Source organism: Filicampus tigris, chromosome 3 (assembly GCF_054856515.1).
Source record: "Filicampus tigris isolate MCC_2025a chromosome 3, RoL_Ftig_1.0, whole genome shotgun sequence".
Taxonomy (NCBI): Eukaryota; Metazoa; Chordata; class Actinopteri; order Syngnathiformes; family Syngnathidae; genus Filicampus; species Filicampus tigris.
In genome coordinates this window covers 15,433,152-15,505,240 of record NC_141219.1, presented here as the reverse complement: position 1 = coordinate 15,505,240, position 72,089 = coordinate 15,433,152, and the positions used below count along the sequence as shown (strand labels likewise).

Here is a 72,089-nt window from a genome sequence, read left to right as displayed (position 1 = left end):
TCATGAGCTGTTTGTGATCTTGTTCCAAAAGTCTTCAAACATGATCTTGAATGGTTGTCTCGCTACGAATCAAGCCCGTGTTTATACCTCTCTTGCCAGTATTTATGGCGAGCTTCTCCCCTGATAGAGACCCCCAGGATCATGTTTTTAAAGCAGCAACAAAACAACAATAAAATCCAATTGCCTTAAGGCACACTGGGAGCTACATTGGGGGAATTAAGGAAATGTGAGAAATCTTACATCTACTCTCCTGGGCGGTAGAAGAGGGATGAGCGTCGGATAAGAGGGATCACAAGACGACTGGTGGGATAATGAGGATCTGCTCAGGCGTCATCCTTTCACCCTCCAACGTGGCGCGGGGCAGCTAATTTTGCTACAGCTTCTTTTTCGCCATCACAGATGAAATATATCACCTTTTCAGCGATTTCCCTCGAGAATTCTTTGCCTTTTCACTGGATGCCTTGTTCCAACAACAGAGAAAGACAGAACACATAATGGGTAGAAACTGGAATGGTTCATTGAGAGAGTGTTGTTCACACGCGGGATTTAAAAGGTTTGGCACACCACACACCGAGCAACACAGGCCAAAGTGGACGCCGGACGATATTTGAACAGAAATAGTAATTTGGAAGCCTGCCTGATTGCTTTTGACAGCCTGGTCCTTCACTCAAATCTGTCCTCCAAGCAACAGCAACTCACTATTTTCCTCCTCGCGCTCGTCGTGGCCTTCGAAGCCTCGTCGCGAAAAATAGACTAATGACGGAGGGCGGACTAAATAAAGGGGTTTCCGTCTATGCTTGATCCATCTATTGTACATTTTTTTCCGTCGTTCATCAACCGTCAGCAAAACGGGCGTCCGTCAGTGACGTATAAATGGACCGGTCCGTCAGATAGACGGAATGCCCAACTCTGCTGTATATACTGTACGAGAATGGCTTGGCAATACAGTACAGGCTGCTTTTCGCTTCGACTTGAATTCCGGAAACAGATATTTTTTGTGAAAGTTCTGGTAAATTTTTGGTTGGCTGTTACACCTCTGATATTTTGAAGCACCAGTGATTCAAATTTGGAGTTGCAGCAAAACCAGTGGTCAACCCTGGGCCTAGCAACATTTCAGTCAGTTTGGGCAGTTTCACTTGGTGTGCGGTAGGCCTTAATTACTGAGTCCAGTTGAACTTTTTTACTACCAAAAACAGTAACACCTACAGAACTACTTAAACAATCTATCTGATGAATTCAAGTTTGGAGACTTCCCATGTTGTTCTCTGCTCAATATCAAAGATGTTTTAATCCCTTTCTGGAGTGTTCCAGTGGACTCTGGCTTGATCACTCCGCAAGTTTGCGTCATCTCTTGTCCTCTCTTAGCCTTTCTCGATACAGCCATTTTGTCGATACAAATTCACGTTCAATTGACATCAGTTGAAATACCAGTAACATTGCTCTCTCTCAGTACTATTTTCCACTATTTCTGGAAATAGGTTGTTTTACCATTCGGATAAACCGATTGTAGAAAATTCTACAATATTAATTTCAGAGCTTAGTATTGTCTATAAGCGTCAGTTTTGCTTTTGTTGGATCGAAACCACATCAACAGAGACATGGCAAACACAAAATTAGGTACACTTGCACAATATAGATCTAGTAACATCCAATAAAAGATGCTATGGGTGCTCAGTGAGAGAAATATGCAGGCCCACCCTGATTTTTCCAGGCCCACATCAGCCACGTTTTGGCTCCGCCCCTGGTAAGAGTGTTATCGTAAAATATGATTTTGACTTAATCACGACTTCTGTAGCAATTCATGTAAAAAAAGAAGCCTGTTATGCAACGTGAGCAACAACAAAGATGTTTTATCACTGTATCTTGACACGTTATATACTTTGAAGCTAGAACACGCCAGTCAATGTTTCACCTTAACACCCTCAGCTCACTCACGTCCTCATTCATTCGTTCATTTACTTTTAACGCTTTGATTTTTTTTTCCTCCCCTCCTGGCAAAAAAATTTCACTTTGACAGTCTTTGTTTCAATTTTTTTCATCCTTGTCAAGTCTTTGAGATCACTGCTCACAATACTTCTTATTACTTTAATGAGAGAAACAAGTTTACGCTTCCCTGACTTTCATGATTCTTCCCACCAGGCAGCGTTGACACATCGAAACCCGACTAGCCTGTTACCCGAACGTCATAAATCACACATCTTCCAAAATAATATCACATACATGGAAGCAGGCATGCAGCTCTCAGCCGCCAGTCAGTGACACAACCTCTGGCAGACCAAATGGTTCTTGCCTTGCACTCCAGTACAACTGTTTTCACAGTCTTGGTGTCAAGTTACTCTCTCTTTCTCTGTAAACTGCTTTCACAAATCTCAAACAGAATTATTCAGTCGTAGCCTGTGGCCAACAAGACAAATCTAGAAGCAGGCAGATAGGTAACTGGCTAGATAGATAAATAGATGGATGAGTAGACAGTTAGTCGAACTTATTTGGTCAGTCACTGTTTTAGTCTCTAAAGCTTTGTCTTTGTCACTTTCACTTCACTGATGGATCTTGAAACCTTACTTTCTCATACAAATTCCTTTGAGGATTTGGGGAAGGTGGCAAAGTTTGCTCCATTCCAATTGGCTCTTTGAACTAAATGAGACCTCAAGTATGTTTCAACTGGTAGAATCAGGGGCGCGTGTGAGACCCTTGAAGAAGTGCCAATAAAGACATCATTTGCTTCATTGTGTCCTTTTAACACTTCAACATCTAAAAAGACAGCTCCTTAAAGTCAAGCCATCCTCAATTTCCCAGAGTAAAGGATGTCAGTCGGGATTATGATTCCCCTTTTTGGATGTTTAGAGCTTGTTATCCTAATTTGTGTTTTAGGTGTGTGTGTATGTGTGTGTGTTCGTTTGCCCTTAATGTCCACGGCAATTTACCACAACTGACAGGACTAGAGTAAAATCAGAATCCATCCATCCATTATCGATACCGCTTATCCTCACAAGGGTCACGGGGGCGTGCTGGAGCCTATCCCAGCTGTCTATGGGCAGTAGGCGTGGGACACCATGAATTGTTTGCCAGCCAATCGCAGGGCACACAGAGACAAACATCCGCACTCACAATCACACCTAGGGGCAATTTAGAGAGTCCAATCAACTTACCATTTTTGGAATGTGGGAGGAAACCGGAGTACCCGGAGAAAACCCACGCAGGCACGGGGAGAACATGCTAACTTCACACAGGGAGGCCGGGGCCGGGATCGAACCCACAACCTCTGAACTGTGAGGCCAACGTGCTAACCAGTCGACCACCGTGCTGCCCTAAAATCATAATGCCCAACACATTTCATTTCCAAAATGTTGTCATTAGAATTCCTCTACTGTTGTTGTAGTTGACATCTTGGACACACATAACACCTCAGATAGCATCTGAAGAAAGCAAATTAACCGGGTAAACTAAGCTTGTGACATCATCAGCTGTCACATTAACATACAGCCAACTACCAAAAGGCCTTGGTTTGTTGTATATAAACAATTATTTTGCCTTTGTGACCTTTCCCTGAGAGTGAGTTCAGCGGGCTGTTGATGCTGTGAAGGGATTAAGCGTGTTTGCTGCAGGGACCGAGATGGGCTCCATTGATTGCTCCATTGATTGCTCCATTGATTGCGAAGGATGTGTGCATATGCACATTTGTATAGAAAGTGTGTCAGAAAGGTTCCAAGATTGGTGTCACAGCTGATATATTTCAAATGCAAACTGCAAACTAGAGGTTTTCCTCTTTGAAGTTATTCCGCTGCAGTCTAACACACTTTCCCCTCCTTCTTCTTGCGCAGGAAACATAGCAAACATTAATGATTAGTACTTTAGTTTGAAAAAAAAATCAATATTTTTTTAGTTAAGTCACACGTGTGTTGGGTCACATTTTTGCTTGGCAGCACTTAAATGGCTCAATAACTCCAATAACTGCCCCGACGGCCAATGAAAATGAAAAGAAAAAAGTTAAGTTACCATCAACCTGTTTGGATAGCAAATCAGGGCGGACTGCATCTTGCCCCTCAACAATCAGCAAGAACATGATAATGCATTTCAATCATGAGTCCAGATGATTCTGCTGGTGGCTTACTTCCCCAGCTGTCCACAATGTCGGGGAAGATGAATTTTGGCAACAAAAAGAAAATCCTGTCGATCTCTTATTTATACCTGCACTAAGATGGAAAACATTTTTTCTTGATCCATGTCACAGCCCTCCATTAATTTGGGGCAAAATAAGTTAAGCCGTTTTTGAGCAATGCTAATAACAAGGCGAAACCCCAACCTCTTGTCAAGGAGGAGGTAAACAATGAGACAGGGGATCATTTATGAGGGCTTGTAGAGACTCCAGGAACTCCCTCACAAAGAATCAGCTAATTGGCCTCACATCCTTAATAAGGGCGCATGCCTCAAGGCGCATCACAGTGTGCTTAATGAGATGGCTGGCCTAATGAAGAATGCCACATCGCGTTGGATTTGGCTCACCTTGTCCCTACGAGGCGCCTACTCACATCCATCTCTCATTATCCTGCTTCCTTATTCAGCCGTTATCTCTTGTCGCGTCGAAAGACTTAATGGTGGCTTTAGAATTTGGTAACTAATAGTGCACGCTTGTGACAGATGTACTTTCAATTTATTTGCCTTCTCATGCTGTCATTAAGGGACCTGACTTTAGTCGAGCCTTTATCTTAAAAAATAAAACTCCACATGGAATCAAAGCTACAAAATGTCAGAATTTGAATGTTTTCATCTAATTGGATGTTTCATGTTTGCCAGGGTAATACGAAAACCTGCTGTCAGAAGTTCATAGTTGCTGCAATTACGGAGTGTCACAACCCACAGAGCCATCAGCGACACCTGACTTCTGCCTGGTGACCTGTCATTCGCTCTAATGCTTTGCGCTTAATATACTGAGCAGCCTCCGTAAAATGGACCAGTGAATTGGTCCGGAGCTGGTGAACATTTTTCATCTCAAACAGGAAAAAAAAAAAAAGCTTCCCCTTGGTGTGAAAATTTAAACGTGGTGATTTTTATTCAGTGCTGGGAATGGATCTTACTTTTTTGATACCTGAAAGACACAATTTTGGTGTATAGTGTATCAAAAGAGAATTGATGAGACACTGTCAGACAGGCACACCATTCTGTGGTGGTGAATTGCATTGTGTCACTGAACTGTGTCTAATGTTTTGACTTTGTCATGTAGCACAATGAACTTCCCCAAAGCACAGAGTTGAAAACTAGGTTGTGCTCCCACCTGGATTGCTATGACTTGATTGATTGAAATTAATATGCGTCCCCCCCATGGACTACATTCATCTTGAAAACGGCCTCAAGCGTAGACTTCTTTACATGACAACAATGTCTTAAAATTTTACGGGATGGGGTTTAGGATTTAACAAATGGAAGTGATTAGTAAATGTCCGCTTTGCTGCACATATGTTAAAAGCATAAACACAAGTTTGTCTTCTAGCTGGCGTTTGCCTTTTTGGTTTCGACATGATTGCAGGGCTGTTGCATGACGATGTCGGGATGCAGATGTTTCTTTATGATAGTGCCTCTGCATGTTTTTCGACAGTGTACTTGAAAGTGGTTCTGGAGCTTCGCCCGGCACAGCTGGTCATGTCATGGGCCGAGAAACTTGGGTGTGTGCTAATGTTATTGCATAAGTTAGCGCCACTGCTGTGTAAAAGTACATTGGAAGTGCAAAATGGCACGCTACACTCTAAAAACAGTTGGGTTAAAAATAACACAATTTTGGGTCAAAAATGGACTGATACACAAATTGGGTCAATTTGACCCACCCTCTCGCATTATTTTGTAGGAAACAGCCCAAATTTTGGGGTTGTTTAGTGCAAAACAGCCCAAATTTTGGGGTTGTTTTGTACAAAACTGCCCATTTTTGGGGTTGTTTTCTGCAAAACAAACCCAGAAAGTTGGGTCAAATTGACCCAAGTAGTGGATCGGTCCTTTTTTGACCCCAAATTGTGTTATATACATCCAACTATTTTTAGAGTGTGCCAGGCAAATGATCAAAGATAGGCATATAGCAAAATACTACTTGTTTAAACGGAGTGCCAAGGTTCCATCAATTTATGTTCCCCCCATCTGGACAATACACTCAAGAGACTATTTGTGTACAAAGGTTTCAAAAGTAACATTTCCAGAATTATGTCCCCTTGAAAAAAGTCCATCAGGAAACCTCTTTGAAAGGGACAGTCAAACCTCGCACAGCTCCTAAAGTAGCAGACATGTTCACACACAAAGCCCCAGACACTGTGTCATCCAAGGGTCACACTCACTTTCATCACCTGTCCTCAGGTGGCGCTTCTATTTGCGAAGGTCCTAATTGCCTGAGTGTCTGGGAAACGGCCGTTGAGAGTGTGACTGGCTAATGAGCTCCCCGGGAGAGGATCAGTAGTTAGCTGAAGCAACACTGGACTCTTCTTCTTGATAAAGGTTACATCCCTCAGGGGGAAAATGTCACAGTGTGAGGCTTGAGAGAGGACGGACAGAGTTTTTTTCCCCCTGTCCTTTGGCAGAATATGAGGGTCTATCAAGATGAGTTGGCAAGTTCCTTTTGCAAGTGTCTAAGCTGACAGCCAACTTTTTTGATTGAGTCATGACTCAAAAAGCAAGAATTGAAAAAAAAAGTATGACCTGAAGCATGACGAAGCATGAAGCATCTGTTGATGATGGCCTTGCTATTGCAGTCTTTGTACATATCTATATTATATAAAGAGTAAATAACTAGTATTTTAAAAGTGGGGGCTGCAAAAGGATAAAAGGGAGAAAGCTCCTGAAAAATGTATGGGTGTACCCAGCTAACTTTATCTACACGATGTATTTCATTTGAACTTGAACGGTTAGTCTGTACTGCAACCACTGACTGATATTTTGCAATATTCAGTCTCTTAAAAAAATTCTACTGGAGGTATTCATTTTCACAGAACTGCATTCTTCACTGTGCAAAGATGGCACAGCATGTTCTATGAAGTACACTTACTTTGCTCCTTAAAGTGGAAGTCAACCCAAACATATTTTTTTCAAGAATTATGTTCTATGCAAGCCCACTAGCTGAAACAAGGCATTCTGATAAATATTGCATTTGTTGAATAATCAATCAATCAATCAATCAATCAATCAATCAATCAATCAATCAATCAATCAATCAATCAATCAATCAATCAATCAATCAATCAATCAATCAAATTTATTTATATAGCACTTTTCATACAAAAAAATGCAACTCAAAGTGCTGTCCAATAAAAATGTCCAAAACATAACATAAAAGGAAGACCCGCTCCCGCCCTCCCTCCCAACAAACCCAAAGACATATATATCCACGAGTACATCAGCACTTGCAATACACACACACCCACACACACACACACAAAGCACACAACCTGATGAACTGTGTTAAAAAAGACATGACAAGGCACAGAGAAACCATATGAGGAAAGGGTACTCGAGGGGGGCTCATTCACGCTGAGGGGAATGACTCCCCGCGGGCCACGCGGAGTGCCGCCATCACAGAGACTCCCGGGCCCAGATTAGCCGGGGAGACCCCACACCTAGTGTAGAGGCCCCCGGTCACCTGGACCTAAGTAGCCCCTGCGATGACGCCCACCGCGAGAAGGGCAGCCACCTCCCCAACGCGGAGGCCCCCCATGTTGAAACACTGGAGCTAAAAGCTAAGCACAACAGAAAACAACAAAACTAAAAGACAAGACAGTAATATAATCCAAGAACTAAAATCAGTATGTTAAAATATGATAAAGTAAAAATAGTCCCCGATAAAAAGAAAAAGATAAAATACTTCAATTATTTAAAAGCCAAACTAAAAAGGTAGGTCTTGAGCTTCCTCTTAAAAATATCAACAGTCTCTGCGGAAGTGACGTCCTCTGGCAGGCTATTCCAACGTTGAGGACCAAAATGGCTGAATGCAGCCTCGCCGTGGATTTTGGTTCTAACCCTAGGAATAATTAAAAGGCCGGCGCCAGAGGACCTCAGGATCCACGAGGGTTGGTATGGTAAAAGCAAATCAGACAAATAAGATGGCCCAAGACCATTAAGACATTTATAAACTAATAAAAGTACCTTAAAATCGATCCTGAAACACACTGGGAGCCAATGCAGCGATTTTAAAACTGGTGTAATGTGCTCCCGCCCTCTGGTTCTCGTCAGCACCCAAGCGGTTGAATTCTGCAGTAGTCGTAATGGTGAAATACTCTTTTTGGGGAGGCCTGAGAGCAGGGCATTAGAGGAATCTATACGACAGGAAATAAAAGCATGCATCAGCACTTCCGTGTTAGCCTGAGAAAGAAATGGGCGGACTGTGGCGATATTCTTAAGGTGATAGAAACCTATCTTAGTTACATTTTTAATATGAGGAATAAAACTGAGCTCAGAGTCAAAGATGACACCCAGGTTCTTCACACATTCTGAGGGTTAAGAGTTAATCCACCCGTTTTTAGCCCTCTCTGGGGTCGGCCATTTTGTTAATTCTATCGACTGAAAATGACATCACAACTACTCAGGTCTCACGCCTGACCTGTTTTCTGAAGCTGAGCCGTGATTGGTCCTTACCTGAAGACAAAATAAATCTATTTGATATGTAGCAAGTAGATTTATTTTTAGCAAATTTTTTAGTTTTATTTTGTCTTCACGTTTGTTTCACTCTTGAAAGTTTGTGCTTTATACAGCAAAAGTTTTAGGACATGTTGTTTACCCAAGGCTTGTGCGTGCTCATCTTATTTTATCACTATAGCCCAACGTGTGTGTGTGTAAGTGTGTGTGCGGGGGTGTGTGTGTGAGTGTATAAGCAAGGTGAAGGAGGAATATCATCAGTAACCATCTGTAAAACCCATTAAGCCCATTAGAATAGAACATAGAGTCTCGCTTGGCCGTCCTCATAGAGTCTCGCTTGGCCGTCCTTTTATTCAAGTCTTTTTGTTATTTGAACACCTTGCTTTATCTCTTTCTCCTTATTAAGCTCTCACACGTGGCGAACTGAAGAGACAAAAACAGTCCTGCCGCTTGGATTTGTGCGAGCTGAGAACAATAATGGGGAAAGCAAAAGCCCCATCTGCCTATACTAATGGAACGAGTAGAAAACACTAATGAATCTCTTACCCTCTCTTCGCCTCTCTTCAACCTGACATTCTCTCTCTCCCTCTCCCTTTCTCTTTCTCTCTGTAAATTACTTAACCATACACTCTGTCATAGGTTGGATTTTGTATTCCCTGGGTGCCATTAAAGGACCGTTACCAGAACCCTGCAGCCAAGACTAAACAAACCTACATAGAAGTTTCAGAGCAACACTGTTCTTTTCATTTTCAAAATCAAGCCTCTCCCTTTTCATTAGGAGCCAATAACAAAACTAAGATGAGCAGACCAAGACTATGAATCTACAGTCTTAAACTCATATCATTCTAATCTTTTAACCTACCATACCAAATTATTGATTTACTAGTTAAGAAGGCTTCCCTGGAGTGTGTGCAGGGGTGTTGGTCTGGCCCTCAAACACCCAACTCCAATTAAGAAAACAGACAGTAGTCGAGAGGGTTACGGAGAGTTTGGCCTCCTCACAGACTCAAAAGCACTCCTGTGGAATACTGATAGCATTGCTTGCCCCTTCTAGTCACTGCTTTTGTTATGATAACATTATTAGCTGTGGTCCTGTGGTGTTATAGACAGGCCATCAACAACTGGACCTAGCACGTGTGGGTTAAAATCCCTTATGGATTGTTAAACTCTGTGGTATCTGATAACTATGATAATTAGCTTTATTTGTTGAAATGTGTGTTTTAGTATTCTGTATATACTAGTCTGAGCGTGTTAAAACACATTCCTTTTGTCCTGTCGTAAAACAAACGTGTTTATCTCACTTGCTAAGAATGGGGCAATAGGCTTGAGTCATTCAGTTTTTTTTAAGGCTTCCTTTAAGTTGATATTATGAATATTTATGGTTTGGAAATTTGTTCCTTCCAGTCATAGATGAGCTGGATTTCAAAGGTAAAACAATAGTCAGGTTAGTGTGTAACAAAACCTGATTTGACTCTGAAAATTGATTTGGATTTAATAGATGTCAGTGCATCGAATCAGAACCCAATCATTCCACTTTAAAATATACTTGGTTATTTATTAAATCATATTTTATTTACTGTTGGGACAAATGATCACAGTGATTGGCTGATAGCTAGCAAATCATGGCACTGGACAAGAATGGGAAGTGACAAATGAGGACGAACGGTGAAAATCGAAGCTTTTCCTCAAAAACTAAATCAACTTCGCTTAATTTTCACATCTCCTCTATGGACTTAATGGATGGCTGGACAGAAGGGCGCAAAAAAATAAAAAGAAAAAGACGGCCCTTATTCGACATCGCCGTGAAAGGCTGCACCGATCGAGTGATGCAAGGCAAGCTATGGGAAGCTGTTGTGACACAGCTGGATTTATTTTTATACTTAAGTTTATTTTCATACAGAAACCGTTCGTAATTGCTTTGGCAAATATACTAACGTCGATGGCATGGAGGGGGGAAGGGGTGTACTTCTTCTCAATCATGTGTAGAAGGTTCAAAGTAGTTGGCGTCTCTGTCGGCTTTTGCAGTGTGTTCTTCTAGGCCAACGCAACAGTTGGCCACAACGCCAGATTGGTGTGTAGAGGCCTTTAGGGTCATGGGTGAGCTAGAGTCTGTCTCGGATGAGGATGAGGGGCGAGGTATACCGCCAGTGAAATAAGGGGCACTGCATAGTAGTTCATGACACGCCGATCATAACATTGAAAAGTCATAATAACAGCAAACATTAGAATGTAAAACGATTCCCAGCCACAACTCTAAACAAAACAATCAAATAAAAAGCAGTAAAGCCGTAAGTATGGGCTTCTGGTTGGCCACGAGGACTGAAGACACGTCGTTGTATCCTACAGCAAAGTTGGTGGAATTACAAGTCATCGAAGTCAGATACTGTTTCAACAAAACTTCCAGTGACTGACGATCACTTTGTATTTGCGGAGAAAACGTAATGGAAAAACACAAAGGGACCCAAGTTATGGACAATTTTGATTATACAGACTGACAGACGTGGTTAAAGGCGACCATGGTTAGCATGAACATAGGAGTTGCTGGCACAGCCTCACCATGTTTATGTTTCATTTATTTAGAAAGTTGTTCACTACTCTTGATGAGGGTGTATTTCGGGGAAAAACATCTTGCTTTGATGTGAAATGTTTATGATAGGCTGTGGAGCTACATTAGAATGGAGAAAGTTAGAGATGAAGAGCTTATTCATTTTTAAGTATTTTGTTGGCAACCTTTCAGCCTGTACTTTTTTACTTTTTGTGCTTACTGATAAGGCTAGGATGTCCTGCACTTGTTCAGCATGCTTTTGCTGTAATGGGGTTTTACGTGGGGAGGTGGGGGCACAAAAAAAACAAGTAAGACTATAACATGCCATCTTGTGCTACGTGATGACATTCTTATGCATTCTTGCACGAGTACGTATTCTTACCCCCTGTTCGTAATTACAAATGCACATTTATATTGGCCATCTTGTTTTAATTTGTAGTTTGCCTCAAATTCTGTTTGTCTCCCAGTCCCACACTCTTTTCCCACCTCTAGGCTCTGTCAGCCAGTGACCATGCAACAGAGGATCCATTTATCTCCTCTGCAGCATGCTGACGTTAATCTTGGGACGTGCGTGCTCATGGTAGCAAAAAAGACCCTCGTAAACAAACCGGCGTGGACGCCAGTGGCCCCTAAGCTCGCAATATCCAAGCGAGTGGGGAAACCGACTAAGTGACGGTGCGAATCTGGCGTGATTTAGTGGCGTCATCAAAAGCCGGGTAAGGACAATGCTTCACTGGAGCTCGGTAGAGAAATGAGAATTGAGGAAATGGGCAGGGGCGATGAGGAATATGAGGATAGGGATGAACTAAAAAGAAGGGATGAAAGATTACTACGGGATATGGAGGCCCGAGGATATGGATTGGGTTGCGGTCGGCCAAGGCATCCTGAGATATGGCAGATGGAGTTTATTTTTTTAACCTCCACAGGGATGAGCTTGTGGCAGGTCTGTCTGTGGGAGGATGACACAGATAAACTCACAATTTAATGTAAGACAGAGCGCTTAACTCTAATAACGCCATGTTGCTTTACGGGGCAAAATGCAGAACCGATGTTTAAACTGATTATTATGCCTCAGGAACAACCCTGACGCCGTGTCGCCGCATTCAACAGATGGTGCTGTATGAAAAGAGCTTGCTTGTTAAGTCGTTTTTATGTGATTAACTTGCTTAACAAGTGTGTTAAACTTCTCATCCGTACAGTGATGCCATCATGTAATTTCATTGTGTATGCGTCTATTTCTGGGTATGTTTCTTCCAAAGTCTCCCAGTCCCTTTGAAAGAACTGCGAGTGTGATTGGCTTTTACCAACAGTCTTTACTCAGCTTTCTACCCGTTCTGCCTAGCAACAAGTGGAGGATTATTTTACATCCATCCATTTTCCAAACCGCTTATCACCACAAGGGTCGCGGGCGTGCTGGTGCCTATCTCAGCCATCTTCGGGCAGTAGGCGTGGTACACCCTGAACTGGTCGCCAGCTGATCGCACACACAAACAGCCATTCACACCTAGGGACAATAGACCAGGGGTGTCAAAGTCAAATGGACGGAGAGCCAAATAAAAAATTTTACGACAAGCCGAGGGCCGGACTGAGTTCATTGAAATTTAAAATGTCCAGATTGGCTTGGGTCCTTCGCGCCTTCTGATGATGTCACGCTTAATATTTCTGTAATATATTTCTTTGCCTCTATATTTGTCCCCCCCCCCGGCTGTTGTTTTTATGTCCGGAGTTACTAAATAAAAAATAGAATAAAGTACATTACTGCTACTTTTGCGAGGCAGCTCGTACGTCACTTCCGCTTATGACCCGAGAAGAAATATATTACAGAAATAGTGTAACGAATTGGGTTATGGGTTGTGGTCGAATTTGTGTCTTGCCAAGTTGTGTTGTTTCCGAGGTTAATGAATTCATCGCGTTGCACTTTTTTGACTGAAGGGTTGTCGTACTGTATTGGCCTCGGTTGCGGCCCACAGTAGCTGGTTGGACTAATAAAAATGTGATAATTAAACTATGTCTGTGTTCTTGGAAGACGCTACAATATATTTTAAAACTTGATGTCATCGGCAGGCGCGAAAGACCCGATCACATATGCTACCCACACCGGCTTGCTGCGCGCCGGATCTAATAATAAAGCAATATCACCCCAGGGGTCGTAGAAAACCTTCTCGTGGGCCGGACGTGGCCCGCTGGCCTTGACTTTGGAATATGTGATTTAGAGTCTCCAATGAACCTACGATGCATGTTTTTGGAATGTGGGAGGAAACAGGAGTACCCGGAGAAAACCCACGCAGGCACGGGGAGAACATGCAAACTCCACACAATAAGGCCAGTGCCGGATTCGAACCCACAACCTCTGCACTGTGAGGCGGACATGCTAACCGGTCGTCCACCGTGCCGCCTCATTTTACACGTTATAATAATAATAATAGTAATAATAATAAATGTATGTATTCGTCTGTATTTATGCTGTATGTGTATATTATAATTGATTATTCAGGTAAAGTGAGAGCAGAGTTTTAAATGAAATACTTTTTTCTTCACTTAAATTTATCGATGCATTTACCACAATGCATGAGGGCAAATGTAATTTAATCTCAATGAAGGGGACGTTGTATAAATATAGTAGGTTCCTATAACGAGTGAGACTGCCTGTTTGTTTAAAGATAACGTGCGGTGATTTTTGCACTTCCTCCATCCGAATTACTGGGGCTGATTATTGCTCATTTATTAGACGTATTTAAACTCGAGCCAAGTGTTAGCCTTACACGCTCACACAGTGATTGATACACACACATAAGCTCACAGCGGCACACGTCCACATCCTGCTCGTGCAAATGTCAGGTCATTAATTGAGCTTCAGTCTCCTCATGTCTAATTGGATAATTGCAAGTAAAGCAGCCCTGTAAAGATTCCTGCACATCCTCCACCACCTTCTTCCTCTCTGCTCCACACTTGGAACAGATAGTCGGCTTTAGGTAAGATCCACTTGTCTAGTTACAGCTGCTGTCAATAGAGGGCAGTGGTGTTAAGTTTGTATTACAGTGTGTGAGTGTGTTTTTGTGTGTGGGTGTGTGTGCGAATGTGCGCCAGAGAGTTCATGCCACAGCCAATGACACTGTGTGCAAGGTGGCGGCTTTGCTTCAGGCCACACCAGGAAGCTCTGTAGTTGCTATAGAACTTCACACCTGCTGTGTACGAAGCTTCATTTGTGTCACGTGAGGAGCAGAATTTTGGACCCAGAAGCAGACAGGACAAGTAAAAGACTTTAATGCCAAGTAACAACGGAGAGCAGGGCTGGATACAGAAGGCATGGGAGAAAACTTGACGTTCTGGCGTCTCACTGAACAACTCGAGCTTAAATAATGAGAGAATCAGGCCATGCCCAATCCTATATTACAGATGCAGATGAAAAAGTATTGTTATGCATTTCAAATACGTTGAAGCCGTCTAATACTATTGCTTCGCACCACATTAGCATTGCCTAGCCTATCATTTCTAGCATCGGCATACTTGCAGTGACTGTTTGGCGCACTGCGTTTCCATGGTCATAGGAATGGAACTCTTTCCACTGTACTGCAAAGAAGAGTGTTTGCAGTTCTTCAAAAGACTACAGTTCAATAAATACAATACATGACAGGAAGATTAGTTTTGTCATGTTTTCCCTATATTCCTTTTTTCATGTCTGTCTTATTAGGTTTTAACAAAAGAGATGGATATTGACTACTGATGTTGTCATCCAGTAATCACTGCTGTCATGATGTAATATAAATGTAAATAAAAAATGATAAATGTATGCTATAGTATGTTTGGTGTTTTCGATTATGCAAAAATAAACGAATACTCAGGGCTGGGCATCCTGCCTATGTGACGGACCGGTCCGCCTATCGGCCTATGACGGGCGGACATTTTTAGGCGATAAAAGATAGACGGGAAACTTAAAAAAATAGTCTAAGCATAGTCGGAAGCCCATTTTCCGCATCTCCTAAATGCTGCGAGGCCTCCGAGGCCCTCGAAGGTACATGAAACAAAATAGGTCCTAAAAGGTGAGGTCCTGTAATGTACAGGAAGCAAAAAAAAGTCCTAGAAGGTGTTAAAAGGAGACACATTTAGTCTGGCTGTGAGTCTTTCATTTCAAATATCGCCCAGCGATTAAAGTTTTAATTTTTATCCTAAAATTACCTTACCTTAACTAGAATCCTGCAGTGCATTTTAGGTTTGTTTTATTTTTGTGTTGTGTTGTTTTAGCATTGTACTCTTTATGTTTAATGCATTGAAAGTTACCAGAAAATAAGAACCCTTAAGCAAAAAGTCCTAAATAAAAAGCTAAAACAAAAAAACAACGTAGCATCATGCATTTATGGTATGTTGGCTGTACAAGTAAAGCAGCCAATGTGTGGGTTGAAACACATACATTGGGTCCAAGTATGTTTGGGTTGGTGAAGAGCTCTTGGCAATCCTGATATGTTGACTTCAAATATTTATCTGTGCTTCTCGGTCCGAGAAAATGAGGATTTTTACTTCAGCATCATACAGTACCAAATTCAGCAAAGGTTTTATTGGAAAGTGACATTTCTGGGAACAAATGCCTGTGGATTACAGACACGATTTATTGTGTGTGTCTGTTTCAATTATTTCCTCACTATCCTGGCTGACGACTGTTGCATTGTAGACACAACCGGCACCACATCAAAGTGAATCGGGCCCGCAAGGACATATTTAAAAATCAATGAAGTCTTGGATGTAGCTAAAAAATTTATATCACTCGCTGGTGTGCGTGTTCCTCTCTCCAGCACACACACTCACACACACACACGCATCAGTTACTGGTCGCCCACAGAAAACATGTTCACAAAATGCTGCTTGTCTCTACTGAATGTTAAATTGTTCCTGAAAAAAAAGATTAAAACCTAAAGGATATTTCACCCAAAATGGGCAAGGTAGGTCAAATGTCAAATCAGTTGTCTTGAACATTTTAACTAAACACCTTTTACCCAAACCCTGTAAATCAAAGCAAAAACCCAACATGTTAACTCTGCTCAAAGGAAATTGTTAAGGTTTTCTGTCTTAAACTTATAAATTTACTGATTTTTCATGACATCTAACCCATTACGGTCAAGCTAGCTGTAGTCTGAGGTGGACATAATAGTGAACCAGGCAGCTAGCCTGGTCACGTCGTGGTTAGCATGTCTCCTCGATGGTTTCGAGTTTCAGAGTTTGAATAATTGCTCAGGCTTGCGTGTTTTATCACTAGTTGTACTCCAGCTTCCACCCACTTTCCAAAAATGTTTGACTCATTGAATATTATTAAATATAGGTGTGAATGAGAGCACAAAAGGTTGTCTTTCCCTTTGAAGGGTGAGATAAGGCTGATTAATTTAATTTAGTTAGTGCATAGGTCAAGAGATTGTAGTTCACTCAAAACTTTTGACATTTCAATGTAATCCCATAGTTATGTGGAAATTGTGAATGTAACTGTATGAGGAGAAGTGGCTCGGAGAATGGATGAATGGATGTTTTTAAACTCATTTTGTTGGACTTGTCTGGTTTTGCTCTAAATTGACAGCAAAGACTTCTTTGAGAGAGCTTTTCAATAAAAGTTCTCCCCCCTCAAAATGTGCCTTTATGTTCATTTTGAATAGCCTAAATACAAATGATTAGCTTTAATCTGGAACTCATAATGAAAACTAAAGTTTTACTCAATGAAGTCTTCATTTGCTCTTTGTTAGAGCCAGACACACCAACTAAACACAATGATCTGATCCAAATACTTTAAACGTTTGCTACTTTATACTTTTTCTCACCAGTTCCTGATCTGTGCTTTTACTCTTGTGTGTGTGTGTTTTTGCTATTATTTCAATAGTGATTGACAATATTATTGCAAAACTAGTAGCCATGGCTCTCTAGCCCCTTCTGCCCCACTAAATGTATACATTTGTGCACAAGTGTGGTGATTATTGTCTGCACTTCCAACAGATCATCCCGCAACGTCCATTCCATTCATGTACATTTCACCCATGAGGGAGTGTTCATTTATGGTAATAGGTTATCATCCACTGCACTTTTAAAGCCAGCAAGAGAGCCGCTGTTGTTCTAACTGCATTAGACACATTTCATGAGTGATTCCCAACTTGGCAATACAAGAACTACGAAACGAAATGCGGTTATCGCTCGAAAATCTAATTCTTTCCGGCAGCGGGACCATTGTTTCGACAGAGCCTTAAGCCTGTTGGATGGGTTGCTACTGCGACTAAAATCAATACTGCACATTATGTAGACAATTGCACAAGATAAAGAAAAAATGTAAGAGCAATTCAATGATCTATTAAGTTGGGTAAGATTTGGATCAAAGCCTTTTTAATGTTGAGATATATTCGCTATGGTCTGCGCAGAGGGGAACAGAGAGACTCAGACTAGTCATGTGTTTTACACATATTCAAGTCATATTCTTAGAATGGGTTCGCAGGCAGATCAGACTATCTTCGCCATTGATTTGATATTCATAAGTGATCATGAAGTAGAATAAATGGAGGAAAGGTTGCGTAGAGTTAAAATGTATCTATCTACCTATCTACCTATCTATCTATCTATCCATCCATCCATCCATCCATCCATCCATCCATCCATCCATCCATCCATCCATCCATCCATCCATCCATCCATCCATCCATCCATCCATCCATCCATCCATCCATCCAATCTGTCGCTCCTCTCTCAAGAAAAAAAAACACCTGACATTGCTGTACAGTTAAAAAAAAAAGTTTTGAGAATGTTCATAAACTCTGAAACAATAAGAAAAAAAACCCAAACAACAAAATAAAGGGACAAACGTGTTGAATAATTGTCGCTTGGACAAACAAGTCATTCTAATATGAAAAAAACAAAAACAAAAGACAGCCAGACAGCATTTATCAGGGTATCAACAGGATATCACTCGCTTCACGTTGAAATGTTATTACTGGGAGGGAAAAGAAGGCACAATGTCACCAAATGCAAATTCTGACATAGGAATACTATTAGATCGTGTTATTATTGTGACTTTGTGAATAACAGCGGAACTCATGAAAATTTCAAAATGTCACACACTGCATGAGGTCTGCGGCTTTCATCATTTCTCACATCCTCGCTTGAGTTTTTAATGGCAAGGAGTTGGCTTTTTCTTTGCAGGTGTTCACTCGGGTGCTGATGTAAATTAGGATTGTTTCACTGCTCAGTGCTACTCTAGGATGAAACGTATGTGCTCTTCAACACATCTATGTGGTGCAGACAACCGAGAGCAAATGTGGACGTGGAAGAATGAACAAGTGTCGCAGTGTTTGACAGTAAAATCATTGTTTTTGCACAATAATCAAGCGTGGTCAGAGGTCGTCTGCGGCGTTTTCCTCCCACCTAATTGTGTTGACGTCCTAATAGACTCCATTACTGCATGAGAATGTTTGTGTACATCGCTCCACATTGGTGAGGGAATTTATTTTAAGTTAACGTATCTGCAACATCAGGTGGGTTTATACTGTAACATTTTGGGTCATGTTGTCGGATAAAAGACAAGCGCAAGAAAATGATACTGTAAACCCAGATGGCATCTTTCAAGACTTTCATTCAAGTGCATTAAGCCAAAATGTTTCCATTTAGATGAGCAGTGATTTTTACTGTACTTGAGGTTGGCATGACTAAATTAACAAAACTGTTTTTTTCAAATGAGGAAAGCTATTTTTTTTTGTCAAAATAATTGACATTGGATAATTTCCAGCGGCACAGCGGGTGATCTCTCACGGCACACTAATGTGCCAAGGCACACTGGTTGAGAAGACGCACGATCGGGAGGTGCAGGGCGGTCTCCAATTGCCCACGTCAGGCACACACTACATCACGCAAATGGGGGGATATTAAAATGCACGCGCCAATGTCATGTCAGCATGTCAAGCACGGTGTACTCGGGCGTGTGCTCTGTACCGCCCTGATTTTGATGCAAATGAGGGGTAGACTTACGCCCGGAAAAAAAAGGGCCCACTGTGTTTGACCTTAGAGGTTCCGCTATGGTTTGTAGTTTATACTTCCATCAGCAGTTCCTTTTTCTTTTTTGTCGTTTTTTAATGACCATCCAGGATCTCCTCAAATAACATTTTGGATACAACTTTGCTTGTGGGCAGTCTGGCTTTACTGTACCTGCAAAAGTGAAACGAACCTTATTGCTATTCGTGCTTTCTGCTGCCAAATGGCCTTTAATTATTCAGCTGAATAAATTACCTATAAAGCAGAGAGTGGAGTCATGGCATGCCAGAAGGGAGCAGGCCTGTCAGCTTCAAAGGGCCAAAACCTGCCCAGATCCTGTGGGCTTCATTCCACTTAACACCAGTCACTAGGCATATATGTCTTGGCTTTCATAATCCCGTCTTAAATGTCAGGAGGTTGCGAGCTCCCCAAGCGTGGGCCCCAATATTGAATAGATCTCACTTTTAATTCAGCCTTTGTGGCTTTAGTGGCTTTCGCTTGGAATTAAGGGAATAGAGGTTGAGGGAGAGGTCAACATCTCAGGCAATCAAAGATGAATTTCGTTTATCCTAATGCGCCGGCAATGAGCAAACACCCTTGACGCGTTTGAATTAATGGCTACCGATGGATCATTTTCATAGTGGAAACCCTTCGTGCTTCACTTAGGGCTGTGCTTTTACACCGCACTATGAACTGCACTTCTTTACATTCATTTTACATGACCAGAAGTTTCTACAGAGTCCCAGCTTGTAAACTCAGTGACCCTGTGTGTTCCTGTCAAGGGGCTTTGGGGGCAAAACGCTTAACCCCCAGCTTCTCTGGTGGCTTAAGTCGAGTCAGAGAGAAAGAGCCATATATTGAGTGGCTGTAGTGTTTATCTCCCAGGTGAGCAAGCACTTAACTGGTTCAATGAATGTGACGCGGCCAGTTGCACAAAAAAAAAAAAAAAAAAAGCTAATCAGATCGTACACGTTTTAGCCCAGCAATGAGATGGGAAGTATTCTGTGGGGATAAAAAGAAAAGATGAAGTTGTCATTAGCGAGTGACTTTCCTTTCAGGAGTCTCGCTGTTACGTTGCTATGCCAACAGGATAAAATGAGACTTCTGTTTGTATTTTCATCGTTGGACTTCTGGTTTGTGAAATTTTTCTTAATGATTTCTTTAACTTTCTAGTCTTGTCTTCATGTCTTTTTCCATTTCATTCAATAATTAAAAAAAAAAAAGATTGCCAATTAACACAGTGAATTTCCAGGTATGCTTGTAAATGGCTTGTTAGCGTTGAGGCCAAAATGGTGTCTGTCTCTCTCTCGGGCTTGGATTTCCACTTTGTGTGTGTGCTTGTGCGTGCGTGTATTTGAAAGAAAGCTGAATGTGCTAATGTGGTATAAATGTCAACATAGACTCCTGCTGTTGCTGTCACAGTCCCTCTGAGTCACTGTGCGCTGTGTCAGACTACCACTGACAAGTACATTACGCAGCTTAGAGTTATTAGCTGTGAGGGTATTTATAATCAAACCGATTTCAAAGAACTTGAAATACCAAAATGGACATATAAAGAATATGACATTGATGCAAATTCTTCTCCCCTTTCTTACTGTTGCAAAAACTACGAAGTGACTGAGGATGGCTGTGGATATTCAGTTCCGGTGAGAACCGAAGGGCAAATCCAAGATTTTGCTCAATTAAAGTCCACTCACTGATTGTAAAAACATCTCAATAATGCCACAGACACAATAGACAACATTTTAGATTTTCATTTTTATGTTTTCTTAAAATGAAATAATTTGGTTAATTTGTGAATCTGCAAAAAACATTCACACATTTCCACTTATGATCACGCTGGAAAAAAAAAAAAGGTTCCTATTCTTCCCTTAAAATTATTTTCCAAGACATTTCCAGGAGTTCCCGGGATTTCATCTGCTACAATACGAGCCAAGTCATCACAACATACATTAATAAATTCCACCCTCAAGTTTTGGAGAACTGTTATGTGTCATTGTCACCACCACTTAGCCTGGCCAGGGTCGCGGGGAGGTCACAGAGCAACTGGAAGTTCGCTTCTTTGGAAAAAAATGAATCCTTAGATAGATCTGAAAAGACAGTAAATCTAGCAACAAAGTCAAATTGGAACACTGGGCAAGAACTGTTCTGAGAGAACATGCAATTTAATTGGTTGCAAGCGTCATGTGAGGCACTAAGCCGTCTAGAAGCAGTTATGAAGCAGAAAAGCACGAAAACTCAATGTTGCCCCCTGGAGGCAGCAGAAAACAGACATACGTGTGTTTATCACTTGCACTCACCCACAAGGTAGAGAGAAGCTGAGGGAGGAAAAAAACATCCAGGATAACTCAAGCTTTTACAGGACACTTTATTATTTTTTTCTTATTTTCTGTGACTGGAAAATTGCTCAATTGTTTTCGATGTTTTCCAGGATGCGTGGTAACCTGGGAAATGTTATATTTGATCAGACTTTTTTTCATGGTTACCCAGTAATTTAAGAGTCAACAGTGCTCAACAAACCAGCACCTAAAGTGAGTTTTATGCCACAGCAGTCCTATACTAACAGCACTGTTAAAAAACTAACTTCCTTTTCTATTTGTTACAATTTGTCTTTTTTGTTTTTTTGTGGGGTTAAGCGGTTTGGATAATGGATGGATGGATGTCCTCACGGGGTACACTGGACTGGTCACAAGCCAATTACAGAGCACAAATGGACAAACAACCATTCATACACCGACATTCAAACAACATTACTTTCTTTGAAGACAAATGTTTCAACAATCTTTTTTGAAGCGTGATAAATAGAATATCATTATTAGAGATGCAACGATATCAAAATCTCATGATACACTCTAAAAACAGTTGGGTTAAAAATAACACCATTTTGGGTCAAAAATGGAGCGATACACAAATTGGGTCAATTTGACCCACTTTCTTGCATTGTTTTGTACAAAACAGTCAATTTTGGGGGGTTGTTTTTCACAAAACTACCCTTAACAACCAAGAAGGATGGGTCAAATTGACCCAAGTTGTGGATCGCTCCATTTTTGACCCAAAATTGCGTTATTTTTAACCCAACTGTTTTTAGGTGTATGATATCTTCACAATAATTAGGCCACGGTACACTATTATTGCCTTATTGGAAAAAAACAACAACAACAACAACAAAAGAATTGTCGGAAAATACCATAGATTGGAAAAAAAAGTGCCAAGAATGTTGAGCTTTGAAAAGAGGTAAACACTGATCAATGTAGAAAGGAAATTAAGTCTTATTTAAACAAAATGTACACATTGCATGGAGGTCCATACTTGATCATAAACTTTTCAAGTCAGTGCTGTTGACTTTTGCGGGGGTAAATTGGTTGAGTGCAAACTTAAATTCAACTGACTTTTGACTCAAAATAAAAACAGATTGGGCTGATCATATCTTAATTCTGTGCATAGTGCATTGTAGCTCCCCAACTGTCTCTGAAAGCTGAGTTGTTTTCATGTTTCCATCTCTCCCTTTACTGTCAGCTTTCTTGTGAAGCCATTCAGCACGGTGGGCTTGATTACAATGTTTATTACCAGCCAACAGCTGCAGACACGCCAGCCATGCGCGCCTTCAGGCCACAGTTTGGTAATAGGATTTAGATGAATTTCACATGCTGACGTGTCACAGCCGTCTACCCTCACTGCTCAAGTGACAGTCCCTCATTACACAGCGTGCCAGCGTCAGCCCGCATCGCCAAAAGGCGCTCGCTTTTTTGACATCGGGACACCCCGTTTATTCTCAGGTGAAATGATGGGGAGAAATGAGGGAGGATATGAAAGGGAAAAGCTTGAAAATAATAATACAGAAAATATCCCTATTCCCAGTTTACTGCATACAGCATATTGAGGCTGTTTGGATTTGTACAAGTAAGTAAAGTTTGAGTGGATAACTGCAGTGAAACTCTACAAAATTGCCATTTGGATAAAGGCCTCAGCTGCACTTGTGTGGTCAGACTGATGATAAGCGCGACCATTATGTCCTTCAAATATACTCTGATAATAAAGCCCGGGTGATTCATGAGTCAATGACTTGAGTCATCACTTTGGATGAGATTTTCTCAGCAGCTCGGTGAAAGAAGCTTGGCCCGGTTTTGGGTTCTAAAAGAGATTCTTGTTTTCCTAGAACCATTGCTATTCGTGTTGGTGATGTGTGAGATTTACTCACTCAATTTATTTGAATATGACAAGAATGAAGTCCAGGAAAGCTATTTTGGTAAGGTTCTAAGTGGGCGAATCAGTAGCCTATTTTGGGCGGCTGAAGCCTTCCTAGAATGTTCTTAAGCCCCCATTAATGAGTTGGTTATGTAAAAAAAAAAAAGAAATTTACAAAAAAGCTTAAAAAATACTAATTCGATGAATAAATATATCTATGAATTAATTGCAAATCTCCATACTTTAGCTTGAGGATCGATACTTAAAACTGATCACTCTGGATCGGAATATCGATCCGCCCATCCTTACTTCATTGTCTAGAGTAGGCAGCGCTTGTCATGTGTTATTGTCCAATCCAATCCACTTAATCACATGGTAAATGTCCTCATTAGTAGAAACCCAGTACATGTTTTCACTGCGACCATGCTTGCAAAGGTATGTGTCTCTGTTAGTGTCTGGGAAGCAAAGAGTGCTGAATCTGCCGATTAAAAGCATCAATCAATCAATCAAAACACTTTATTTGTCCCCGAGGGGCAATTTAGAAGGCTGCTGGAATGAAATCAGGAGATGAATGAGGATGTTAACATGCTCTCAATGAAGGCGTAAGAGAAGGTGAGGAGCAATGTCTTTGTTTACTCCAAATGGTGTAAGCTTCCTGAGCAGATATCGCCTCAGATGACATTTCCTGATGATCTCCTCAGTGTTAGAGGAAAACCTCCAGAGGCTATCAAAGATCGTACCCAGGTATCTGTACTCATCTCCCACCTCCACAGGCTCCCCCCGAATGGCTGCATGGTGTTGAAAGCAGAAGATACGTACGCAAACAGGAGCCTGGCAAATGGTTTTGTGGGACTCCAAATGTGTGTGGATAATCTCCATGATAAATATCTTGGCGTCGTCCACTCACCTGCCGGCCCTGTACGCGAACTGCAGCGGATCCATCAAGGGTTCAACAGACTGGGTGAGTTTTTGACAATCCTCTCCATCGCCTTCATTATCAGAGAGGTCAAAGCCGCGGACCTCAGGTCGCTTAATGCTATGGTGGGACCCTTCTTGGGAATGGGAATAATTGTGGAATATTTCCACTTCTGAGGCACTGTGCAGCAGTTCATGGAGGTCTGGAACAGCTGCTGGAAGAACCTCCCGCAGCTGCTCAGCACATTGCTTTAGGGTCCGCCCACAGATGTTATCAGGTCCAGCGGCAGCGTTGGGTTTAGTCCTCTTGAGGGCTCCCACCACTTCTTCCCTGCTGAAAGTGATAGATGAGGAACATAATGTGAAGGACCAATTGTAATTAATTACTTATATAATGATCATACATCAATTGATTTCCTTCACTTCATACCGTTTGGTAGAAAGAGCATTTTGTCATGGTTTGTTAACCAATTCCAATCTGTTCCACTTGAACGTCCTCATTACTCAAGTACCTACAACCAAAATGTTCTGAACTCCTTTTCTCGTGCGAGTGACCTATTGAGCAGACGGATGCTGCCATAGCGCAGATCAACATTCATGTCTGTCTTGGCTGACACTATGTTGCTGTTCTACAGCTTCAAGACACGATTGATCAATGATGAATTGCACACAATTATTAGGATTCTCATTCATTTGACTAATCGGCTCTAAGGCCCATCGTGAGTTTGCTGTTCCTGTCAAAATGAAAATGTCATGACTTGAGCTTGTGCTTGAAAAACGACGCACCGCCAAAGCAAAGTATTCCAGAGAAAAACGTTTTCTGTGGGAAGGATAATTAACTGTTATACAATTGTAAAAAATAACTGTAATAGTAAACTGTAAAAATAATTAAAAACAACTATTCATAAATCACAATGGAGAAGATAAGTCCGTTTTTTTTTTTTCCCCATTAAGAATGCCCTTAGGTGTAAAATGGTGTTAACTGTCTGTTATTGAACAGTAAACATTACACAAGAAGGTCATAACAAGTCTCCTTACTTGTGCAGTATAGTATACAGGAAGTCCTTGACTTACGATGCCCGTGCCTCTTCCACTTCTCTTTTGTCCCCAGCACCATAGTGACTACGTTTACATGCAGTCAATATTTGGACTAAGGTAAAAAAAATCCAGATTTATGAAACCTTCTGAATATCGCGTGAATGAGCGGACAGAGTTGCTCCGGAATTTGAATAAGCCACAGTAACGGCGACGCACGGCGTCATGACTCAAATGGACGTCATTTTCGCCCGTTACTTTCAACTGTCGATAAAACACTTGCTATTCATGTCACTCACCACATGAATGAAGCAGCTGGTTTCCTCCTCGCTAAAAAAGTGTACTTTGGTGCTGCGTCTCTGAGCTTATTTACCTCTGCTCGTGTATTTTCGGTGGTTGAGTGCCAAACAACACAGTTCCACATACAAGCACTTCCTATACTACAAAGACAAGCGTTCCTTGCGGTTGAGCATGTGCAATATCCTTACCTTTTTCACCCTCCTCTCCTTCTTCTCCATCCACTTCTCAGCGGTAATGCTAAGTACATCATCTTATGTTTTTATTTTAATGTATTTTCGTTTTTTTGTACTAAGAATTTTGATGTCAATTTTGACTTTAAAAGGTGAAATCAGACATACGCAGAAATTCAGGTTACATCGCCAGTGTAAGAACGGAACTCGTTTCGTAAATTGAAGACTACCTGTATTTATCTTAACACTTCTTTGTAAACACATGCCAGAGTTAATCCTTCGATGCTAGCTAAACTGAGGTTTTGCGCAATTCTGTATGCCGAGGTTTTGCAAAATATGCTGACCTGCAGGTTTTACCAACACACATAGTGACTGCATGTGTACAGTACTGATGAGTGTTTGTTAATCTCTCCTTCCATCAGGCTTTGGCACAGAGACTCTGGCTGCTACAAAATGTAAAAAAGACAACATCAACAACCCAAAAAAAAAAAAAAGAACAGAGTCTTTGTTCCCTTTTAGGCTGCCTGAGCAATAGCCTCAACATCAGAACAGATTGATATTGTTGAATTTTGTGTCAGCGTGTTGGTTATACTGCAGTGCTTTATGAACAATCTTCCAGATGAGGACAATAAAGCAGCAAGTGACTTGCAGTCAAGCTTCATTAACCCCACAGCAACAATGACAAAAACGCTCCATGCATTAGAGCAAATGAAATCAAACAAAACCAAATGGCCAATAGTATTAGCTATTGCAGCCTCTTTATTCCGCTCCACAAGCAATCTGAAAATATGGTTAGCAAAGAGCACTTTGAGAGCAAAGCCAGGACAGGCGGGGGTAAAAAAAAAAAAAAAAAAAATCCTTTTTGCAATCACAGAAACCAGTTATCTTCACCAAGCAATTATTTGATTAGACCAAGGAAGGGTTTAAATCATTTAGGCCACTTCATAAGGCAAGGACATGTGGATCCCAGAGACCTGGCAAACATAACGGGGCTAAGCCTCAGTATTAAGGAATATAATCCCCTCTTCTCTCATACAGCCAACACAGAGAACTACTACAGTACTACTCGTAGTTGTGCGCTACTTTATTTCTAAGAAACCAAGCAACGCATGTGCTTGGGCCTTACTAACTTGTAATTATATACCGGTACTGTAGCACTTTTCAAGTGACATGATGTGTTATCTACTTGAAGATACTGCTTGTCTACTTGAAACATGCTGTTTTTCCAATCTCAGCAAGTAGCACGTGAAGTCTGAGTATTTGGTTTCAAATATTAGTGTAGAAAAATCAAACCATGAGAAGACCCTTATTAAAGTGGTAGTCAAATCCCCAAATGTCTTTACGAAAATATGTTCTATGCAGGCTCACTAGTCGAAACATGGCATTCTGATTATATTGTGTTTGTGCAATACATGTTAAGCAGTAAAATTCACCTGTTTTTGTCCATCTCAGGGGGCTGCCATTTTGCCACTTGCTGTTGACTGAAAATGACATCACAGATAATGACCAATCATGGCTCAGCTTCAGAAAACGAGTGAGCCGTGATTAGTCGTTACCTGATCCCTGAGCGACTCTGATGTCATTTTCAATCGACAGAAGCCAAAATGGCCGACCCCAGAGATGGCGAAAAACGAGTGCATTTTGCTGCTTAACTCATATTCCTCAAATGCAATATTAATCAGAATGCCATGTTTAGTCTAGTAAAGCTGCAGAGAGCATATTATTGTTTTTTTTTTTTTTTGTTGATTTCGTCTTAAAACCTACCACAAGCAAAATATACATTGGCATGATCTTAAAGCCATGCAGTAATTGCAAACTTTGATGGGCTTTTCCCAAATCCTTGTCTGCTTTGGCTGCGCTTTTCAAGCAGCTGCAGAAAAACCCAATGCACCCATCCGCCATCTGAAAAACGATGCTGACCACACTTGAAATTTGGATTAAATTCAAAAGAATCAATGACAAAAAAATAGGCAAAAAGGGCAGAAACGCAATATTTATCAGAATGCCCTGTTTCAACTAGTGGGCTTGCTTAATGTTTGCGTTGACTTCCCTTTAAAAAAACATGCTCAAACGGTCCTCGTATTCTGATTGTCACGTGGCCAATCTCAGAAACCAGGTGAGCTGTAATTTATGCAACGTGAGCACTTTCCGAGGGTATCTTTGATGTCAATATCCGTCGCCAGCAGTGGGTGGGGCTGCATAAAATGTCAGCTTCCTGAGATGGCTGAAAATGGGTGGATTAATTGTCTTAATATTATTCAGCAGAGCTGGGTGATCCGCCTAGTGAAAGTTTAGTCGGAATTGCCTACGGACGCCTGTTGAAAATTAGAGGCGGACCGGCCTATAGTATATACTATTTTTTTACTCCAGGAAAAAAGGTGAATGACGGACGACGGACGCTCAATTTGCAGTATAATGCCCAGCTCTGTTATTCATAATACAAAATTTAGACTAATGTGGGCGCATTACATAGTATTGCAAAGAAACTGTTGACTTGAGTTTCCCTTTCCCTTTGAAAATCTGAAAGAGAGGGCGAGAGACACTGTGCAGTGTTTATGTGAATAATGGATGTACCGGAAAGGTATTGGGCTGTATGGTTGAAGCTTTTGACCTTACTGACATTGTGCCATTTCTTTTATTGATCATCAAAAACGGATGCAAAGAGGCTTGAAAGGATGAAAGTTGTATTCCTTTTCCTCATGCAAGAATAAATACACGCAATCACTTTCCAACCCGTCGTCTTCATATCTCACCCCATATTTTTCAATCTGTTCATGAAATTATCCTTCAAGCCCAATTCAAACTAATAAATAATTATTTTCTTTGTCTTTTCTCACTGTAATAAAAGCAATTTGAAGGTTTAATAACATTTGATCAATTACACATCCGTCTCATTGAACCTGTGTAAATGTATCAGGATCATCAGAGACTGCGAGGCTTGGGCACAGCGCAAAAAATGGCTTGGACCAAAGGGTTAGTTGAAGCTTTAGCCCCAATTATAGAGCTCAGCGTGTTAATAAGGTTATTGTTATACAGTGAAAGCATGGGAAATTTGATCAAAGGTATACATTTGCAGCTAATAGATAGACGTCAACTCATTATTACCCACAGCAGAAGTGATGGTGAGATTTGTTACAAGTGCCGTGGCTGAGTGACACAATCTAAATCACGGTGGATGTTCAAACCACTGAACAAAGACACCAAAAGTGTGGGACAGAACCAAAAACTTCTTGATTTAGTGGCAGTGTTGGCATGTCAACATCACAAAAGCCTTTTAAAGAGCTTCGCCATTAATGCTCTGTGACAACTCTGCCACCCACGAAGGCTTCCTGTGATGCAGCCAAATATTGTGTTGCAGCCACTGATGGACTATAATGAAATGGGTAATTATGCAACCACACATTTCACACTGATGCTAAGCTTGTCAACAGACAGAATCAGTAATCAGTCACCAGCTCTGAGCCCCCCGGAGGGAACGTGCTACTCTAATGAAATCAGAGGGAAAAACAGCAAAGCCTCAAAGAATAGAAACCGTCTGTCTGCAGATATTTACTAAGGGTTCGCCTTTTTTTTTTTTTTTTTTTTTGTGGTGAAGCACACTGACAAGGAACACATGCAGCATGTCCTGTGAGAGAGCCGTGCATCATACTAGCAAAACGGAGAAAGCTATTTTGAGAAAATGTTGTTTGCGCCGCTTAAGCTTTCATGACATGCAAAGAGGGGAGATGATAAAAAGGCAATGGCTGAACGCACGGACGATCTTCAACAGGCTCTGACATCAGCGTTACCTGGGGGACAGACAGCCAGGAGCTAATTAATCATCCGCCGATAACAATATGCAGCACACGGCGCGAGATAATTAAAGGTAACGTTCTGCATCAGCGCGTGATATGTCGCTCGAGGGCTGCCGCAACCCATTAAACGGTGAGGTCAATGTAGGAATCACATAACCAAGTCGCGTTGAATTAGGGTCGTGCTGAATATTTCACTTACCTTGAACCTCATTGATCCACTTTTGCTACCTTTCACCTAGTCAATTGCCACAGGGATCCCCTGTTCCACCAAAGACAAAACTGATGATTAGCACCATTGACAAAAAAAAAACCCAAAAAACTTTTGACAACTTTATCAACAACCTTGCAAGAGATTTATTTCAAGATCAATCGTTTTCTGTGTGGGCAAGGGTTTAAAACGGATGTTAAAATGTGTATGTGAAATACAGAACATATTTAATTTTAAAAACAAAGCTAAATACTATTAGCAGAGCTGAGCATCGCCTATTTCCCATCTGCATATTTAATCGACCCACGTGGTCCCAGTTGGTCCGAGTCAGCCAAACGGCGTTGAGAATGGACTTAATGTACTTAACCTGTACAACGTCACACGCAGGTGCCGCACTCCCGACACACGGCCGAGTAAGAAAATAAATAAATAAATAAAACAGTGTGAAATAAAACACTTGCGGTCCCACATACCCAATGACATGTGCCCCATATTTTAGTTTTTATTTCACCGATCATCATGCTGAGTGTGTGTGTGTCTGTTGTTTCTGTTTGATATTTTTTCTTTGTTTGGCGGCGTGTCTGCTCGCGAGGGGCCTGCTTGTGACGTGAAGATTACATTCTCCACGCCGGTTGGCTGTCACCGACGAGGGATGGACCGGTAGCACGTGGTCGATTAAATATGCAGGACGGAAAGCGGTGGCGCTTAGGCAATGCCCATCTCTGCTTTTTGAGGGGGTGACAGAAGGACATACCCTTTTGCCAGGAGCTACCTCAGCCATCTTGTGTTGGATATCATTCAAAATCGATGAAGGTCGAGAGTGCTATGAGATACTGTTGAGACATAAAAACTGTTATCAGTCCATAATTCTGCAAAGCAGGTTTGAAGTCGTTTTAGCAATGAGAAGCTACAAAGTGATCATTATCTGCTTCATTTCTCCTAGCGTTTTGCCAAATCTTTTTAGATTTTTAGGCCATTTCGCATCCCAGCCTTCCCACCCCACCCATGTGCTAAATTAATCACAAATGAAAGCTTTTAGAAAGAACTTTCTTAATTAATAGCGGGAATCAGAAAGATTAGAAAAAGATAATCCAAACCATGCTCCATGGCTCTCTTGTCATTTAATAACATCATGTATGTGTATGTGATCTGAACGGAGAAAATTCATCGTCTCAAACATTTCACAGTGTCTGTAAAAGGGAACAAAACAAGAGACAATTGATTGGGCTCCGGCAGCCCGCTAGACGTTCGCATACGTCCTGACAAATTAATGGTGGCGCCTCCTGTTGCCAGAATCTTCTGTGGTTGTCTCCATGCTGTGCTGCTATTAGGCTCAGGGAGAGCAGGGAACAGCAACAGCTGCCGCATACGCTGCTCTCACTTCAGACCGAGCTGTCCTTATTTTATCGTCCATCTAGATTTTGTTAGACTAAGAATAAAAGTATGCTTATAAAAAGAATGGACTTTTTAGTTATTTGGGGCACTGTTAGTGAAGAGACGAAGGAATCTTGAATCTGCAGTATTCATGCTAAACCAGTAGTTACATTCTTCATATACTGTACATATAGAAATATAATGTAAGGAATGAGACATTACTGGACACAGCTATGATATACATACAAAGTGGCTTTATTAGCAACAAGTCGTATGAGCTTGCTATTTAAGCGATGTAAAACCTTGTAGTATCTACCGCCACACTTAAAAAATGTGAGCTACGCTACATACATGAAACACGGCTATATTTCACTTTGCTTTATGTGACGTGTTATGTGGAGATCTATCCATCTATCCATTTTCAATACCACCTATCCTCGTTGTTGTGGGGGAGCTGGGGACTGTCGCCAAAATGCACGGGCGCAGTTAGTGAACAGGGCGCTCGATCATTGTAGCAGCCTCTCAAAATATCCCCAATCTTGCCTTTATTGCCGCCAGTGTCCTCTCTTTGTGGCCATCTGCTACTTCCTTGTTCAATAAAAAAAATCATGTGTGTGGTGATCCTTAAACTCAAGCACAATTCAATGTGCGGGGTTACATGTATATTTATCAAGAAAGTGTGGAAAAAAATAGACTTGAATTCATGATACGTAGTTCACATTTTTCAAGTCTTTCTAAAAAATAATTCAATGTCGATGGGGCTACATACAGTATTTGAAAGCTTTTTCACCTGCATTGTGTCCTTACCCTTGCGATTTATATTTTGGGATTTGTTGGCTGAATGGCTCTCAATCACCTATTCGATATTGCTGCCATCAGGCCGAAACCTCTTAAGTCACAATTTCATAAATTTCATATTTTTCTTTCAAAAATCTATACTGTTGCTCAGTCTACTCTACATGTGAGTGTTATTTTTTTACAAATTAAATGATCATAATCTAAAGCAGGGGTCACCAAGTCCGGTCCTCAAGGGCACCTATCCTGCGTGTTTTCCATCTCTCCCCGCTGCAACACACCTGATTGAAATGATCAGCTCATCAGCAACCTTTTCAGAAGCCTGATAATGATACAGATCATTTCAAACAGGTGTGTTGCAGCGGGGAGAGATGGAAAACACGCAGGATAGGTGCCCTTGAGGACCGGACTTGGTGACCCCTGATGTAAAGTGTTGAAAATAGCTTACTCTCTTTGATGATTCAATGTTAATGGTGCAGTCCACTGATAGTGTAGTGGTACACACGCCTGAGTTGTGTGCGGGCAGCGTGGGATCGATTCCCGCTCAGTGACAGTGTCTATGTGTGCCCTGGGACTGGCTGGCGACCAGTTCAGGGTGTAGTCTGCCTTCGCCCATTGACGGCTGGGATAGGCTCCAGCAACTCCCCGCGACCCTATATAGGATAAGCGGTTTGGAAGATGACATGACATGACATGTTAATGGTTGAACAATCATGCCGTTTTTGGCGTCTCCTGAAAAATGACAACTTTGGAGGTACAACGATTCGAATATGCAGTATAGAGAAATGTGTATGCTTATTTTTTTGGTTGAGCAAAGGTTTGCTAGTGCTATGATTGAGAGTTCAAACACACCCTCACACCCACACATACAGTACATATACACACACACACACATGTATATATATATATATATATATATATATATATATATATATATATATATATATATTTTAAATTTATTTTATTTTGTTTTTTTTCAATGCAAAGTTGCTCTTTTTTCCCCTCAAGCAGTGGCTCTCTCCCTACTGGCCAATGGAAACAATGCGTACTTGACCTAATTTTTGAAAGAGTTGATCCCGACCTCGTTAAGTTCGTGTTGACTAAAGAAACAACAAAGACATTACGTACGACTGCCTGAGTGTTAAGTTCTGAAAAGTTTTTCGTCGCACGGGAATTGAACTTCCTCTGTCCTCCATCTACTGTATCTGTGCCACTAGTTTGGACATGTGACTTGGCCCCAGTTGTCTCGACTGATGTGTAATTCTGGGCGGTGAGCTCTGCCGTTTTCTCTTCTGAGACACAGCAGGGACCCAGCACTTTAGTTGCCAGTGTTGGGCGCAGCGGGACGGTATTGTCCAGATGCCCCTCTCTCTCTCTCGCAAACCAGGAGCCCTTCCTGCCAGAAGGAACTCACTGCTCTAATTTTCCAACCCTACTTACGTGTGTGTGCGTGCGTGCGCTACGACAGCCTGCTAAAATGTTTTCCTTATAACTACTGATGATATGAAATACTATTAAATAGGTACAGTGCATACTATTTTATGCCATGCAATCGACTGGCAATCAGTCCAGAATGTACCCCTCTACCCAATATTCCAGCAAGCTATATATATTAAAAAAAGGATGGATTGACACTATACTTAGTTTTCAATGAGTGATGTTATGAGTCTTTATCATATCACGGGATTTCATATGTCTATGACTGTACATTCACTATTTAATTGGCGGATTTGCTCTAAAAATACTTTAGATCACTGGAAATAATATCTTAAAATAAAAACTATAAAAGGGGAATCCACCCATTTTTTTTTTTTTTACAATCTGTTCTATGCAGCCCCACTTGTCTAAACACGGTATTCTGACAAATATTGCGTTTGTGGAATAAAGCAGTAAAATCCACCTGCAACATCATGGAGTGCTGTTGGGTGTCCAAAAAAAACCTTTTCATTATACTTAAGATGAAATTGAATGAGCTGCAATTGTGAGTGACTTGTTATCTCCATATGGGTGGTACATAGTAGTAGCGCTCAGCCTTCCGCCAAGTATATTATGCCTAATTGGGCTTGTCATATTACATTACAAAGTATTTATTAACTGCATTTCCGTGACAGAGATGTTCCTTTTCATTTCTTCAAAGTGCATCATGGGTAATTCTTATTCAGTGCACTGCCACTTCATCTTGATTTACAATGGCTATTTATTGTCTCAAGCAGCATTTTCCTCTTTCTTCCTCTTATTGCTTTACCTTGCTTTCTCCTATTTTCGTTGCCCAAATTCCCCAAGGTGGTTTTAGTATGGAAGTGGTGGTCCAAGGCTTTAATCCGGGACTCGGTGCCGTCATTATCCATCAGAGGAGCGACTATGTCCCTTCCAATTTCCTCCCCGAGTCCATCTAGCAGACTTTGAACTCTCCCTATGCTGCCGTCGCCTTCATGAATATTCAACACGCCCGACCGGGGTTTTACACACAATCTGTCACCCGCCATCATTTCTACACCTGGACACATTGACGGTGACATTCCTCTCTGTCCTAATCTGCTCTCCTTTGTCCTCTTCCTACTTGTTGAATGGCCTGTCACCTCCTAAATCCTCCCGAGTCCCATTTCTTTAAGTCACCTAAACTGCTTTTGTTAACTTTACTGATAAAAGTTTGAGACTTGCGGATGTCAATGAATAGTTACTTTACAGTAACTTGTTCCTATATGTTGACTACTTACCACACATGTAAATAGGGCTGTGCAATTAATCGAAATTCAATTACAATTACGATTATTACACTCCATGATTACAAAATGTGATCGTAAAAAACAATTATGAATAAGCATTTATATTCAACGCACTATATTTGTTTACACAAGGGAATCATTTATACATTTTTGTGGGATTGCATATTTGGGCCTGTTTTGGAAGAATTGTTTTTTGGGGGGAGTTGTCTGGTTTTGCGATGCCATGACATTAAAGGCCTCTTTGTCAGACTTTTCCGTAAAAGTTAGATTTTTTTACTAATTGGCCTCTTAATTGTTTTTTTTTTTTGTTCAAGAAACCAATATTAGCTTTAACTTGGAATCCTGAAAAAAATGCATTCAACTAATCCACCAAAATTGGAGATGTCTTCCTTTGCTTTATAATTCTTCAATTACAATGACGTTATTGTGCCCTCAAAGTAACGGTTAACAGTAAATGCTGAGTCTATTCTGAGGTGAAACTTCAGCCCCGAAGCACATAAACAATTTCTTAGATACTATATTTAAATGGTCGAGCAGATACATGATGAATGCGGGACAGAAAATTAATTGCCAAGTTCTGCTGATGGGTTGTTAAATTGATATATTACATAAGTGACGTAGCTATCACCATCCCGCCTCCTCAGCCTGCTGTGAAAATAAAAGCGCTGGACTGTGGAAAAAGGTCCTTGTCTCGCTATGCTACAAGGCCTGTGTATTTACTGAGAGTGTGACAAGTGACTTCAGTTGTTTGTTGGGAAGACACACATGGCCCTGCCACAGTTTTCTCAGTTCCTGCATTTCTGTGCTGCTCAATCCTCGATAGATGATATCTGGCACTGGTTCCCCCTCTATGGTGAAGCTCTCCCCCTTTTGATGCCTGTACAAGCACCACAGCTGAGACAGCGCCCTCTAACAGCTTTGATGCAATTAGCCAACAAAGTGTGAAGCAGAAGCCCTTTGTAGCTGTTTTGCGCTGCACCCAAAAGCAACAACGGATATCGACACAAGAGGATGGAGGATGAGTAGACAGTGGCTGAGGCTCATTCCCCCCCAGGGGGAAATGATGCCGGTTCTCTCTTAAACTGTGAAAAAGACAGATGAGTGTTTCTGTAATGGGACCGATGGAGCCCTGTGTTCTGTGATTAGCGAAGTGCATGAACATACAAAGGAGTTTGGAAGAGCGCTTTCATGAATACACAAGATCAGGTCAGCTCAGTGACGAGTCTGCCATGGGAATGCTCTGAATGAAGCTGAATGATATCTGTTCATTGCTAGAAGGAGCAGATAGCCCTTTAGAATGACACGAACAAAACATTTCTTGCTAATAGATGCAAAATACATCCAAATCCTAGATGTTCCTCTTTGTTAATAGTCAATTTTCTGTGGACTAAAACTTCTTCCTGAACCCCAAGATAAGCCCATCAGCTTGGCGTGAAGGTGTTGATTTTGTGACACTAGCATAACTATTTTAATCATGCGAAGCCAGCATATCCTCTATTTGTCTGCAAATGGGGGTAAAAAGCAACTAGCTCGAATAAAGACTCGTATTTGCCTGACATATATGAAGGAAGTACCAAAACATTGGATGTGTTTTCAATCACTGGGCTATGATAACCACACGCTTCCTTTGCTCACTAGTGCGTTCAGATTCAGAAAACTTTTATTTTTCCCAGGTGAGCAATTAAGGGAGCAGAGAACGCACAGTTGTTGATACAGGTTTACAACATAAATAAACAAGGATGTGATGGAATCGTACAAGAAGTATTTACATTATTGCACTGATGGCAAGTACTTACTGCTTGCATTGATTTATTACAAGAAAACATACAATACACAACACACTATTGGATTGTTTTTCATGCATGGTATTCTCCTTGTTGCTATCTTGAGCAGAGAAGCTTATTTCCGGAAAAAACATGAACATACGAGCAAAACATCAAACAGGTGGTGCGGAACTAAATTATTCATTTCGGGGGGTAAGTGGTAGTTTGTCGAAGTTGGTAGTCGGAAACCCTTAACGGAAGCCCGTTTAAAATGATAGTCAGACCGGCCCATTCCCATTTGGTCCGGTCGGACTAAATGGCAGAAAAACAAACGACTGAGGGGTACCCCGGCTGTAGGTGGAAGGCGATGAAGGGACCGCAAATTTTTTGTAAAATAACCAGCTCTGGTAGTGATATGACACCTACTTACTACTTCTTCTTACCTCTTAAATAAAGAAGTTAATTTCCATCCATTTGACAGTGACATGAAAGTACGATCCAAACATGAAATATGCAATATTTACTTTTTCCTTCTATACTTCAATCAGATGATAACAGGAATAGCGTCATTTTTCTCAGAACTTTTGCTCATTTTAGGTCACCGAAACTTTATCAAAATGAGCCCATCGATATTAGCCACTCAGAGCGGAACGATGCCACAAATGATGCCACATCAGGTCAGATGAAAAAGTAAGCCTGACTTTGTGCACTAATCATAATAAATGTATTTCTAATCTTGGGCTGCTATTAGAAACAGTCATTCATTGTTCATCCCTGTTCCATTTGACAACTTTTATTATAAATTCATTTCTAGAAAAGGGCAAAAGGCTATTAATGGCACACCTCTCCATATGATGATTGCTATTTGTAAACTATTGTTTTTAATGGCATGGGTGAATCTCTGTTCTGAGCTCCTCTCTCCATGCCTGTGCCGTTGTGGGACACATAATGCAGCCTTCAGGTGGTGTGCAGACATCTTTGTGGATGGCGCTCAACTTCATGTTGCTCCTTTCGCCAGCAAACTAGGTGTGACTTAATCAACAGCACAACAGTACACTGGTGGTTGCAGAAACAGTAAATAGTGAACTCCATTTTGAATCCATTTACTTCAAGACACAGTTAATCACCATAATTTCCAGACAATTCTTCACCATCTATTGCACTGTTGCAAAATGCATCATTCTCATCAGAGAGTTGTGGCTGAACTAAAAAAAAAAGTGAGCTGGCTTGGACTACAGTATCTTATATACTGTAAATCATCAACAATTCCTTTAAAGGTCAGGGCTCTTCTGTCGAATCCGTAGATTGCTTCCCCATTAACTTGGAAAAATAATTTCCCAGAGGGTTGAATTAAATGTCGGCATCGTCTGGTCAAAGCAAGGAAGCCTCAACCAAGATATTTGGAATGTTATCAAAGGCCAAATATATTGCACAATACTTTTTTTGATGTCGTCTGGTGCTAACCATCATGTAAATAGCCTTTGTAATTGTGGCTTTTGGTTTCTGCAGTTATTGACCGCCCTGTTGTTGTTCTAGATGAGCCTGAACTAGCACTACTGGGACATGTTTGTCACTGTTAATTTGACAGCAAAATGAGATGTGATACGGTACGGACGAAAGAAGATGACGAGGGCAGAAAAAAGCAATGGGAGGATGAGCAGGAGAGACACAGCAAAGCGAGTGAAAAACAGCGGGGGAAGAGTGTTTGGCAAGCTAATTCCCAGATATCGACACGGCTTTGATTACTAACTGGAGGGAAGCTTTTAATGAGGGGTGTTCTTTAATCAAAACACAACATAGCTCACCCGGCCCCCTCTTACACTCTGCAACTGCTCCCCCTCAAACTGTGAAGTTAATGGCTTGGACGTTCACATATTAAAGTAATTTACTACCTTTAGCGCTCATATGACTCCAGATTAAAACCTCCTCTCTGGGAATTTACCAAGACTACCTCCACTAAGAAGCAGTAACTCCTGTTTTTTTTTTACCACTTTTCTTTCAGAGAGTGCTGTTTTGCATGAGTGGAAGCATACCTGGAGAAAAGATGACACAGGTGAAAAAGTGACACCAGCAGGGACAAACAGTTTAAAGATTATGCCAAAGCAAAATCGTGTAAAGCTTGGGTTTGTATTGGCAGTCTCCAGTGCTCTCATTAGGAGGCTGCCGGAGCTTTTTAGAGTAGCCCCCCAACTCACTCACTTCCCAAGAGATGGAGAGAAGCTAATTGGAGGTCTGTCTTGGTTCCTGACACAAGTGCATCATTTCTGGCCAGTGGAACTCAGCTTGCTGTGTGCATGAGGGAGTGAACAAACACTAATGATGAAAAAGCATGTTACACAACAATGGACGTAATTCTTAAGCTAACGATGATTCTTACAGCGGAGGTCAACCCAAACATATTTTTTTAAAGAATATGTTCTAGTTGAAACACAGCATTCTGATTAATATTGTGTTTGTGGCATATGAGGTAAGCAACAAAATCCACTCATTTTTAGCCATCTCAGGGGGCGGTCATTTTGTCACTTCTGTCGACTGAAGATGACATCGAAGTTGCTCGGGGCTCAGATAACGCCCAATCATAGCTCATCTTCAGAAAACAGGTGAGCCGTGATTGGTCGTTATCGGAGCCCTGAGGGTCTGTGATATCATTTTCAATCAACAGAAGTGACAAAATGGCCACACCTCGAGATGGCTAAAAACGGGTGGATTTTGCTGCTTAATTCATTTTTCATATTAATCATATTGCCTTGTTTCAACAAATGGGCCTGCATAGAACATATTCTAAAGAATGTTTGAGTTGACTTCCGCTTTAAGTATTCCACTGACTAACTGTTTTGATTACTCTGGTCAACAGCTGTTTTTAATCAGAGATGGCTTTATGTGTCCCAAAATGTAATTTTGATGCTGATTTTTTAAAAAGTCCTTACCGGTACTTTTGTTTCTAGCACATCAGGTTTTTGAGATATTTTATGCATTGTAATTTATAGCTGTGGAGTTTCAGAAAAATAAATCCACGTGTTGTGGAACCTAACCCTTAATTCATAACTGTATTACCATATTACATATTATATTATTGTTATATTATTATTTATTTGTATTGTATTAGTAGTAGTATTATGAAAACCTGATGTGCTCGAGAAAAAAACAGGGCAGATCCTGAATCAGCACAAATAAATTCTTCTAGAAACATTTACTTCATCTCTGATTAAAAACAAATTGGAAAAAAATGTTGACCAGAGTTTTTGGCGTTTTGAAGTAATGGAGGCTTTAAGGAGTGCAGCACTTGGTTGCCACCAGCAGAGGTACTGTTGAGTCTCAACCAATTTGCAAAGTCAAGTCAAGTCAAATTTATTTATATAGCCCATAATCACAGGAAAGTCTCAAAGGGCTTCACACTAACCAAAATAACATCATTTACAGCAAGTTTTGCCCTGCCTTTGTGAATTATATGGCATTATTATACATAGAATAATAAATAAAAAGAAATACGGCACATTTATCACCCAGTCGAGTGGTACCTGTGGAATTTGCATGTTGCCCCTCTGCTTGGGTGGGTTTTCTCTAGCTTCCTCTCACATTTCAAATACAGTACATACAGTTCATGCTAGATTAATTAAGACACTAATCTTTACATAGGTGTCTGTTAAGACTTTTGAATTAATGGACAGATTTATTAAGCTGTTGGCCGATAAATTGATGTATAATATTGTGGTAAATGTGAAGCAATGATGTCTTAGTTTCTCACGTTCACACTTCATTTATTTGTTATTCCTTTTTAATTCGGGTCTGTGAATGTCCGCGGTGTTGTGTGCGCATGCGCGTTACAAAAGTTACGAATACCAACTGTCATTTGTAATTTCATCTCAACCGTCAATCAGGAGCACGCAGCCCGTTGGTATGTGGTCATCTACTAACACAGATTCTCACGCCATTTTTGTTATTTATATACCTTTCATTAGCGTCTATTATTATGTGTCCGCACCAGCAGTCAAAACTAATTCAGATTAAACGGGTAGTTTATGTAGTTTGCGAGTTGCACGGAGACGCATCGAGGCGCACGCGATCGATCGTGGCAATATAAGTAACTGAAATTTTATTTTTGCACTGTGGTGTATTGGACGTTGTAACTGCTACATCAACTGCAGTGTCTTTGTTGAAGTCTGTGTGGAAGCGATTTTGTGGGCAGCGCATTTTTTGGTTACCGGTGACTGGCAGCGGGGACACGATGTGCGCATGTGCCAGTGGCACTACGCATTATGGGTAATGTAGTTAATCGTAGTTGGTAATGATTATTTTGAACACGTTTTGTGATTAAAATAAAATTAAACCATTTGTTGAAATAAAGACGATATGCTATACATTCTCAACACTTTTGACACTAGTTGTAAATATCAATCTTGTATAATAATTGTTTATGATGTGATTTATTAGTATCATATGTCATTCATTAGAAGATACCAATTGTAATGAAATCATGTTTATCTGTTTGTTTCAGGTTTATGACCCGTGGTTTATTGTTCAATAAACAAAAACAAACACGAGTTGTGACCGGTGTGCGCTTCTGATGAGCCCATTCGGAGGGCAAAACTAAAATATCCGAACAGTGTCATTGTGAAAGTTTGTTCATCTGTATGTGCCCTGTGATTGGTTGGCAACCAGTCCAGGATGTACCACAGTTATAGCCCAATGTCAGCTGGCCAAGGTGTCTATATACAATGCTGACATTCATTGCACATTAACCTTGAAATGAGAGTTTAAAAAAATACAAAAAATACAAATACAAAAAAAATACAAATACAAAAAAAATCTTTACATACCATATCTACCTCTGGTGACAATAACAAAACGAATTTGTCGAGGGTTCTCCTAGTTTTGTTGTGCCTTGTATTCCTTATGTCTCCACAACTGAAAGAAAGCATGTTTGTTTGAGGTCAGTCAGTTTGAGGTCAGTCAGTCCACCATGGGCTATGGAAAAAAGTGCGCCGGCAAACAGTGCAAAGCGTTTATAATACATATTTTCTAGCGCTTTTCCGACCCATGTGTTTTCTGTTTTCCAGTCCTTGGTATTTCTGCAATCATTTCTGCGGAGGAGTAGTGCTGCTGCCAGTTGCATCGCTGCTTGAAGGTGTGTCACTGTTATTCACGCTGTTTTGTTTGTCTTCCGCTATCTACTTTGGCAAGCGACATTGCCTTGACCGATAAGCGGATTCTGTTTTTTCATACGTGTATTAATGTGCTGTCAGCTCATTGGTCACAGAGCAGTGGAGGTCCTAGGACCATTATCGTAAGTTGTCATATAAAGGGAACTGTTGTTCATTAATTCCATCGACATTTTACAGACTATTTTTGACCCTCACGATGTTAAGGGACAGAGTGCGTCCCTTTACAATTCAATACGGGACACATACTTATATTTCTAAATACGGGACGATTTCGTTTTTCCAGGGACGGTTGGCAACCCTATATAGGCTCCAGAGAGATGGATGGTTGATGTATGAATTAGCAATAGAAATGTTTATTTTGGAAGGACACATTGAAATATCTGAGTAGTCTCTTACAACTCTATTATTCCAAATCACATGTAAATGCTTTATAGTTAATCAACAGTTAGCAGTTGCATTGATTCGCTAACAGTAAAGTTCTACTCTATGCCTTTTCCTTGTCTCCCTACATGTCTATTCTTTTCCATTGCACCGAGGTAACTTAGGGAGAAGACTGCTTAATTCTGCCTTGCAACTGTGGTAAATTCAGAGGCTCTCGCAGTGAGGGTATTTGATTCGATCTCAATAGTCTTGCCTCTCTATTACCTCCTCTCCCAAAAACGATTTCATTTGGCCAAAGAGTGTTTGTGTGCACTGGGGTTCATCTCCAACGATTAGAGGGCCCTTGGTGTTTTCATTGATTGTGACACTAAGCTGCGCATTTACCACAGCGCATTTCTAACATCGTGTTCTCCCTCCCAAATTACCAATAAATCAAAAGTGTCAGCAGAGCTCGTTAGCAGAAGTTTCCAAGGAAGCCCCTCGCTCAAACAGCTGACAGCCTCGCTCTGATCGATAGCTGTCAACTCAATGGAGGGTGTTTCCACTAACTAGACTGAAACACGATGACTGAAGTGAACACGATGTTGAATTGATCATTAATAAGGCAGTCAATTCAAAATTGGTGGCAGTCAATTCAGTTTCAGTTTAATGATGCGATTCCAGCGTCCCACTGGTGAGACGTTCGCATCCCGCCCGCAAGACGTTCGCTATATATAGAACAACTTCAAAGCATTCCCGGGCATTTTATATGGTTAGAAAACTAAGTTTCCGCAGATTCGAATGATACCAAACATTATAAGTCAAACAATCGCAAACACAAAAAATACGGAACTCACCATTTCAGCCTCATAAATGTCCAAGACAATGTCATAATCCATCAAAAATTATCATATCGACAAGGGTCCACTAAAAGTATTCCAGTAATGTACTGTAGTTGGTCCACAACAAGCCTGACATCCATAAAGCCACGTTATTAGCTACTGCAACCGTTACATATTTCCATTAGATACGGATACTTTGGACATATTGTCCATCGTAGGTCGAGTCTGCGTGATCAGACTATCGCATAGAAGGTATCAAAATTTAGGTCTGCTCCCTGGTCTTCGATTGACACCTTACTTGATCCAATAAACGAATGTTTCCTGTGTCAAGCGTTCAACAACAGCCAATGTACAAATTGTGTATATATAGTACCACCCCTCCCTATCGATGATTCGTCATTTGTGCCAGTCATAACCAAACTTACTAAGCTTGCTAGTGATTGACGTAGTCAACGGCCAATGAAATTCTTCCCAAAAAACATATTTGGTTGCTTTGGAAACCTCTTTTGAACGACAACAAATACCGTGCGTAACTTGCGTAACAGACATTTTCAAAGCCGCCAGCAGTGACACTAGCCCGTGCGTCATGTAGCGTCATTTTCTTTGATTTTTTTTGGGTTGTTTTTTTTTAAATCTGGATGTAGGCTAAGATAGCCCCAAATCTTACTTTTCATTAGAACTCATGATCATTTTTGTATGTTGAAGCATTCCAGAATAGCAGCGTTTTCCCCTACGTATGTGAACATGGTTGCAATTGGGTCACCCAAATGGCACACTTTTGGTTCGCCTGGACCTCCCCTTAGTAAAACTTTTTCTGTCGTATTATTGTCAATTTTGAAATGGGAATTGATGGGAGCCTTCGAGCTGTAATCCTGTTGTGTTATTCAGTCCACCACCCTGCTACTTAATATTCCAGGCAGATTTTTTGAAAAATAAATAAATAAATAATAAATAGGCGGACATAAAATCCGCCTTCTTTTATATATTCAGACTTCCATAATTCAGTACCAGTAGCACTTTAACATATTCTGCCAGTTGAGGAGAACAATTCAAAGTGTTATCTTCAAAACCAGACCAAAACTTTGCTAATACTCCAAATGGTTTCAAGTACAGCTTCAAATTTACTTCGGGTGCACTTTTTTCGGCGTTCAGGTAAAAATGCCAGGTGGCATTGCACAGCGTTAAAGAACAAACCACAGGAGGTTAGTTGTGTGAAATACATTACTCTGTTCAAAAAACAACTTCAGGTGAGTGATTCTCCCATTTTTATGTCAATCCATTCATTTTCTATATTGCTTGCATTGCTTGTGTTAGATCTTTTGCTTGCTGACTTTGGGCGAGAGTTGGACTGGATGGGTCATCAGCCAGTTGCAGATGTAGAGAACAAAAGCTTTCATTAGGATTCAATGCTTTGCTCTTTTTTTAAAAACACTTATGCTGAACACAACTGTATGTATAGTGTATAGCAAATGATTCTGAGTTTCAGCAGGTCACTGACGCAACGGGAGCTGCAGACTTCCTCTAAGGCATCATTCATTAAGTCGGGTCAAAGAACAGGAAGAAATATGTCTTCATTAGTTATTTATTTCATTCCCCACATGACATCTCTGTCTGCGGGACAGCAGTCCAGACAGTGTGACTAATGCACAATTGTTTTCATATCCGGTTTCAAATAGCAAATTGAAAGTTTCATATTATTATTATCAGGTTCACTTGGGCAGCATGGCACAGGTAGAAAAGTAAATGTTCTTTTGCTAGATGGTAGAAAGTACAATTACCTGTGTATGCACCTGTTGCCATTCATACAATAATATAAGTCATGTTGTCAGCTTTGTGTTGAATTAAATTGGCCCAGATTTCACACTGAGTCAAAACAGTTTCGAGCAAATTGAGACAAGATCATCATTATTTCAGTATTTTTACTTTTTGGGACTTTTTTCTTTGGTGGTGTGATGAGAACATTTCCGGTGGATGTGAGAGATTAACTGGTGCGCTGGAGAAAATTATCCAATTTCAGGTAATTGGGTTAAAAAATCTTAGTTTACTCTGTTCAGCCATCTATGCCAGCAACACATAGTGACAGGCAGAGCAATGAAATGCTCTCCAACTGCATAGCAGAAGGTACGTAGTTAACTTAAATTTGTGAGTAAATTGAGAAAGATCACCTTTTCATAAACTTTTAGAGTGTTTTTTTTATCATATAATATATGTTTTGGCTCATAAAAGGTTTGAAAACAATGGTCCCCAAGAATTTATCTCTAGTCATCAGCATCAGTCTTTGCTGTTTGGCGAGGAGAAATCACATGGCCTTTATAGCGATGTGTGAAGTTATGATACTATATAAACACTTAGCAACAATTCTGCATTTCATGTGTTAATGATTCAATCACAGCAGGGTGGAAAATTATTATTATCTTTTAAATAATCTCAAAATAGCCTCTGCAACATAGTGTCAGATCACCTGTACACCGTACACCTTCTCTACTTGAGTACACCAAAGAGTGGACAGTGTAAGAGGAGACTGAGAGGAAGAAGTGCTTCAGGTGCCTCTCATATCCTGCTGGGCTGACCTCAGTGCCAGTCCTGCTGGGCCCCGGGCTCCAAATTAGCCATGGCTCGCTCTGAAGCCCTCTGCTTATATGCTCCTGAGGAAGGAGACAGAGAGGAAGAGAGGGAGGAAATGATCAGTCATACAAAGAAGAGTGAAAGAAGCTCTGTGTGTGTGTATGTGCGTGGTTTTTTTTTTCGCTCATAAAGATGGAAACAAGCAATCACATCGACTATATGCTATTGTATATACACGGGGACAAAAAGAAGGAGGTGTGTGTGTGTGTGAGAATAGGAGCAAACTTCAAGGTCTATATCGAGTTGGCGGCAGCCGCGCCAGAGGACCTGAGCAGAATAGCCTTGGCATCGCTTCCTTGGCCAATTAATGTGAAGCTGTCTGGGTCCAGGGAAGCTATTAGACTCTGGAAGAGAAAAACACATTAAAAAGGAAGAGGAAGAGAAAGAAAGTTAAGCACAACCCCGCTCACAGCGGCACCGCTATGTAAAGCCCCTTGTTTTTCTTGACTGAATAATGGTCAGGAACCCCCCCCTCAACCCCACCCCCTATTTCAAAGCCTGTGAATGTGGGCAGAGCATCTCGCCTTTATTAACCATCTCACTAGAGACAGGACAAGCAGGCAGGCGCCTTTATTAAAGGATGCCGCCTGAGTGGAAAGGAGTGAGCGTGGAGATTCAAATTGAGGCAGACAAGAACACACTGAGGCCGTCGCTTTGCTTAGTTGGATAAGAGGCAGATTTTGTGTTGATGTTAATCAAACAAGCAACTGTTTTTCTTGTTTAATAAGCGTAACTTGAAGTGTGTGCACAAACCGCCCGAGATAATTGAGTGTGCGCGTGTGTTTGCGTGCATGTCGATAGCCCTGCGCGCATGTGTGTGCAGATAATTCACGAGTAAATACGGTGCCAACATCCATGCAATTACTTTGAAGTGACACTTCTCTGGACTCAAAGTGCAAATTACAAAGAATCCATCTCTCAAAAAAGCTATACTATTAGTTCATTTTGCTAAACATTACCATCCGCGTAACAAGAGTGATTTAATACTAATGCTCATTTGTAAAGGATTATCCACTTTAACAATTGTACACTGCTAATGTGCTAACACAACATTAAGGACACAGTTTAAATGTCCATGCACAGAATCATCAATAGTTCAAATGAGGAATCTCTGTTTCCATTTTGTAGTTAAAGCAGCACTGGGCAAGAACTCAACCTTAATAAAAAAAAATTCACAACTCTTTTGGTGAAACATTGACTTACAAGTAGTTGAATGGGACTTTTGTCGTGCCCTGGGGAGGTCTGTATCGTTTTTACTGGCACTAAGCAACTTTGAGGAGGATGGGAGCAACCTTGGTACACAAAAAAATGCAAATGTCCTGAATTGCTTTACGCTTACGGCATAATCACTTCCTCCTTTCGCTAGAAGGATAGAAGTCGATTCGAACATCTACGTGTTATTACTGGTGTCAATGCAGAAGCCCCAAAAGAGACAAAAAACAAAAAACAAAAGTATTGTTTCAACAAAATTTGATTCGTTACCTCATCGCTATTCATCTTTCACACAGCCACTGGAAATAGAAATGTAATTCAGTCCAACTTGCAGGCCAGCGAGAGCTCAGGATTTCACGCTACGTGCTGGCGCGCATGGGAAATGTGCAGAGCTGGGCAGTCCATCCCTGGACCGGACCGATCGGACCCTCTGGCCCAGCCGCGTGCCCATTTTTGGGGCGGAGGGTGGCGGCTGACAAATTTTAAAAAATGGCTAGACTAAGCATGGCCGGAAGTGGATTTTAGTCCGGCCCACTAATCGGCCCTCATGCGTTTAACGTGGTCGCGAGGCGGCCAAATTTCATCGCAGCCTACTCAGTGAAAGGCTTCTTTTCAGGCTTCTTTCTACTCCCGCGTCGGCTCGAGCGACAACTGCCGCATTGATTCACGTGACCGACGCATTGTGCTGTTGGTGACAGGTCTGCGACACGTGCCACGCACACATCAGGAATTGTTGCTGCTCTGATCGGTCCATTATGTCACATGTTGCGATGACATACAGTTTCCCACACGGAGAGAGAGGATGCAGCACGCAGCTCGTTGCTGCTGCAAAAGCAAAATAGTTTGGAAATGAAATTAAATGCATCATCTAGTCATCTCGGTCCCTTTATGGTTGTAGCAGGTACGATATCCATTGTTGTCGCTGTCTTTTTGAAGCGACGCCCCCCCGACTTGGAACATAACTGTTTCAAAACAATTTGTGTCCGGGATTATATTAAGTTGCGCACAGCACTCAAGTATGACGCTGCCACATCAAGGTGGCGTTCATGCACTTCTTCTGGTGTCTTCTACTTCCAGAAATACGCCGTAGCAAACCTGCTGTGTATAGGGGTTTGCTGGTATGCTTTTATTTTGAAGGCCGTGAACGAAGGGAAATGTGGAAAATAAATAACTTGTTAAATGCGACTTCTAACCGTCTGTTGGACCCAAATAATTATACAATACGACAAAACTAACCCCGGGGCTCGCAATGGAAGTAAGCACATGCAGTTGGGTAAGTAGTAAAGTGCTAATGGCGCATTTTGAAGCGTGTCCACAGCGGGTTCAAATAGTAAATTAGCCAGCTAATGATCCTTAAAAAGCTTCTGCCGTTAGCATCCCTCCCGCGGCGGCGTCAATCACAGACGCTTTTTTTGGGGGGGCGCCAGAGGGCGGAACGGAGCGCGGGGTGATAATTTTTATGAATAAGGGCGGGGGGTCGCGGCCGGAAGGGTACCCAGGTCAAGGGTGGAGGGTTGCGGCCGGACCGGCAAAAAAGGGCTCTAGAAATGTGGTTGACTTTTGTCAAAACACGACTGTCCACATTTTGTCCACATGGCGCCACCATTATCAACAAAAACTGACATATAACACAGTGACATATGACACAGGGAATTTGTTTTGTAATCCGAACAAATCTTTGACTCCCATCCGAGAACGTACCGCTTCTTTAGAGCAAAACAACACTGTCAGCTCAGGCTGTTCTAGAAAAATATAAAACCTGAAATACAAATGGAAGTCAAAATTCACTATGTCTTTCATGCTTGAAAAGTGTCGGGTATGGAAAACTGCAACTGTTAGTGTTGTGACTTAAAAATAATAATAATAAAACATTTTTTTAAAAAACCACTTTCATTCAATCCAAACTCCCACAGCGCGATAAAGCAGAAATGCAATAAAAAAAGAGCATTTAGAAAGAAATAGCAGAGGATGATGACTACTCTAATCTAGAGCTCTCATATCATTCCCATCTGTCTCCACTTTGCTCGAGCCAGCTTCCCACCACTGACTAACTGTGGCACTTTGCTCTTATCCCTGCTTTTCCTTCACTAATACTTTTTTTTTAAGGATTTGATTCTTGGCTATGGTGCACAGTGACTCATCCCCCAAAATCTTATTTTAGTACACTTTCCAGACGCACACACGTCTTATCTGGTCACTACAGTACATCTTGGATTGATTGGCCACAGGATTTGTCGATTATTTGAAGGATTTGAGCCTCGGGTGAATTATATTCTCACAATATTGAGGTAAGTGTCTGATATGTTATCATTGGTAATCTGTTCATTTGATCTTTTTAATCGGCGCACCGATAGAGCAAATCATTCTGTGATGAAAAATTTAAAGTTAATAGCATGAATTGAAAGTGAAATTCTGGGAGTATGTAATTGATATTGCCCAAAAAAGAGCAAAAACTGGGGAAGAAAAAGTACTGCCAAAGGGAAGGGTAAAAGGGAAAAGTAGAGAAATGTATACAACTAAAAAGCTAATCAAGACAAGAGAGTAGAACAACAGTGCCCACCCACGGACACACTCTGCCCAACCGAATAAAACTGGATGTGGTTCTGATGAATGGGAAATAAAAAAATCAAAATCAAATCAACTTTTATATGTTTAGCCCAAATCACAACAACAGTTATCTCAATTAAGGAGAAAACAAAACATGTTTTAAGGTGCAGTAGCCCTACACTGGATTTCGACCTACTTGAGCACTTTTTTGCCCCCCCCCCCCCCCCCCCCCCCCCCCAGGAAAGACTAATACCTACCCACACCTGGCATCCTGGTAACACCACTGGTTGACACTATTGTGCACAGTGATATTAAATACTGTCAATTTAAAATCAGTTTTTAAACAACACAGCAACACCAATGAATGAAAACAGTCTCTCAGATGAGTCAAATTGTCTTTCTACATTCTATAAATGAGTACCCAGAGCAGTAATGATGGAGGCCTTGGTGTTAACGATTACCGTTCCATCAGATTCATATCATGTGGTTGTTGCACAGTATGTGTTCATGCATTTTTAAGTCCAGCGAGTTATGTAGGTCTGCCTGCGTTCTTGCTGTTTTGCTCTTCTCATTTAGTCTGTCAAATCTCCTTTAACTTAATAATAATCCAGTAGTATTGTTTGTCATAAACGTACCCCCCCATACACACCCATCTGCATTTGAGTAAATAAACGCCCGTTGTATATTTTTTAGAAGCATTCACAGTATTTGTGTATTACCTCTTGAAAGTTTAGATGGAGATATTATTCTAACATGACTGTCTGCCTGAGGAGAAGTTCCGATTAAGGCCTGTGTTGTATCTGACTTTATGCTGGCTGTTTTCCAGAGCAGGACCTATGTCAGACATGATAGTACAATATGTCTCAATCCTCTAAGCTAGCTAGTATAGGGTCTACTGTATACTAATTTACAGTAATCAGCTACGTTGGACTGGTTAGTATAGACTAACTTTCTTATCTCAAAGCTGAGCTGTCAGTATTAACTTTAACATGAAAACGATTTGTGGCCAAAAGCTGTCAGAATGAAGGCAGCATTCTCTCTCCCGCTGTGAGACTAACACCGTGGTCTAGACTCACTCTTTGAGCATACAGTGAGTATGTTAACATACCCTCGAGGCGTATTTATGAATTGCAATGACTAACCAAGCTCTTCCTCCAAAAGCTCTAATCCAGCTACTGTTTGAAACTAAATACACGACCCCAGTGAACTATGCAATCACATTTTCCTGATTGTATATTTTGTGCTCCCTGCCAATGACTTCCAACCATCACAAAGGTGCTTGATTATAAATCATTCGTAATGCCAAAGATTACTTGTGATTTGGATATTCATTGCTTTCTGTGTGACATAATGGTCTAGTGGTTAGCCTGGCTACTTCACACTCAGAAGATCTTGGTTCCAATCTTTGTGTGGAGTTTGTATGTTCAAATGTTTATGTTATGGGTGTCATGATATCCAAACGAAACGATAATATCACGATATGAACCTCACGATACGATGATTACCACAGTATTGTGGGGAGGTTGAGGATATATAAAAAGCTCACGATACTGTATAAAAGTTCACGATATTGTAAAAAATAAAATACCTCATATAAAAAAAAAAAAAACATCACGATATTCTGTTTTTGTACATAACAGCATTCACAAAGAAATAGGCATGGGCAGTCATGTGCTCCTATTGGCTCAGCACAGCAGCACAAAGTATCATGGTCTATGTAGTTCACAATGCTGTGTTTGGCTGAAGCGGGCCGACGGAGATGTTGAAAAATATTTGCTGGTACAGTATACTGATTTATGGGACGTTTGATTGGTTAGAACATAGTTTTGTTAATGTGAACAATAATCTTTTTAATTTCTGTTTAATTTGGTTGTGTTTGTGTGTGTATGTAGTTACTGTAGAACACAAACTACAAATACAAATGAAATAAACATGAACAGATGCATGAAAATGTCTCTACACAATGCTAATTAGCTGTGGTCCTAATTATACATATAGTTGAAATAGTACAGTTAACATTAACCTCAATTTATATAAATGACCTGCAATGACCGAACAACTAATATTGAGGCACTTACTTGCTATTGCACGCACACATACTGAATCGGGTCAATTTGTGGAGTAAATCAAATGTGTTATTAGCGTGGGTCTTAAACATAGGTGTCATCAAATTAAACTGCATTAATAAACTAACCGCCAAAGGGTGCTGGAACTGCATTCATGGAAAAAAACTGACTTTCAAACAGATTTGCCGCTATTAATATTGTGACAAGATGACAACGGTAACAACGATAACATAATGAGAACGATTGTGGCAATTTTAATATCGCGATATCACGCTTTTGCCGGTATTGTGACATTCCTAGTTCATATGTTACAAAATCTCTAAATGGCCCATATGTGTGAACAGGTATTGATTTGTATGTGCCCTGTGTTTGATTGGTGACCAGTCCAGGGTGTACTCTGCCTCTTGCCAGTTCAGCTGGCTCCACTTAGCATGACCCCAATGAGGACAAGCACTGTAGAAAACTGATTGGATGGATGTATCTTGTGCCCACAAAGGACAAGCATACAATTGTGGGGAGACAACAATGTTCTTCATTTTTTAGTTGGCAATTTTTTTCAGGAAGTGCAGTAATATTATTTTTATTCATATGTAATTATACTTTTTCTTACGCGTTAGCATTAATTATTAGTATGTATTAATTTAATAGATTAGGTGGAATTTTAAAAAAATTCAAAATGACATACAGATCAACAGGTTTCATCTTTTGGTGAAGTTTCAATGGTGCCTGTCATGTGGAGCAAAGTGATATGAGATGATGGATGAAATTTATTGCACGGGAAATGAAAGGAAACAAAATTGAGCTTTTTATCAGCGTGTTTATGTTTATGGGGGTGAGCGGTTTGGCATAAATGAGAATTTCCCAGTGTAACAAAAACTAGACAGTAGACACTGTTCATTTGGAAAGAAATGTCCCATAGGAAAGAATGTACTGCAATTAATTAGAACAACGAGAGGAATGAGGCGTTATTCCTTTAATCCTTGAATATAGGTTGAAATGAACTCTACTGAGGAGGAAGATGTCGTTGACACCTCAAACGTTTAAAGGTCAAGTGTGAAGTAATTTCAGAAAATGCCTAATGAAATCCAAGTAAGGTAATTAAACATCATACAAAAATAGAGCATGAAAAGATAGTTTCTATTTTGTATATTCAACAAAGCAATCATCTTTCCAAAGTGAGATCCTGGCGAGCGACAAACCCGCAAGTGTGACATCATTTCAAGAACAACAATGGCAGAGCTTTCGTTGTTAAGCGCGTTGCTCTGGTTCTAAATCTAAAATGGGTGGGTTGTGTCATACAAACTAACGAAAGTGTGCTTGAAATAGTTTTATTTAGTATTACTCAAAAGATGGTTGGCCAAGTTTATTTACACTTGATTTCGAAATTTACGCATTCAAAATTCAGCGTTACCGCTGTATGTCGGTGTTGAGGTCAGAGATTGTGTATATTTCTATTACAGCAGGTTGGTAAATTGAGGCCAGCAGGGCATTAGAGCAAGGCCCATTCTGCTGAAACATAATAAAAACTGATGTTCTGTGGGCCTGGCCCCTGGTGGCAAAGGTGAAGAGGTCAGGCGTGTTTTGAAATAAGTAGAAGAGTTGGGGGTCCTCGCTGTGTAGACGTATGTGCGGCATGAGCCGTCAGATTGAAAGTCAGCACCTCCTTCTCCGAGGTCATGGTCCTGTACCACAAATCGATGTATTAATCCCTGCAGGGTGCACAGGAGATGATGCAGTATTTCGGGTCAGGGACGGGAGTGGCGTGACTCTGGCCAGCCTATTTTAAGATGCAAAAATTGAATACAATTGTTTAAAAAAGGCCCTAAAAGACATTCCCGAATTATAAATTAATCTACAATTTTCCCTTCCTCTTTTATTGTTTGCTATTGTTCAGCGTATTGGTCAATCCAGTGAATGCTGGGAAAAAAAAAAAAAAAAAAAAATCCTATTTATGATAGCAAACCTAAACTACTGGCTATAGTCAGTCCTGATCCCAATCTTGGCATTGTCAAGTTAAAATACATTCTAGAATTGTGGCAGGCAAAAAGTAATGCTCGAGGTCCACATTTCACCTCAATTAACCAATTAATTAATTTGATACATTACTGTAATTAAATACATTAATGAAACATTAAAAGCAAATCATAGATACATTTTAATTAACCAATTATATAAAAAACATGCTTAAAAGAATACAACAAATAATACAGGACTCTAACAATGTAGTTTTATTGAATGTATTTCATTTCCTGATGAATAAATACATCTAGAATAAATCTCTATGTATCCACACATGTATTCCTAGCAGGTGCACAAGCATGTGAGTTAAGATAACAGCACTTGATGGAATAACGCTGTGGACTCCATTCGAGTTCGATTTTTGCATTTTTTTTTAATTCACTGGTTGATTATTGCGATATTGTTTTTTTCTGAAGTAGAAGCTGTATTTTTTTGTTGCCACATTGAGTAATGGCTTTGCACGTTTAAATCTCTACAATAGATCTGTGTCCAGATAGAGAGAGAGAGCACACAAATCTTGTTTTTTAAATCATTGAACCAATGTTCATTGTATGTGGTTCACCTAACTGATCACAAGTCCAAAATTGATATGCCATACTCATACTGTCCAGTATGCCCATAGGGAGTGTATGTAAACTTTTGACCACAACTACTGTACAAGTAATTTGTGATAAATGAAGCTCCATCCAGGAATATAGTTATTCCTATGGTATGGCCTCAACGAATGACCTCATTTCAAATATAGTATTTTGTACTTTGTAGCCAAACTACTGCTTTGACACAAGACAGGCGCTGTTTCCATTTGGCTGTCCCTTCCATTTGAAAGTATGTTGAAGTTCTCAATGTCTGCACATTCAAAAGGAACAGGAAGGGGAGAAAACTCCAACGCTATATTTACTTTAAGTCAGCTCCTGCAAAGAGTGTTCCAGATGGCCCAATCAGAAAAAAAAAACGTCTGGCAGCAGCATCTGTAGCCAGCAGGCCAGATGGAGAATGGCACACACTTGATATGGGTTCAATCCAGAGCTGGGCACTTGATGCTTTTTTGCCGGTCCGGCCGCGACCCTCCACCCTTGACCTGGGTACCCTTCCGGCCGCGACCCCCGCCCTTATTCATAAAAATTATCACATTATTACCCTGCTTTAGGCATCAGGCGGGCCCCTTTGTTGAAACATAAACTGTGGCTAAAAGGATCTGATTTGCATTGGTTGATGATGTTATCTGCAGGTGTTTTATGTCATTTGTTTTATCCGTCCAAGTGTGCTTGGGAGAGGAGAACTTGAGCATGTTGTGAAAAGGACCAATCAGGACAATTGCAGTAATGCCAAGTTGTATGACAAAGTAATGAAGCCAGGACAGTGAGAATGTGGCCCGACGAGGGACAGGGACGAAAGCTGTGCTGAAGCACAGTACGATAGAAATGTCCTGATGTGAGTGGACCCTAAAGCTAGCATTTTACTTTTGACTAACTGAATTCAAGCCGTGTCTTAAATGTATGTATTCCACCAGTCTCCAGAAGCGCTCAACACATTTTTTTGCACAGTTTGCATGAGACGCCCCAAAGGTGAAATATGCAGCCACCCACTGAATCGACACTCCAAAAAGTTTGAAAATGTTGTGTTGACTGAGTTCAGGTCACACGGCTTGTGATTGAGTAATGTTAGCTTGGATGTTGAAGCCGAGAGCTGTGCTTGTGCTCCAGAGTGGGAGGCTCGTTGAGCGTCTCGATCGGAATGTGTCAAACTTGTAGATGTACATTTTTCCACCGGCGGCGGCAAGCTCACTGACCACCTCACTTCCCAGCATGCTTTTGCACTCCACATTTGCTGTCAGGTGAGGGACGGAGCATAACGTTGAGAACCTATCCAGGAAAACTAAGTTATGCATTTTGGAACCCCTGTTGAAGTTACTTGTGATAAAGTTACAGATGCTGCTTTTTGACATCCATCCATTTTCTATTGCGCTTATCCTCATTAGGGCTGCAGGTGAATTGGAGCCTAGCATGGCCGATATTGAGCGACAGGTACAACCTGGATTGGGCACCAGTCATTACTTTAAAGTAATAGACTACTATTAGTGTTGCAGTAGACCATGACACAACAGACAGTGGAGTTTAAAAGAAAAAGGCACAATGCAGAGCAAAAGCTGCTCAACAAATGTTATTGCTATCTTGTAAAATTGCATTCTATGAAAAAAGGCTTTGAGGATTGCAAATGTCACTTGTTTTCTGGGTTGGGTCATGTGACATCTGCAATGCGAGCCAGAGGGCAGTTATGACATCAGTTTCAGTCAACAACAGCAGAGGGGCATTTTGGCCCAAATGGCGGCCCTGTGAGATGTTTTAAAATGGATCTATGAATTGGCTTAATTATTATTACATGAATGCAATATTAATCAGAGTACTTTGTTGGATTCTTGAGTTCAATGTGTGTGTCCTCTGATATGATGTACTAACTTTTAGCCAATATTAATGAATTAAGATTGAATTGAATAGAAATGTGGTGCATATGTTTTTGTTAGATTTACCCAGCAAATAGACTTGTCCTTGCTCAAGCCTACTATAGTGTTTTGTCATCATGGCTCATAACAGGCCATGTTTTGTTTGCCAAATACATAGACCGTTGACGGAAATCTATTAACAGATAGTGGGATCCTGCCAAGATCAATTCTGTTTGAATTCACCCCAACATAAAAAGGTCAGGGCTTTACACGACCACAGCAGCATATCGCCATGGTGCTAATTAATCCAACCTGCCTTACAACCCGCCCGTCAAGCACTTCATCAGCACCGGCCAGTAGCTGCGGTAAGGGGTCAGCGCTTCTCAAACAAGCAGGGCGCTGAAGCGTGAACACACCTCCCTGGAAGCACATGCCAACGGTGCCTGTTGTACTGCTCCTGTGACAAAGCTAATAGCTCACTGGGAAGATAATATGAATGTAAATCACTGGCTTATTTATTTATAGTTAAATTGTCATTGTAATTCATACTTTTTTATCCAACAGTGATAATGTAATTATTTATAAAGCAAACTAAAATGGCACTCAACCATACATTATTTTTGATACCCAACTCTTAGAAATTAATAGGCCAGATGTCGATATGAGAGATAAACAGCAGGTTATGATGGAGGGATCTTTATTGCAATGAGTGGATATTGCTGTGGATCGAGTAAAAAAAAAATTCAGGGTGTAGATAAGGAACAGAGTCCCCAAAAATAGGAGCCCAAGGGAGTAGCAGGAGGCAGATTTGGAACATGGGGAAGGGTAAGTATATCATTCGAAATTTCTAAATGGCCGCATGCAACATGATGAAAGAGTTTTGATGATCTGACAGCTTGGTGGAGTCCAACATCGGCTAAACAAGGGGCAGCTGTTAATTGGTTAGATGAGGTGCAACTGCTAGATGACTTCAACATGCATGTGTTGAACCCTGCAATTACACACATACACGCAGGAGTAGTGGGTGGAGCTTGGGATGCAGAGATAGTGGATGTGACAAGTAACTTGCAATCTTAAGAACATTTAAAAATAAATTCAAAAATTCAAATTCACCAAAATCACATTAGGCTACCGGCGCCAGTATTTAGAGGTGTAACTTTAGACTGACTTTCTGACACCAAATTGTCATTCCGCCAGGCGTTTCTTAAAGGGCACACCCTCACTGCACCGGAAAACCCAGCTTAGGGCAGACCTCTCTGCCAAATGGGCAAACATGCGCAGTGAGGATCGTGCCCGGACTGCATGAAAATCAGGAAACACCGGAATTTCCACATATTCCTTCTATGGAATAGAGCCCTCGGTGTGTTTTTGAGATGGATCGCTGTTTGAGGAAATTGTGTAATTATTGATTACTATGGCCATATCTCTTTAATGTGAACTAGCTACACAACGCACATGTGTGTGACAATACATCTCTTTAAATTGAACATTTGGATGGACAAAGACCCTGACAAATGCAAAGCGTCTCATTTTGTAGAGTAGTGTCTTGTAGTCAGCCCTTGATGATGAGTTACGAATCATTCATATTCATCTGCATCATCATGCTGTTTGTCTGCTCATGTACAACATGCCAAAAGGGAATCAATTAAATTCTTGGTATGAATTGATTTGCATTAAACTGAATATCTTTCTTTGTACAAAATACACTTTATTGTTGAACCTTTGAAATTGAATGGCGATCCGTTTTGTAATGCTGGTTGAATTTGATTCGACTGCATTTACATTAATTTAAATAACTTGCAATAAACCTATAATAAAACTACAGTGATTTAAAATCAGATAAACAGTCATGTTTGACTGTATAGTCTAACATACCAAACAAATTATTTACTTACTATTAATTTTGATGATGGGTGTACTATACGTACCCACACTTGATGAAATAAATTAGCCTGAGATCATGAAATGATCCCAAATTGTAGCTATTTTAATCCTATCTTTGGTTGAAAATAATACAAGAACAAAAAAACAAAAAAAACAAGGTGGTTGTAATAAATTATCGTAATGTATTTTTTTTCCCCAGGCGTGCTACAGAGGCTTAAGGCAACCTGCACGTTTACAAATTTAAGCATGGAATTTGCGAAACCCACACCTTTGGATTTAAGTCTGATTTGGTTAAAATAAATAAATGAAATAAATAAGTAAAATAAGAAAGAAAGAAAGACAACAAAAGATAGTTTGAAAAGCCCCGACTCCTCACGGGACCGCTCTATTCTTTATTTATTCCGAGTTGTAAATCCCGCTGTGACGAGATGTGTGCCTGCATGCTGACAAGCCATGAGAGAGCCTTGGCTACATGACATGGCCTTACTATGTGCAGCCATTATACAGGATTCCTGCCTCCTGCTGCATGCAGGTGGGATGTGGGACCTACTTATTACAACCCAGATGTGCCTGTAATCCATCACTGTCTCCCTTGCCCCCATTGTACTCTCGAGGATGTCTGGAGCGCGGCCTCCAGGTGTGTGCGGCCATGGCCTGTTATCTACGTCTTTTTTTTCTCTCCCTTCAAGTGTATGTAGTGGTCAATCTTTATTTATGCGTAAGTGTAAGTGAAAAGTGAAACCTCTCTTCCCAAAGCCTTCAATCTCGTTTTAAATGTCGTACAAATGTCATAATGTGAGACATGAGCAAATCAGGTTTTGGCACACCTTACTAGACCTCATTTCACCCAGCATCAAAAAATTGTTTTTCTCTGGTTACGTTGGCTTCCTCCGACGTTCCAAAAACATGCACAGTAAGTTAAATTTTCTAAATTGTCTGTAGGAGTTTGATTGGTTGTGTTTAGGGTACATTCTGGATGTGACCTGCGATTGCCTGGTGACCATTGCAGGGTGTACGCTGCTCACCGGTTCACTCGGCACCCTAATGATGAGTTTGTTATGGGTAAGTTAAATAGTAGATTCATAATGCTGAGCTTGACGTTGATTTCATTTCAGTGAAGTGATCAGTTTGTTGTGAAGAGGGTTTTTGTTTATTTTGTAAATACGTATTTTCTTATACCAGGGCTGTCAAACTCATTTTGTGACAGTCCATAGTGCCGGTTATGGCTTCTCTCAGAAAACTGTTATGACTGTGAAATCAAATACGTACATGATTAATCTTCTCATTTACAAATTGATGGATTAATACATTAGAAATCACAAGTCAAAGATAATAGTTTGTTCAACTACTGTTACTTGTAAAACAAAATTTTAACGTAACATTTTTTGCAAAATCTCAATGTTAATATTTATTACACATGACAATTTGAAATTTCGGTTTGGATTTTAGCAAGGATCGTGGAAGTTGACACACATGATTTGTTTTCTTAGGCCACATAAAAAAAATGTGGCGGACTGGATCTTGCCCCTGGGCCCCGAGTTTGACATCTACATGCCTGAGGGGCAAAAATTGTTAAAGTGTTACGGTTTATAGCTTTTTATAATGCTGCAATTTCAACTGGGGAGGAAATTATTCCAAATCTAATTCATTTTATTGACTTCCTTCTTACTGTTATTGTGACCAACTTCGGATTGGAACATTGTATTGCCTACCAGTTCCTTACCTTTCTTGTTACAGCCCATACAACATTAATTAAGAGTCATTAAAACGCTGCACATATTATTGGTAATTGTTCATACAGTAATTAGCACATGCACTCCATCTTTTCTTGCTATTATAAATCTCAATGGGTAATTTATGTGTAAATAAAGTACCTCGTCTCAGTCAATACTTACATTCGCTTGATAAAGATGACGATGTCTGGCGCAAGGCTCATTACTTGTGCCGCTCATTATTTTCTCATTTCATGTCACTTTTCCTCCCCTGTACAACAAAATGGATAATCTGTTTTGGTAAGTAAGAGCTACAGCCGCCGAAAAATATATGCTTCACTCCAAGACAACCTTGTTAAACTTCACCTGCTGAGATAAATTTAGTTGCACTGGAGACCTCTCAGGCTTTGACAGCGTCAATATTCTCAGGTTTCGTTGTACATGAGAGGTGCTCGCTTCCTCCTCCAGCATCGATCGCGCTTCTAAAAGCTATAATCCTTGTCTTTAAACGCCTCTCCGTCAGCTCGAGTGTTGCTAAAGAACAACAGGCAATTAGAGCACCGAGTTAAGGCGGCTTTTATATGACGCCGCTGTCCCCTCACTGTGGGCCTCTAGAGAGTGAGTAATGCGGTTTGGTGGATGTCGCGCCCACACAAGCCCCTCACCCTGACACTCGGGCTGATTTAAGAGCACCATTAAAAGTAATCTTTGGCCCCACGCTGTTCTAACTCGCCTTGCAATATGTGGTGGCGTTCGCTTAAAGGTGGGGGCTGTTTTGATTGAGCCCGCCTGAATGCCAAGCAGTTTGACAACAAGGCATTGAGCTAATAGAAAAAAAATTAATAACAATTCCAAGCCACACAACACAATTAAGCCCTCGGTTGATTCTAGTCCTAACAAGTAGCTTTAGGTTTCTTTGTGATTTAGGCTCTTTGTCCTCCAGGCCAATCGATACTTATATGTGTGCTAGTGGATTGCCTACCACTGCTGCTACCCAAGTTAATGAGCAAGTGGTTAGGGACAAGCAGAAATCAATTTCATGATGTTCTCAGTTAAACCCTTGTTGGTTTTCCAGAGGGTAGGCGCGTCCAGCTAACGTCTGCAAGGTCTGGTAGGAGATCTAAGGATGTGCAATTATTTCCTTGCCAGTCCACTCCTATAATTGCCCGATCAATAGATTCTGTGTCAATTGCATCATGCCAAGAAAGCAGGAAGCAAAAACAAGAAGCAAAGCCAATCTGCCACTGCGTACTTCATCCTGGGGCTCATCTGTCACCCAATCAATGCGAACGATGACAGCTCACAGCAAGAGACCGAGCGGTGTCATCTTTCACCAAGCCATCACAGGACCCTGACTGTACCATATGCAAGCTGCCATCGTGGACTCCTGTTAGTGGACCTGCCACAATTGCTCACCGTGTCCGTCTAATGGGCCAAGGTGTGAGGCCTCTGACACATCTTTGTTCATGGTGAAAGCGCTCGGAGCAGCAGTTTGTGTTTCAAGTGAGAAGACTGAGCAAAAGCAATGCTGATGTCAATAAAAAAAAACCCAGCAGATATGATAAGACAGGATTCTGGTTGTTGTCCATCCATATTTCATTTACGTCCTCGTTGACATTTCAAATCTGACAGGAACGTCTGTGTTAATTATTTTTGTCCATTTTTCAAAACAGCTTCCTGGTCGAGAGCTGGAGCCTAAGCCAGATGATTTTGGGCGAAAGACAGACTACACGTTGGAATAGTCGCCAATCAGAGCCAAGCAGAGACAATGAGTGTGAATTGAACCCAGGCTGCCTGCACGGATCATAAGTCTGGTGAGTTAACTCATAAGTGTCAACCCCGACTTGCACTGAATCTTACAAAAGTTGTAATTTGACCGTACATATCTGTATATAATCTTACACATTATTTTCAAATGGCTGCTGTCACGTGATCAGAAATCAGCGCGTGGCAGCTTGTGCGTGATGTGTGGGTTTGTTGTACGCTTGCGTGAGGACGACCGCGGAAGAACCTTGTCTCCCCCTGACGTGTGTTGTGGTGCTACCGGGACCCCCCCCCCCCCCCCTTTCGACGACGTGCGACGGCCGCGATCCAGGAGGCAATGCCGGCCTTGGAGAAAGCTCTCTCCAGCGTTTCCCGACTGTGGTCAGGCGGCAAAAACGGGAATGGATAACATTGATAAAATTGACACTGGCTGTACAGATTCGCGATGTACGGCGTACATGTTTAAAAAGGTGTTTCCACCAGCACAAATGACGTAGAAAGCGTACAACTTGACAGGTATGGTTAACTGTCACCATCAGCAGTGGTTCTTGACTAATTAAATTCCTAGTTCATCTTAAATTAATGAATGACACATTCAGAATAGTCTGGTGTATCGGGTCATTTATGTCACGTTGAATGAAAGACCTTTTCATGCTGACATCAGGAAAGCTCTACCTTGGGGGTTCCTTCCAAAAATAACTTTGTCTTGATGATACATTTAATAAAACAGTAATATCCATAAAAGTTCAATAATCAGCATGAAGTTGTGTGAAGAAAATTCACTCATGGTGACGCATAACAGGATATTCAATACTCTTTGGCACTAATAGCCTTTTAATCAAAGACTTAATTAAAACAGGAATAACAGCAGACAATAATGGTTAACATGTCATTACATACTTTCTGAAGCTGTGCAGTACTTCAGATATTTTAAGGATTTGAATTATTGAAAAAAGTCACAAGAAAAATACATTCTCAAGAAGCCATACTGAGGGAGAAATAGTCCTCATTCTATGGAAATGTTAGTTTCATTTACAGTATTTGTATCGTGGTAGCCTCACATCAGTGAGGTATGAAGATTTTGACTATAATTACACTGAAGTTAAATTTCACGTTTTGTTTTTCTTACTTGGATGCCAAACCACAGACAAGAAGGTGGGCATTTTTGAAAAGGTCGCCGTTCTGCATTTAATTTGATATAAAAAGGCTCTGTGTAATTGTGAGAGTGATTCAACCAAGAAGAGAAGGAATGTGATGTGAATGCGAACTCCTATCATTGCGCTCGCAGCAGTATAGTATAAACTCGGATTTCAGAAAAAAACTGTGTATTTTCAAAAGCACTAAACATTTATTTAAATGGCACATCAAAGTCAGACTTTTTGTTACATACAGTGGCCACCTATATATACATGGGTACACACGCGTACTTTGCAGAGGTGGGCATTCTGTCTGACCAACGGACCGGTCCGTCTATCCGTCAATGGCAGGCGCACGTTTTGCTGACGTTAGACGATAGATACATTTTAAAAATGACGGACTAAGCGGAAACGGAAGTGGATTTTCAGCCATCTGTGTAATCAACACTAACTTGGTCAAGTCCAAATGGACCTGACAGTCCATTAATGACAGACGCTCGTTCTGCTGAAGAGAGACGAAAACGCGACCCAGACTGCATTATCTGTATATGTACAGCAGGTGGCGGTATGCACCAAAAAGAGAATCATGAGTTAGTCAAGCTGACTAAGAACATTCAGAAGTAATAAAGTTGCTTTGAATACAAAGGCAGTTTTACAGAAAATTTCTTAAGTTTAAGTTAAGTTTTAAATTTCTATTTTTATTTTTGGAAAGAGTGGGCTTAGGAGGTTGTGAAATGGTATTTTTCCGCCTCCCACACTCCATTTCAGAAGATGGTAGTAATGCACCAAAAGTTGTTTGCTAACCACTAAAAGACAGAAGAAGAAGAAGAAGAAGAAGAGGAGAAGTAAAAGACAAATTCAAAGATAAAACATTCTTTTACTGTAATGGGTAATTTATTTCAGTTTTCACAAGGACTAGTAAGCATTTTAATGCGCCAGGATTGTACCTTTGGCAACAATGTGACATGGGATTCTGGTTAAGATAATCACAATTTTATCAAGAGTTAAATGGCAACAGGCTCCAATTTACAATTCAATAGACTGGCAAATAAGTGTAGGCTATGTGAAATGTCAAGTCTATGTGAGTGCAAAGCTGTTTGAGCAGCAAGCCGACACATTATGATGTAGATAGTGCACTCCATTTACCATTTTAATCAAATCGATTCAGATGGATGGATGGATTTTTCATCTGTTGGACCTTTTTTTTTTTTCATGTTTACTGACGGAAGCGCGTTTAAAATAAAATGACGGACTGACGGAATGACTGACAAGACGATTACAGTCATGTTTGACGGGTACCCAGACTGCTGACTGATGACGAATGACGGACAGCAAACTTTTGTAAAATGCCCATTCACACTTACATTCTCACCTACAGACAATTTGAGTCATGTTTTTGAAATTTGAGAGGAAGCCAGAGTCACTACTAATACTACTACTCTTACTTCTACGATGATGATTGCAAGAATAATAATGTATATCACGATTCATGTTAGATTTTTCATAATTAGGCTTGTTAGCTCTATTAGCTTGTGGGTTTAGCTTTAGCTTTTTTCATGTAAAGGCCCAACTTGCTTGGTGTGCTTTGCTTCCACATATGTATGATAATGGCTCACACACACATAGACAAAACAAGTTCAAAGTGTTCCAGCTGCTTTCGCTACCCTTCCCCTTAGAGCTGGAACACCTTTGTAATCAGGGACTCCTAAGAAAATAAAAGGGAGGAGGCGCAGAGGGTTTTAGGAACCGTAATCGTAAACTTCCCTCCGCTCTTCTTGCAAGAAAAAAGACAATGTTGTGTCGAGTGTCTTCTCTCCTCATTGTGTGCGTTGTTTACTAATGTCTCACTTGGTGTGAACTTGACAATGATCATCATCACCATCATCATCCGTGTTAAATTTCATTGAATCAGTTTGTTTCTTTTAAGATCCTAAACTGTAGCACCTTGTGAGTTTTGTGTTGTGTAAAGCCTTGGTGGAAGTCTCTGCTCTGATACTCACAAGGCATTTAGAAATCCCATCGCATAGCAACTGGCAATAAACAGACTTTGGTACATTGCATGACAGTTCATTCAAGGACTAACATAGTACACATCCTGCATGTTGAAGCTTCTAATAGGATTAAAGTATGAAGTACAGTCACCGAGGTGCAATCGATTAAAATGCAGACAGCAATGTAAAAATACACATTTCCTTTCAAATTTTTTTTCACCGGTGCCATGCGTGGTGTTTAAAAGTAAATTGGTGGGGATGGGGGATAATGGCTGAATGGGAAGCATTAAAGTCATCACTGTCAGGCACCCTGGCAGGAATTAACACATTTCAGGGACATTAATATGCTGCTTGTTACTAATAATTAAGGTCATCCAACGCCTTGCCAGCAGCCTAGTCCACAAATCTTACTTCCGTTAATACAGGCCCCGGTGGGATGGCGGCGGAGCTGAGTCAGTGTATTTTGCTGACCAATTAGTGGGCCGTCCCACCTTCATTAGCCATCCTGAGCCTCAATGTGAGCCTTTTAATGCTTCTCAAAGTTCTGGCAGCGGGCTGAAGCCCACAGATATGACTCTCAGCAAAATCAAATATAACTTGTCGAATCATTTCACATGCTCCGACACCAATTGGCCCCAAGCGAGAAAAATGAATTGGATGTGTTGACACAGAATGCAATACAATAAAGTTTCAACTGTCAAAAATATGTTCAAAATGTGATGATAAAATATGACTAGGAATGAGATAATCTCCCCACTTTTCTTCATTTTGTTTCTTGGTTTTCTGTGCACAACCCAATGATGATTAAGTGAAAAAATAAAACAACTTGAGTGTGTACAGTAATCAGTGATAACTATGATCGGAAAATAGTCACCATGTTGTCTAGTAATGACTGAAAAGGCAGTCATATTCATGCCAGGCCTGTAGTTGGCAATGGCACTTGGTAAATAAAAATTTCAATGCCATGTGAATGTACCGGAAAGTGAAAGGCTCGATAAATTTTGGGCTGGTCACCAGCCAATCACAGAGTACATTTAAACAAGCAACCACTCACACTCATATCCACATTCATACCTATGGACAATTTAGTCTTCACTTAAGAAGATTGTTATGGGATGTAGGAGAACACTGGAGTACCCGGTGAAACATGAAAATAAGAGCATGGAAACTCCACACAGAAAAGCAAGAGCCAAGATTTGGACCCAGAGCCTCAGAACTTTGGAGCAGATATGCTGGTCAAGAAATTAAAACTACTAACGCTTGATAATTCACAGCTGTGAACTGATAGTCAGTCCGGGTCATAAAGCATCATCCACAACATAGAACTGACTGAGGAAAATATCAAGATGTGCAAAGCTGTTATCTGGGCAAAAGGTGGTTATAAATGATAAAAATATTGTCCGTCATTCGCCTTTTTTTCTACGTGGAAAAAAATAGTATATAGGCTGGTTCGCCTCTAATTTCAAATGGGCTTCCGTCAGCGATGTCGACTAAAATTTCACTAGAAAAATACAGCATCATTATAACAGAGTTGAAACGTGAAGAATAGGCTAATAATACAACATCATAGATCATGCAAAAAGGAGGAGCAGGGCAGGTTTGCTCCTTTAACAGGGAGCGTAAAAAGGGAGGAATTCTGATCTGAGGACGTTGGAGTTGGATGATGGCCCCTGAAAGATATGATGGAGCCGTGCGCTCACCGGCTGTGAGACACAAATGGATCTGCCTTTATCCTGACAATGTGCAAGCCATCCATAAAGCCCAGCCAACGGTAAGAGGTGAGTTCATTTGCACACACATGGATGCATACAGGCGGCAAGCTCATTTATGCTGCTGTTTATTACTATTATCGCGAGTGTGAGCCGCCTCTCGCTCCGTGACAGCCATCATCATCTTCTGAGGCTCAGGTGTTTACTAGGCCCTCGCTTGGCATGAGGCCCCAACACTGTTTGCCGCACGCCATGCTGTCTTATTCGCCCACTCTTAATCTTTTTTTCACATTTTATCATATGCAGTGGACCCCCGCTATTCAGTGGGTATCGGGACTGTGCCGGCCCATGAATGGTGAAAATCTGACACACATTGAAATGCAGTGTGCGAGGGTCTCAGCCACTGGTTTTGCGATGATTCCAAATATGAATTGCAGTTGCATGATGTGGCGGCGTCGCAAATTACAGCCCATATGCACAGAGGCTTTCACAAAGAGGAAAAAACGATTTCCGGGTTTAAATAGGCAATAGATGATTACAGAGATCTAGGGGTGTCAAACTCCAGTCCTCGGGGGCCGCCCTCCTGCATGTCTTAGAGGTTTCCTCGTCTAACACACCTGATTCAAACGATCGGGATCAGGATCAGGCTCCTGCAGAACTTGCTGATGAGCCGATCATTTGAAACAGGTGTGTTGCAGCAGGGAGAGATGGAAAACGGGCAGGACAGCGGGACTCGAGGACCGGAGTTCGACACCCTGACATAGATGGAAAAAAAATGGGCTTCCGACTATGCTTAGTCTGACTATGTGGAACGGTCCGTCACATAAGCGGAATGCCAAGCGCTCTCTCTCTCTTTCTAAATAATCATATGTCACTTTCCAATTTCCAAGCAAATAACAGTTTTCTGGTAAATCAGTCAAAAAAAAAAAAAAATCTGTTGTGTTAGTTGTGTTTTTATAAAATGCGGCTATTTTCTCTGCCCGCATTCTCTGGTACTCTTTCCATTGGGCTGGAAAACTGCAAATATTTTACACCTATAATATGGATGCAACAATATAAGTAGCGCTCAAGTTACTCAAAGATTCTCACCTCTACTCATTTACCATAGCCATGTACGAAATCCCTGACATCTGGGCGTCGATCACCATCCCGGCCAACCTCTTTTACACCGATGTTTGCATGAGATATAGTCTATCTTAGACAGATGGATGGACGGACGGACAGACAATCGGGCAGATAGATAGATAGGTAGATAGATGGATGAGACTGTGTTGTTTACAGAGTGGATGCGTGACTAGAACATGAGAAGCCCACTGTCTCATTTTCAATGTTGTTAACAGTTCAGACTTGTCATAGTTCTGCACTCTACTAAGTGCTCTTCTAGTTTGATCAAGTTTTGTTGAGAGATCTATCCGCTTTATAGCCGTGTTTATGTCGTTTCAAAGGAATGGTGTCGGAATTGTGTTTCCTGAACATTTAATGATCCCAGCAAGTGTTTTCCCTGTGGTTTAATGACTCCCTGATGTATTTTTATCACTCATCTTAAACATCATCGGTCTAATTTAGGTGTAGCGCTTATCAGAATTCAGCTACCGGATCATTTTGGGTGCACTTTATTTTAAAAGGCAATTACTGCGTGTGATAATTACCTTAATGGACAATTAAGACAGACTAACTTCATCATGGTCTAATTGGAGCACAACTGCGGCTAATAGGCACGAGAGATTGTTGCTTGGGGCGCTACAAAGCAGTTCATTTCAAAGGAATGTGATCACTTTAAATCTGTGATATATTCACACAGATGTACGAATGAATATGTGCAACTTCCATAGGTTATGCAATACCTCTAACTATTAGAGTCTAAGACAAATTTGGGGATCAGGATAGCAATTTAGTCCCCATCAGTGGAACATAATTGAGTTGAACGAGGTACTTTCAGTAGCAAACACTTGCTTATTTGTGGAACCAGCTGTTAACACTGACATTACCCTCTGGAGCTGTATTTTCTTCCATCTGGAGAATAGGATCAAATGATGAGGCCCCATTCTCAGCTGATGTTGCACTTTAAATAGGAAAGAGTGTTAGCGCTGTATTTCAGAACATTATACTGCATGTAATTACTAGGACTGTAGCTATTCTTTTATCTGTTACCCTAGTGTATGATTTATGTACAATTATATATGAATAAAATATTTTCTCATTATACGGTATTAATCACTTCCTCCACGGGGGCATAACAACATGCTGTGTGTGTCATGTATCTTGTATACTGTGTTGAATGGCATTATGTCATGTTATGGAAGGTTTGGTTACACCATGTCACTTTGTGTAATGTTAAATGACATTATGTAATGTTACCCTACTGATATTATGATATATCTTGAGTTACGGTGTGTAATGTTATGTTATGTGGGATTTTGCTACTGCTACGTACGTAATGCAACATGACTACTAGGATGTGTGAGGTTACGCTACTGCTTCGTATTGTGAAGTTGCGGCACTTGCGAAGTTGCGTGACGTGTAGTCACGTCATGTGAATTAACCTCACGTTAAGTCATACAAAGTCAAGCCACGTCAAGTTATGCCACGTCAAGTTAAGACGATTAGGCTATGCCAAGTTAAGTTTAATAGCTTTATTTTGATGATTTTACAAATGTAATTACTGCTGCATGTAAACATTTTATCAGCCATCCATCGATTAACAGTCCTTCAATGGATAAAAAGTAAACAGAAAAGAAACTTCTCATTTCACAGTGTCATGCATAATATAGAAGAGGAGAGAGACCAGAGCAGTTGGTCCAGGTGGAACCTTTGACAGAGCAGCAGGTGGGCCCGAGCCGCCTTCGGGGCTCAACTTCCGCCCACCTCCACACAAAACAATGAGACCGTGGGAGAAGTGGTGCTCCTGCTTCCTCACCTGGCTGCACGTTGTAGGTTTCATTATAAGTCAGTCAAAGTAAGGCTGTACATCAAATATTCATTCAACTTTATCCTGACATAAATTTGAGGACAGTATGGGGCATGGAACACATTCTTTACGAGGAAGTCATCCTAAATGTATTTTTTTCAAGAATATGTTCTGTGCAGGCTGCACGGTGGTCGACTGGTTAGCTAGTCCGCTTCACAGTTCAGCGGTCGTGGGTTCGATACCGGCTCCGGCCTCCCTGTGTGGAGTTTGCATGTTCTCCCCGTGCCTCCGTGGGTTTCTTCCGGGCACTCCGGTTTCCTCCCACATTCCAAAAACATGCATGGTAATTTGATTGGACACTCTAAATTGCCCCTAGGTGTGATTGTGAGTGTCTCTGTGTGCCCTGCGATTGGCTGGCAACCAATTCAGGGTGTCCCCCGCCTGCTGCCCAAAGACAGCTGGGATAGTCTCCAGTACGCCCATGACCCTTGTGAGGAGAAACGGTAGAGATAATGAATGAATGAATGTTCTGTGCAAGCCCACTTGTTGAAACAAGATATTCTGAGAAATATTGCGTGGAAAAGAGTTAGAGCAGTTGTGATGTCATTTTCAGTCTGCAGACAAAATGGCCGCCCCCTGAGATGGCTAAAAAGAGGTGGAGTTTGCTGTTTAACTCATATTCCACAAACTCAATATTAATCAAAATGTCGTGTTTCAACTAGTGGGCCTGCTGGGAAAATATTCTTAAAAAAAATATGTTTTGGCTGATTTCCCCTTTAAGTCCTCTGTAATTGTTGGTTTGGTTTTATTTCAAATGGTAAATGGCTGTCACTTGTATAGCGCTTTTCCACCTGGCCCTCAAAGCGCTTCACACTGACTTCACATTCACCGACTGATGCCGCAGCATCAGAAGCAACTGGGGGTTCAGTATCTTGCTCAAGGATACTTCGACATGGTCACAATGGCCGAGGAGCGATCCCACAACCTCTGTGTTGGGAAACGGCCACTCTACCACTGAGCCATGCCGTCAAAGACATATGACCTGTCATGCACATTGCTAGGGTGGCTGCTGTTCAAAAGAGTCAAACACTGTATCAAATAAAAATGACTGTCAAGCAGGTGTAAAACAAAAAGAATACAAATGCGTCTACAGGTACATCAAGTGTTGACAGTGGAGTCTTGTTGCTTTAATCGTGAGTCTTCTTCAGGCATGTTCCACTTAAATGATGGAGACAGGCAGATTTTTTTTTTTTTTGTTACCAGCGCAACTGGGGGACCACATGTAGTTCCTACTCACATGTATGACAGGAATGCCATTTGAAATACGGACAAAGTATCTGCATATGTCTGTTTTTTATTGAATCAACGCACATCACAGTATTTTAATATATTCCACGCTCAATGCATGTATGAAAGATTGCAGCCTTCAACAAGATAGTGTTTGAACAATCAAAAAAATAACAACATACTGTGATTATTTTTCAGTGCAAACGGTTCTCGTGCATAAATAATACCATTCAAGGATGGCACAGAACTGCTCAACAGTAAGCCACAATTATGTGCAGGAACTCATTTTGTGCATTTTTTTTTCACAAAAATCAACTCACTCAAAATATTAATATTATTAAGGTACTACGTTTGTCCTGCATGTCATTCCAAATCTGCCAAAAATTATTGGGCCTACTCACGTTATAGTATGTAGTATAGGGCAGTATAAGACTCGGTGCTAGCGCAACTAAACATTGTCTGCCATCTGGTGGTGAATGGTGATATTACAAATTAAAACTATACAGTGGACCCCTGCCTGAAAACAGGCCGACCCACAAATGTGGAAATCCGCGTATTATTGTTGCCCATTGAAATGCAGCGGATTTGTTTTTTAAACCCTACTTTTACAGCTACAGTCATCAGCAGTCATACTTTATTTTCAATCCCTTTAAAAAAATAAAAATAAAATCCATCTGATCCACGATTTATTTCTCTTTTAGGGTTATTTCACTCACAGAGTCTTTTCTTCACACTCTCCATCTCCGCTACCTGCGTCTCGCTCCCATCCCTAAGCACCACCTCTCCCTTCTCATCCCCACTGCACTGCCTCCACAGCACCCATGGGAGCAGGTGGTAGAGGGATGACGCTTCGCTTTGATTGCTGCTTGGCTGCGGGCATTCCTGGGGCAGGGGAGCTGCGCCGCTTCAGTCTGCTGGATGTGCTGGTAAATAATCCCGACTGGGGAGAGAACAGAGAAGCTCTGGAGGGGAAGAAAGAAGGAAGGACATAGAGGAAGGGAGAGGGCACATGTGTGCAAGATTTTTCTGATTGCAAGTGCTGTGATATCAGACACCTTCATAATCAAGTCACACGTCTGTTTGATTTTGATTGGTCAGCAGAAGGAGAAGTGACACTGAAGACTTGTGACCTACGCAAAAGTTGCTTTTTTTCTGTCAAAAAAAGTTGGGCTCTCAGACAGGATTTTGCAGGGTAATAAGCAATGTTCAACCTGACAGATGATAGTGAAAGGAGACATATTATGCAATTCACAATCTTAAAAAAAATCCCAGGTGTATTGATAAAACCCTTGTGGTGTTCTGTCAAAATACAAAAATGATTAAAAAAAAAAAAGATTACACTACACTTAATATATACTTGTCACACTCTGGTTCAAATCACTATCTTTTTATAGGCGATCTCGTCTCATGCAAATGACGAGCATGGCTGTCGTTACCATGACGACAGGGCATGACCCGACGTGAGGGCTACTTGGTGTTATTTCGTTACTATACTCAAGGTTCCACATTAATGGTGGCGTATGGCCACTACCTGGCAGAATTTATTTGGCAGACTTTTTACGATGGATGCCCTTCCTGACGCTACACACCCAATTTTATCCGAGCTGTGCAATTTAACCATGCTGGACCCCATCCAAACTTCTGCTCATTTTTTCACAGGTACAGTAGATAACAGAAAATGTACTTGGTTGTTCTGTTTCACACTTGACAGGCTACCAATAAAAAAAGTTTATTTTATTTTAATTCAGAGAGTACACTAACATGCTAGCACACAACAATATTATATTACACATACGTGTAATACAATCTAATGAGTACCAGCTGTCTAAATAAACAACAACAATAAAAAGTAGTGTCACTGTATTGTCCTGGTTTACTGTACCCATTTCTAGAAAGAATCCATAATCTCCTGCATGGTTGTGCCTTTCTCCCCTCTCTCTATAGAGATCGTTCTGCTGTGGGCCGAGTGTAGTTTACACTTGTACCCACAAATAAGTGACAATTAAATATAAATCATACACAAGG

At 40.9% G+C, this 72,089-nt stretch overlaps 2 long non-coding RNA genes across 3 annotated transcripts; one reads left to right on the top strand and one right to left on the bottom strand.

Annotated features, from left to right (window-relative positions):
- Nucleotides 1-36,333: 36,333 nt before the first annotated feature.
- Nucleotides 36,334-43,062, bottom strand: LOC147150034 (uncharacterized). Its single transcript, XR_015086340.1, has 3 exons — nucleotides 42,780-43,062; nucleotides 41,218-41,305; nucleotides 36,334-38,686 (listed from the first exon to the last, which is right to left on the bottom strand). It is a non-coding gene; the product is annotated as an uncharacterized LOC147150034 (long non-coding RNA).
- LOC147150033 (uncharacterized) lies at nucleotides 40,239-71,558 on the top strand. Of its 2 annotated transcripts, none has more exons than XR_015086338.1 (4): nucleotides 40,239-40,295; nucleotides 41,458-41,525; nucleotides 60,943-61,083; nucleotides 70,766-71,558. It is a non-coding gene; the product is annotated as an uncharacterized LOC147150033 (long non-coding RNA). The 2 variants fall into 2 exon arrangements; XR_015086339.1 differs by lacking the exon at nucleotides 70,766-71,558 and adding an exon at nucleotides 61,207-63,962.
- Nucleotides 71,559-72,089: the final 531 nt, after the last annotated feature.